We start from the raw sequence: 72,089 nt of genomic DNA, 5'->3' as shown, positions 1-72,089 counted from the left end.
ATATAGGAACAGTACTGAACGTGAGTAAAACTATTTACGTTGAGCACGATAAGACAAACTAATAACTTCACGTACAAACACACTATTCTTAAGACACTTTCGCATGATGTAAATCACCTTAATGGAGTGCATGTTCATAAAGAATTGATATATGGGAATATTGATAAGATTCAACTTTTCAGTGCATTATTGTTTAATTTGTAGATTCTGCTCCCTGATGAAGAGCTTTTTGCTCGAAATGCATTGGAGTACAGTACGCATCTAAAAGTATTTTGTGAAGGCAATATATAAGACCATAGAATACTTGAAATGAAATGAATTTCAACAGAATATTGTGAATAAAACTTCAAAGAACTGAAGAAAATTCAAAGGAGTTTGATGCCTTAATTTAACATATGAGTTTCTGAATTTGAATATTACAATGGTGTGCCCACAGGGGTATGCAACCAAAATCCTTAGGAGCACAATTGTAGTTTAAGTTTGATGACGTTATTCAACAGGATGGAAACGTCACCCCAGGAGCACCCAAATAAAAATTAAAAACATTTGGAAATAAAACAAAACAAAATATTCCTCAACAAAGCGTTGTGCGCTAGCTAACAATTAAATTCAGTTCACTCTTGGATAAAGCCTGTTCCCAAACTCAGTAACATAATTACTTCTTCTAGCCTTAATTGGGCTCACATATACTTTACTAAAATATAGTTTAGAAGCCCGTATAAAGTACCTTCTCTCCAAAGGCAACTCTGTTACTAGATATAAAAAGAGTAGGGGCCTGATTACAATGCGGTTGGAAACGGCTGCGACCTTTCTGACTGCATCATAATATGCCAGTCAGATTGCTTTCCGACCGCCTCATTAGGATGGAGGTGGTCGGAAAGGAATCCGAACGGTCATTCCGACTGGCTTCCGAAAGGCTTGGAGAGCACGCCCGCCAGTCGGAAAGCGTCCAGTAATCCCAAGGGAGGCTCTTTTCGCCCCTGGGATTAAGATTTTGCGTTTCGGCAGCCTTTCCGTGCCGGCCTGTCTAACACAGAAAGGCTATCGGAACTCGACTTTGGTGGTGCCCAGCAGGGCGCCCCTGGTGCACGGTCCCCGCTTGGAGGCTGAGGGGCCACCTATGGTGTTGATCCCTGCACCCGGTGGCATGCACCTTGAGGATACAGGGATATTTTTATGCTTTATATATTTTTTATTTTTAAATGTATTTTAATGTTTATGGTATTTTTTGTAAATGTGTTTTTGGCATTTTACATTTTTTATTATTTATTTGTTGTCTACATTAATAAATATATTTTTTCTTATTGAATTGTTTATATTTCTTATGGGTTTATTGTGTATCTGCTATGTATACACACACACTCATACATATATATATATATATATATATATATATATATATATATATATATATATATATATATATATATATATATATATATATATATATATATATATGATATATAAGTATCTTGTAACATAATGATTACAAATACTTATTTTTCAGTATATTCATTTTTATATATATATATATATATATGTTTCAGCAAATGTCCCAATACGAGAGGAGCACTTTCAGGCTGGTGCTGGCGGCGAGGCCCGGGACGCCCCCGCATTCAATGTTTACATCAAAGACCTTCCAAAAGAAGACGCCGCACACCACTTCGAATCCTCAATTCTTATTTTATTTTCTGTAGGTTCCCCACCTACGTGTTTCTGACAGCAAGTGTCCCTGATCACGGTACAAACATTTGTCCCTCATTACTGTTTGTTATTTAACCGATGACACCACGTAGAGTGTTAGGATGCATTGTGGGCTCAGTAGTTTGTAAATGGTTATTTTACATATTCTGGCAGGGTTTAACGCCGGACTATTGCAGTTTTTGACACAAGCGAAAATATAATAATGCATGTTAGTCATATTTGGACTTAATGAAGACAAGTTGATATTTGTCGACATTTAATAATCACTGTTCGCGCATGTTTATGCATTACAGGACTGAGTGTCCTATTTATGGCTGAGTGCCAAATAAGGCGATTGTGTCATTAATGCATCAATCAACAGTGTCAACAGTGCCAGAAAAGAATTTTTTTTATAAAAACACATTTTTTTATATGATCGGCGCAACAGTTTCATTTTTCTATTCATTACCCCTTATATCTGAAATAATTCTTATGAATACATTTCATTTCCATTATCATTGGATTCAATAGCAAAATAATAGTTCATTAGTTTGGATCATAGTTTCATAGATGAACATATAGCTCTTCATCCGCGTTCAAGCCCCATGGGCTTCTTGTTTTAAATCTTATTATAAGTTTAGATTCTAAGCGTCTTAAGTTTTTAATTCGATCTCCACCTCTTTTATTCTCACCCACTATAGCAATCCCCAAGTACTTCATATCTTTCCAAGTTTTTTCCGGGCGGGGTTTCAGATGGTTCCAGGAATTCTGCTCATACACAGAACTGTGCATAAAGATTTAGGACCTCAGTCAATTACGGTGTACCAAAACTCACCTCACTACACAAACCCCCTACCAAACTAGCAATCAGTGACTCATTGGTTCTTCGCCCTAGAGCAAAAAAGCCAATGACCAGCCAACCCAGAACATGCGACTTAGATTACATTAAGTAAAGTGGATGACAAAAACACTCTTTCAATATACTCTTACACCTGTCAAAAACAAGATGTAAATAAAGACACGTGCAACTTTTAAATGTTTACTTCTAAAGCCATAATCTCATCCACAGTACCTTAGAAAATACAACCAAACATATTATCAGAATTAAGGTTGTCAGCATTGTTACTATTCTATGAAATACAAATGTGAAAAGCATCCTATAATGCTAAATGTAAACAAATTTAAAATATACCTACATTTCACCCTCCCTACATAGCAGATTAGTTTATAACTACAGAAGGTCTCATAGGATTACATGGGCAGACCCATACCTCTGGTACTCAGCAGTATTGGATCACATTGAGTTCTGCACAAACTGTCAGGATACAAATGTTCTCCAACTGTGTGTAACTTTGCCTCCACAATGGGTTATGAAACGCGCAAGTATCAGAGGTGGCCACAGCTCCATATGTTTTATGGCTCGAACGTGGGAGGATCATTCTGAATAACAGACACAGTATTCAAGATAACCTTGATGTTCCGTGCTCTCATTATACACACAAAACTAGCGAGGCAGTTTACAAATCTAGCATACCAAATTATTCTCATATAAAGCAAAATACTCAGCCTTCTCTAAACAATATCACAAATATGTGTCGTGTGCAAAGCAGAGCAGGAAAGCAAAAATAGCGTGTAAGCTTCTAATAAACCCATACTAACTTAACAGGGTGTGAGTGCAACGCTCAGCCCCACGGCACCCTTTCTTGATCAAAGCACGTTATATAAACGTGGGCGAATTAGGAACGCAGAGTCCAAGCCTAAAAAGCATAGTCAAGTTCACATTTCCCCAAAAAAGTTATTCGCTCTTTGAGAGAAAGCAGTAACTAAATAATAAAGAATACGTAGAAAAATAAAAGAGTCTTAATCCAACAGTGTGTAAGCACAGTATGTAGCAACAGCCTCCAACAGGAAGTCATTGTTCTCATCTAAAAACTTTTCAGCCATCCAATTCAATAGTGGGAATGAACATACATGTTCCTCAACCACCGGAGCCTCTATCACCATTGGAGGAAAACTCGGGTCATGTTCAATGTAACTGCGTGCCAAGAACTCAAGCGCCGCTGCAAAAACATTCCAACGTCCCATTATTCCATGTGTCGCTGCTAAAGCCATAATCCGGCCGCCAGAACAGAGCAAGTCATGAACCACTTAGGGGCTCATCAACTGGTCATAATCCGCGTTGGGAGACACCGTACTGCAGAGACACAAATCCAGGGCCCAGTCGAAATCGCAGCTCAGGCAATGGAACACAGGTTGAACGCATGTGAAAAAGGAGAATCGAAACGATAATCCATAAGCTGCACTCAACGTTGCAAGAGGCAGCGCTCCATAGTAACTAAGCATTCGGTTGCGGAGCGGCAACAGGCGAGACATATTATCGTCTGCTGCAGGATGTGCATCCATATTTATGTAAACAAATTAATAAAAGCACACCGGCAACTAATGCGAGTATTAAGCACAATCCACCAAAGATACTGGAAAAAATCGAATGAAAAAATCCCAAAAAGACACCAAATATACTTTCTACAGAAGTCACAAGGCCACTGCTTCTAACTTTACAAAAATAAGGTAACCCCAAAGTCAAGGACACATTAAAGATACTCTAAATTAACTCCCCAAAATTCAAGAGCACGTCTATATTTAATAAATCATGCACTTCTGTGCGGGTGTTTGCTACATAGAGGACAAATGTTTCTGTACCAGATATAAGAGCGACCTCTTTTTGAGACAATAGAGCTCTTATACGACTCATTTGGTTGACTCTGCTTTCAAGGTCGAAATCGACCGCCAGATGGAAACATCCAGCTTCCCATGCAGAGGAGTTAACACAAGTTTTTTTTAATCAAACCACACGCTCAGTTACCGTAATCATGTAAGCGATGCCTGTTAACGTTAAACAACAATCTCCATTATTTCAAAGTAAATAACTCCAGTTTCCAGTAAACGGAACGTTGTTATGATGGCAGGTGTCGGACTACCTTTCAAAACTCAGTCCCTATCAGGCGCATCTTGTATACAAGAGCGATTAAATTGTATGTGTCTACAAATTAAGGAGTGATGTGGTACTATTGTGCAATTCTCGCCATTCACATAGACTTCTTTTCCCTCCCTCAGACACCTATATGTAAATGGTAATAACCAAGCTTCATGGACATAAGCGTTCCAAAACATCCATATCTGCCTATAGCATAGTATTTCATGCAAACCTCAAACTTAACCAAGTTAAAAAATAACGTTATTATACAGTGGATAAGCCACACACCTGAATTGGATCTCCAATGAGTGACCACTTCTAACCATTTTCATAGCGCACCCTGTGCTCTGATTTGACAGTGAGAGAGTGATTGCACCATAGTTTGTACTGCTAATCATTCTCAGCATACGCTACAAATACGCTTCGAGGTTACACGTCGCATCAAAGCTTCCGTGTGACATCATGTACGGTGTCCCGTACAAAAAAGACGCAAATGTTTTTAATTGTTTTAAAACACATATCCATGTATTTAATGAACATACTAACAGAAGACTTAATCTAGGATAATTATGGAATAATTTTTTTGTAAGTTTTAAAAATCCTATATTACCTCTATATTGTATGAGTCCAGCTGTGTGCCCCTCCGCCTGGTACCCTAGACTCCACCACACCCAAACACGGTTCATAACCACGCGTGATCGTCACCACAAAACCATTAGCACGCATATCGCTTTCCCACACATGCTTTTACAACAAGTATGCATTTACCACACATGATAAATGCATAATCTTAACAATGTTTTTTTGTTGACCAACACATGTTTTAATGCCTGTGCCTTACGGCCTTCAAATTAGTTTCTAGGTATACATGTGACCAACTATCATAAGATCAGAGGCCAAGGGCAAACACCGTGGTATCTGTGGCACCAAATCTCATCGATCACAGAGAAAATATACGCAGGTTAAAATGAAAGCAACAGGTATAATAAAAATAACTAAGGAAAACTACTAAAATGGCGGTTGGACGGAGTATGTAATAAACGTTTGGCGCCTCGACACTACATTTCAAATAAATATACATACAATATGTTTATTAATATATTACAAAAGTATAGCACCGGATAACACACATGACCGGGGAAAACAAAGCGGCGAATTTAATACCTAAAATCAGGAAAGGTTTGCTTGGCGAACTTGATGAAAAAGAAAAAAAAGTGCACTTGCAAACAAGGCAGCGCATGCGTACACAGTACAACTGATGCGGCACAAAAAAAAACGGAAAGTTTTACATACTGTCATAGAAATATAGCTCTAAAAATTACCCCCGTAATTTAGCCCCCTCCCTCCCCCGGACCTAATAAACAAAATGGACTTCTAGTTTTTTTTCACCTTTTCCACCGCGTACAAGTACTGCACGAGTACTCCGGCATTTTTTATTTTTTTTTAAATACAAATTGAGCCTAAAGATCCATGTACCACCCCCCTGACCAAGACTATAGGGTTAGAATGTTTCTACCCTGCCCCCTTTCCTTATATGTCAACTTTGTTTTACTGTTTTCTTGTGACTCGGCTCTCGCGGCAAACAAGATGGCTGCCAACATTTCCTATTTTGGATTATTGAGAACCAATCAGCATGCAGCTCTTGCTCGTAATTTTACGTCTTTCCAAACGCGTACGCCTCGATTTTCCTTTAAAAAAATAAAAATAAAAAATAGAGCCTAAACATCCATGTACGACCCCCTGAGCAAGCCTAGAGCGTCAGAATGTTTCTAGCCTATCCCCTTCCCCTATTTCTCAACTTTGCTTTACTGTTTTCTTGTGCCTCGGTTCTAGCGAGGCACAAGATGGCCGCCAACACTTCCTGGTTTCGAGTGTTGACAGACAGTTCACAGCCAATCAGCATAGAGCTCGTAATTGAACAGATTTCAGTACGCGTGCTCAACTCCGTCTCTAGATATCACTATGATTTTACTTGCAATTTTCTCAGAAACTACTGAACAGATTTACACCATTCAACAAAAAGCACAATCTGCGAACAGAACTCTACCTCCCTGCCAAATTTCGTGTAATTCCGTTCAGCCGTTCGGGCTGTAGCTCTGGCTAAAGGTCCTTATGGAAAATTGAATGGGGAAAACACATTTTGGGACCCCCCCTTTTTTCTTGGCCACTGCTTGACGAATCACCCCCAAACTTTCAGGGAAGGAGCGGAACCTCGCAGGCCATTTTCTTGGAGAAATAATCGAAGATTCGTCCACCGGCGCCAAAGGTATTCCAAATAGAATGTTGTGGATTTCCTATGGAAAGTAGGTCCTAACTATAGGTAAAAAAAAATACATATATATATATATTTATGCAAATTGCCTTAAGCTTTTGGAAAGCAACTCAACAGCACTGTGCCCTCTGGCTTTTCCTTCTCAGCCTGCCTTTGCGCTCACAGTCAATTAGAAGTGCCTACGCGTTTCAAGGTGTTACCCTCTTCATCATGGGCTGCAAAAAACGACTCTTGAAATCCATTTAATTTCCTTTTCCGTTTTTTTTTTAATTTCAAACCCCCAGATAGGCGTGCATTTCATCCCACGTCATTCTACTGCATACTGGGATTTGAAGTCCGTGACACAATAATTAATTACTTTAGTAAGTTCAAGAGTTCATTTTTAAAAATAATGCTTCAATTACATGCCTTAGTAGGTTATGTGCGTTATCAGCAGGCTATTCACGAGACAGCGCTGTGCCCAGGAAGTCTCGAAGGTATCAGACTCCGGCCTCACCCATGGAGATGGCGCTCTTCCTCCTGTGGATGATGGTGCATTTCCCACGGCCAGGCCGCCGTGCATTTTAGATTTATGCAAATTGCCTTAAGCTTTTGGAAAGCAACTCGACAGCACTGTGCCATCTGGCTTTTCCTTCTCAGCCTGCCTTTGCGCTCACAGTCAATTAGAAGTGCCGACGCGTTTCAAGGTGTTACCCTCTTCATCATGGGCTGCAAAAAACGACTCTTGATATCCATTTCATTTCCTTTTCCGTTTTTTTTTAATTTCAAACCCCCAGATAGGCGTGCATTTCATCCCACGTCATTCTACTGCATACTGGGATTTGAAGTCTGTGACACAATAATTAATTACTTCAGTAAGTTCAAGAGTTCATTTTTACAAATAATTCCATATATATATATATATATATATATATATATATATATATATATATATATATATATATATATATATATATATATATATATATATATATATATATATATATATATATATATATATATATATATATATATATATATATATATATATATTAATATTACATTACCTACTGGCGGTCGCCAGTAGGTAGTTATAGTTAGGATTTTTTTCAATGCAAAATCTCAAAATTTTATTTGGAATAATTTGGCGCTGCTTGACGAATCTGCCTGAAAAATTTCCTCAAATTTGCCTGGCGGAGCTCCGGTCCTTCCTTGAAAGTTTTGGGGGGATTCGTCAAGCGGGGGCCGAGATAAAAGGGGGTCCCAAAACGTGTTTTCCCCATGTTAATTTCCATAGGGCAGTCAACCTCACTTTTAGCCCGAACGGCTGAATGGATTTCCACCAAACTTGGCAAAATTCTAGGGACTGGTAGCCCGATGTGCCTTTGCTATGTCTCAAGATATGTGCTCCAGTGGTTTTTGAGTAATTTATGTTCAAAAAAATATATATATCTATGGCAGCGCCCCGGTACGCCACGTGATTTGCGCACGGAAGCTGATTGGCTCTCGCGTGTCTGTAAACATTCCAAACAGTCCTGAGCGGCCGCCATCTTGTGTCTCAGTAAAATCGAGACACAAGAGGTGGCAAAAACAAAGGGGGAAATGACCATAAGGCGGCAGAGTAGACCCCCACTGACCCCCTAGGTTTGATGTGTGGGCTATAAAAGGGCCCAAAATTTTTTTTTTTCGATTTTCACGGGGGGAGCGCCCGGTACGCGCACCGGGGAGCGAGCCAGGGAGCGTACCATGGGGAAAAAAGCCTTTTTTTTATAAATTGGAGGTAGTTCTAAAAAGAACTGTTTTTTTATTCTTTTTGTTGTTTTATATTTTTTTATTGTTTGTTTGAACATTTTTTACTTTTTTTGGCTTTTATGAACAGTTTTATATTTTTTTGTATTTTTTATAGGGAAAAACAAAAAACAGGGGGGCATATTATCAAGGGGGTTTATCTCCGCTTTTTTGGCTTTAAAAGCCAAGAAAGCGGGGATAAAATTATCTCCCTATTACCTAGCTGTCGCTAACACTAGTTAGCGACAGCTAGTAGGAGATAGCGACCATCTTGGGCCCCACTTTGCATGCCAGTGATATTTATCACTAATGACATGCAAAGTGGGCGTGCCAAGATGTTAGCGACTGGAAACAGTCGCTAACATCGCTATCTCCTATTACCAACTTTTGGAGATGTTCACGCTAAGCGCGAATATCTCCAAAAGCTAACACCTGCCCTGAGCAGTTCTTAGCCATGTTATCCAATGGGAGGTGGATAACATGGCTAAGAGCATTTGCTCGGTAATGCATGAATATCGCTGACTTTCAGCGATATTCATGCATTTCGAACAATTTTTATCGCTTAGGAGATAAACCTTGATAATATCAAGGCTCCTAAGCGATAAAAATCGCTGCAGCTCGGCGATAAAAATATTGCAGCTAAGCCAACCTAGCGATAATTATCGCTAGTTGTTGGTAATATGCCCCAGGGATTTGGAAACGGCTCAACTGGAGCAAAAAAAAAAAACAGGAAAAAATTAAGGCTTCTTTGTGCATTTGTGGTTATCACCAGCAAGCATGATGAGTGTAATGCTCTGCTCACCATAAGTGATTAATTTCCCACAATGTACACAAACAATTTTGTATCCCCCAAAATTTGGTTGGATACTTGAAATCAACGGACTTGCTTCTGAACCCGATGGAGTGGGTTCTTTGGTTGTTGAGGTTGTGCCAGATGATTGGGGTAGGTTTTTGCAGAGTTCGCTCATCTCTGCTGCTGAAAAGGTAATAGGGTGCAAACGCTGCATATGCCGAATCATTGGATGATTCCCAAAGGAATATTTTTTTGTAGGGTTCCCCCTGGATAGCACAGCACCACAGATGAGACAGGTCACCTTTGCAGCGTTTACTTTTTTTAAACCAGTTGGGATTTAAAAAAACTCCCATATGAAGTGCTCCTTAGGTTTGTATGGTGGAGTGTTTTCTTGCAGGAACTGCCTTGTCCCTTCCTCCTCTTCCTCCCCCTCCTCCTCTTCTTCTTGACCACCAATGAGATGTTCTGGTGGTCCTTGTGGTGGTGGTGGTGGTGGGGCAGATGATCCAGCTGCTGCTGCTACTGTAGCCATTTCTGAGTAGAAATAGGTAGTAATAGCTCTGGAAACAGGTCTTCCTCACTCAAAGTACAAAGTGAAAATGAGGAAAAAAGGTGGGGGCTTTCATCATTTGGAAAAAAAAACTGTTCTGAACCAATGAAAAGTGTTATTTTCAGGTCACAAGACCTGGGGTTCATCATTATGAAACCAAAACTGTTATGAACCAATGAAAAATGTTATTTTCAGGTCACATGACCCGACGCGCTTACGCTACGCGCCCCGGGGCGCTTACGTAGCGCGTTCGTATGCGCATGGGTGCTTCCGGGCGCGCTTACGCCGTGCGTATCACGCGGACACGGCTACGCGATACGTCATGATGATGTTTTTGTTCGCGCCAATAGCGCTAACGGGGCGCTCACCGGTACGCGCCCCGGGACGCGCGGCAAAATTGCGCTGACCGGGGCGCTCCCCGGTACGCGCCCCGAGAGCACACCAGGGCAAAAAAAATAAAAAAAAATAAACAAAAATAATAAAATAGTATTATATAAATATACAATATAGGATTCATTATAAAACATATTACATTTCATAGGTTTGAGGTCCTATATATAGTTAGGAATTAGCATTTAAAAAACCTATGAAATTCACTGAAAAAACCATAGGTTTCACACCAGTTATAGTTAGGAATTAGCATTTAAAAAACCTATTAAATTCACTGAAAAAAACATAGGGTTCACACCAGTTATAGTTAGCTGGAAATTTTACTGACATAAAACCATTGAAATTCCCACGTTATAGTTAGTTGGACTCACTATAACTTGCGCGCCTGCATATTACATCACTCATGACATGGTCAGTGACATCACTCATGACATCACTGATGACACCATCCTTGTGACAGAGTGACAGACCTCCTTTCAGTGTAATGTAACCCTTGAAACAAATATTCAAAAATAGAAACTAAAAGTTTCAAAAAAATAGAGATACCCATACCAGTTACAATAACCAATTCAGTAATACCACCATCTATATACACATCCACTCATTCACCACCAACAGTTCTATATAGTCACTCATACATATACTCACTCATCATATGTAGTGAAACACCTATACATCCTTTTACACACCGACAGTCATCCAAAAGTTACTCACACACATACTCACACATGCAAATAAACTATTGAACATCCATTTATTTGCATATACAACTATACACACACTACCACCTTACTTCTAAAGAAACTTACACATAATTACTCTCTTAAACAATCACTTATAGAAACACATACTTATTTAAACAGGAACTCTTTCAATCTCTCACTCTCACAAATACTCACTTATATACATCAATACTCACATATACTAGATTAAAACATATGTAGTTACTGATAAAGACAGTAGTGAGACAGTCATTCACTCACTAACACACACATATAAAAAACATACATTAAGACACTTATTTCAAAATTTATTTTTCCATTGACCTTTACATATACATATAAAAAACATAGATTAAAAAATATGTAGTTACTGATAGTGAGACAGTCATTCACTCACTAACACACACATATACACACTCATCCACCCATACAGTCCTGCACATATGCTGTCTTCAAAACACATACAAACAGTGAGTCAGTCATTGATGCATCTATGTGCTAAGTAATACCCCCACCAAACCATACAGACACTCATACTGATACTAAAAAATACATCTAATAACCCATATACACGCACAAGTAGCTACTCACCAACCCATGCAGCCACTTATACACAAAGTGAAACACTGATACATATATTTAAATATTTAAACATTATTCGCTAATATATGTATTCACTAAGATACACTTAATAAGCCAGTTAACCAATCAATTTTTTTTTTTAAAAACATCCAGTTAGACATTTATTTAAAAATGTATTCTTCCATCGACCTTTACAAATACATATGTAAAACATATTTATTTTACAGAAAGACACACATTCACTGGATGGTGTCATCAGTGATGTCATGAGTGATGTCACTGACCATGTCATGAGTGATGTAATATGTGACGTCATCAGCAGTGCATTGCAGGCGCGCAAGTTATAGTGAGTCCAACTAACTATAACGTGGGAATTTCAATGGTTTTATGTCAGTATAATTTCCAGCTAACTATAACTGGTGTTAAAGCTATGGTTTTTTCAGTGAATTTAATAGGTTTTTAAATGCTAATTCCTAACTATAACTGGTGTGAAACCTATGGTTTTTTCAGTGAATATATATATATATATATATATATATATATATATATATATATTCACTGAAAAAAACATAGGTTTCACACCAGTTATAGTTAGGAATTAGCATTTTAAAAACCTTTGAAATTCACTGAAAAAACCATAGGTTTCACACCAGTTATAGTTAGCTGGTCATTTTACTCATACAAAACCTATGAAATTCCCCTGTTATAGTTACTTCAGCTAACTATAAGTCGCGCGCCCGCAATGCACTGCTGATGATGTCACATATTACATCACTCATGACATGGTCAGTGACATCACTCATGACATCACTGATGACATCTCAAATGACATCCCTGATGACATCACTGATGACATCATCCAGTGAATGTGTCTCTTTCTGAAAAATAAATACATATTTTTTATATATGTATATCTAAAGGTCGACGGAAGATTGAATGGGTAAATAAATCTCTAAATGGATGTTTTTTTGTAAAATTGATTGTATAACTGACTTATGAAGTATATCTTAGTGAATAGGTGTATTAACGACTAATCTTTAAATATTTAAATATCTGTATCAGTGTCTCAAGTGGTTGCATGGGGTGGTGAGTAGCTACATGTGATGTCATGAGTGATGTCACTGACCATGTCATGAGTCATGTAATATGTGACATCATCAGCAGTGCATTGCGGGCGCGCGAGTTATAGTTAGCAGAAGTAACTATAACAGGGGAATTTCATAGGTTTTGTATGAGTAAAATGACCAGCTAAATATATGTTTTTTTCAGTGAATTTCAAAGATTTTTAAAATGCTAATTCCTAACTATAACGTGGCTGTAACCTATGGTTTTTTCAGTGAATTTCAATGGTTTTGTAAATGAAAATTTTTTAATGTAATAATTGTTATATTTTTTATACTGGTTTACTACATTATTATAAATGTTTTATTTTTAGATATATTATTTTTTAAATTACATTACATATTTGCAGAGGGGTAACTAATTCCCCTTGCATACTGGGGGTCCCTGGGGGCCAACTAGCCCACCAGGAACCTCCAGTATTCCCAGGGGGCTGCATTGCAGAGAGGTGTAATGAGGCCACACCCTTTTTTACACCTCTCTGCAGCGCAGCCCACGGGCACGTTTGCAGAGGGGGAACTAATTCCCCTTGCATACTGGGGGTCCCTGGGGGCCAACTAGCCCACCTGGTACCTCCAGTATGCGCCAGGGGCTGCATTGCAGAGAGGTGTAATGAGGCTAAGCCCCTTTTTACACCTCTCTGCAATGCAGCCCCCGGGCGTGTTTGCAGAGGGGGAACTAATTCCCCTTGCATACTGGGGGTTTCTGGGAGGCAACTAGCCCACCAGGGGCCTCCAGTATGCGCCAGGGGGCTATGTTGCTTTGCCCCGGAGGGCGGCGGTCTCCGGGGCAGTGTGGGCACCCCCCACACTTCTTTATCACTATGCCCCCACAATTTGGTCCCCCTGGGGGGTAATTTTTAAAAAAACATACGGGGTTTTTAAAAAAAAACATTTTTGGCCTTGGGGGTCCTTGTGGGACCCCATGAGCAGGCCTAGGGGGTCAGGGTGCTTCTACTCTGCCCCCTTTTTGTGTTCTACACGTTTGTTTTTCTGCTTTCTTGTGCCTTGGTCTACCGAGCACAAGATGGCTGCCAACACTTCCTGGTTTGAAGTGTTGAAAGCCAATGAGCATGCAGCTCGTGCTCAAGAAGTTTTAGAACTCGAAAAGGGGGCAGGGTAGAAGCACCCTGACCCCCTAGCCCTGCTCAGGGGTTCCCACAAGGACCCCCAAGGCCCAATTTTTTTTTTGTTTTTTTGGGAAAATCGCGGGGTGCGCGCACCCCGCGATTTTTCAAGTTTTTTTTTCTTTGCCTTGGGGGTCCCTGTGGGACCCCCTGAGCAGGCCTAGGGGGTCAGGGTGCTTCTACCCTTCCCCCTTTTTAAGGTCTACCCTTTTTTTTCTGCTTTCTTGTGCCTCAGTCTACTGAGGCACAAGATGGCTGCCATCAATTTCTGTTTTGGAGTGTTGACAGACAGTAGCAGCCAATCAGCATGAAGCTCGTGCACGGCAAGGTGCGCGCACGGTGCGCGCATGGTGCGCGCTTATAGATATATAATTGATTTCAACTTTAAGTTTCTCAGCAACTACTGGAGGGATTTACACCATTTAAACAAAAGCGTGATCTGCGTACCAGACCCTACCATTTTCCAAATTTGGTGTAATTCCGTTCAGCAGTTCGCGCTGTAGCCGTGTCTAAAGGTCCTATGGAAATTAACATGGGGAAAACGCGTTTTGGGACCCCCCTTTTTTCTGGGCCCCCGCTTGACGAATCTTCCCGAGACTTTCAGGGAAGGAGAAGAGCGGAGCGGACCATCTTCTTTGAGAAATTCGCGGAGGTTCATCAACCGGCGCCAAAGTTATTCCCAATAGAATTTTGCGGATTTCCTATGGAAACTAGGTCCTAACTATAACTACCTACTGGCGACCGCCAGAAGGTTATATATATTCTCCTTCATACGCCTCATGCAGAAATTGCCACCACCAGAGCGAGAGTTGCTTCATCTGCAAGGACCCCACGAGAACGGGTCCTAAAATATCCACTTTTCCTAAACAAAGGATGATGTAGCCATGTGCGGTTCCATAGATTTTTTTGTTGGCCGCTATCAGACATGTTTCGACTGCGTGGCAGTCTTGGTCACTGATAACAAGATTATTGAACACCGCCATTTTTAAACTTTACTTCCGTGTTGAGCACGTGTCACTCACAAAACTACAAAAACAGTGCTTGTGAAAACAGACTTGTAGTTTTTAAATGTGGAGATCAACAAAATATATGCATTATGCATGGAACATCTCATAATATATTACAAGTATAAATAATTACATTTATATTCTTTTTCTTTAAAACCACATATGGCAAGTTTTTCACATTTAAGAATATTTAAGCATTTCGGCAACCCGTTAAGCATTTCGGCAACCCCTTAAGCAATTAATTGCATTGTCACTTATTCCAGTCCATGAGGGCTTTGCATAATGCCTTGCTAATTAATACACACCATTTTTGGGGAACATTCATTTAGTACAAAATATTGCTTCTGCGGTACCTAAAATCAAATTTCTTCTATGCACATGATTATTGATAGCACTTTCGAGTTTGCATCTCAATTCATTCTACTGCGATGTGTTTACAATCAAGCCCAAGTGGGCATTTGCTCATATATCATGACAATAACTTTAGATCTCCCTCTTTTTAAATACTCTAACCAAGTCTTTTTCAAATATATCTAAAAAAGCCAATTTCACTGATTCAAATTCCTTTAGTATTACTCTCTTACTGAACTATAAGCAAGTCTTCAAACCCCCTGACTGCTTCTACCTCTTGGATTATTGTCCACCGCATCAATCACATATTAAGTCAGTCCTTTAGCATCTTTGTTATGAAATCTTTCGAAATGGCGAAATGGCTTTTTTAGATATATTTTAAACAGGCTTGGTTAGAGTATTAAAAAAGAGCATTCCATCCATCATTTGTTTGCTTAGCACTTTTCGCAATAAGTTGGATGGGAATGCCGAGATGTGGGGCCCTTGCTCACTGTGCCACTGGATTCAAGATAACCTGGCTGATGAAGGGTAATACCCAGAAACTGGTCCCAGGATGCTTGTTTCTGGTCCAGGAAGAACCTGACTTGGCAGTTCGGTCTGGACTATTCCCATGAGGCACAGGTTCAAGACTGATTTTCATATGGCTGGGTCTAAACTGGGGTGGCATGGTGAGCAAAAGAACAACAGATTTAACCCAGATCTCTCGACTGGGGGTGAATGTATGATTTATTCAGCATTCCGTCCATCATTTGTTTGCGTAGCACTTCAAAAAGTGCAACATGCATTGAAGGAGTACAGAATGGACTGAACAAAAAGGCTGGTCATTTAAAGAGACTTAAACACATTGGAATATGCACATGCACATTCAATAGGTGACTCTGATACAACTCCCCCTACAACTCCTGATCCATTTTACCAGTTCTAAGAGTGATCGACAGTCATCCATTGTATTAATAAACAAAGAATGATAGCAATGTTTTAGTTTCTGGTATTATTTGATTGCAGATCAGTGATACTACTTGTAATGACTGTGTGGTTTAGGAACTGCATGGTAGAAAAGTTAATGTTCAATTTCGTACTACTTTTCCTAATTTTATTATCCTTCATCTTGATTCCTGAACAAGTCCAGCATCTTGACTTAATGTTCTGCTCAGGTAAACATTACAGGATTCACAGGGTCTTCAGGGGATGTACCTTTATGTATAGGAAGGAGATGTGCAGTTTTGCATTGTGACTGGGACGGTGTCTGTCTCTAATCGGAATATTCTCACTAAGAACCGTAATGAGTAAAAGTAGGGCATAGTGTAATGAAGATTACTGGTAAACAATCCATTCATCACAATCTAAATAACTCTGTAAATTATTCAGAGGTTCAAGTACCCCAGGGTTTTACCACCAGGGCACATTTTTTCACAGTGAGTCTAGATCTAGCTCACAGGAGAGGCGAGATCAGATTCCAGGCACATTATGCTCTGGGTCTTTCAGCTAAGCAAAGGTGATTGCCATGTTCACTATTTTGGGCCATAAACATATGATCACTGAGATCTGTACTGGGGACACGAAATAAAAGTCTGGGGTATTAGACTTAAAATTATTGAACATTTTTAACATTTTAGGATGCTTAAGGCAAGTCCGGGGTTTTCTCAAGGCAATTGCATTTTATGCCAGGCCGATGGCCATGGTTAGAAAGGGAGGAGTGGTTCCAATCCAGGCCTTAGGCCTCTAGATTATGGTCAGAATTGCTTCAGTTACTGAAGAGTGGGAGATATAATTCCTTGCTTTTTATAAATCACTAAGGTAGAACGTCAGGAAGGTCTGCTCTGTTTTAGAGTCCAATGGGAGAGAAAAACAGAAGGTCCCTCACAAGATGCAGAAAGGGATAGAGGAAAGGCACCAAATGCTAGATCCAAATAAATGCAAAGGAAATATATAGAGTGGATTGTTTACCCGTGATCACATATAAAAACTAAACCGATAGACTGAGATCTGTCCCGGGCATGGACCTGCGGTTATGGTCTTTAAGATAGTGGTAGCATTCTGGGAGGCAACTGTAAAAAAAACAATAGCTTCATAGGGGATCGCTCAGCAACTGATTGATTGCAATTTATTCACTGCTACTGTTACCAGGAGTCAAGAATGAAAGAAGAGGGCAGCAACTCAGAGAGTAGCAAGAAGGTGCGCTTTCAGAAGATTGTGAAATGAGAGGTAAGAGTTCGCCACAAGGGTATGCAGGGAAAGGGTGTTCCTGGCCTTTGGTGGTAAGGTAAGCAAAAGCTCTGCCACCCTTCTGACAGTAAATTTTCTTTTGAAATGGCCCGCAAATTTGGACAGACATAGTTTACTGACAAAACCTCATTGCACCCAAATTTCAGTGAATATTTATCATTAATGTATCACAAAATAAAGTGTCTTGATTTATTTTGAACCTGTTACAACATTTTTTTCCATCAGACTTTAGAATCACAAACACAAACAAAATGTGCTTCGTCTTTTGCCTTCATTACTGATGAATGTGTACAGTTCATTTAGAGTCATTTACATTTTGGGATGTGTTGCAAAACATGACATCCTACAAACATTCCTCTCACACTCCCTGTACCATAGCTCGATTGTCACATAATTTACTTTACTTTTCTTCCTCTGACTACAAAGTGAGAGGGGTTTGTAAACACCAATCCTCATATTAAAAACCTAAGCAGCAATTTTTCAAATGACATAGCCTGACATTTGACCTCTATCTTTGAAGTGCAGCAAATATAACAAGATACATATAGAATTTAAAGGCATCATTATTTATTGATTGGACTTTCATGCCCTACCAAAAATCTGATTATAACCTAGAGCATTGAGTTTCACAGTTTGGGAAACCTTGGTTTATATTTAAAAAACTGATCCTCCAATTCTGAGCAGACTTTCCTGGAGTATGGGTGGGCATGTTTGATAAGCCACCAGCTGAAAGAGCACCAGAAAGGAGAATGTTGTCTTTGAGGTATCGAGATTATTCCCAAATTGATTTGGCAAGCATACTGTCTTTATGATTGGTTTAGAAAAATGTAAGACTGCCCTTGAGCTTTATGATCATTTATGTATAATCAGCATAAGAGAAGACATCATACCCAAAAGATCATAAAAGGAACAGAGGAGACACATATAGATTAAAATGAGTGGGGCTAAGCACAAAGCCTTACGGTACCCCAGAAATTATCTGTAAGGGGATTCTAAGAGAGATAAAGTGACCACTTGGGAGCTATTGGCAAAAAAGGAGACAATCGAATCAATTGTACATCTCACCATAATCTATGCAGGAGTCTGGAGTGGGAGACCATCGCTCAGCCTGCAGAAAGATAGAGAACTATAAGGGCTGCCAGGGCCCCACTAGTAAGACATCTGTGAAGCTCATTGGGCATGGCTATTAGTCCTGTTTTGGGCTAATGGCCAGATCTGAAAACAGAAAGAACTTGGGGGTGAGAACAAGCAGTGAATTCTAAACAGGCAGAGAGAATGGTGTTAATCAACTGGTAAGCAAGCTTGGCTGCAGAGAGAGCTGCTGCATGGGCCTATAGTTGGCTAGAATCTCTAGGCCTGCATAAGATTTCTTTAATAGCGGAAGACAAAAGCTTTTTTCTATTGTTCTGGAATGTGGCTGGAAGAAAAAGAAAGATTGCAGAGCTGAATTAGTGCTGAGGCTAGGAAGATGACCAAGGACTTTATGATACATACTTGGCAGCAAGGACGTCATTTAGCCGTTGCCAGGTGCACAGCTGCAACCCCTGGTTTTCCCATTATGACCACCGGAACTTCCTTTGTGACCCCTGGCCTCAGAGGTGGCACAATCATTGCCAAAAACACAGGAGGGACTGCATACTCTTTAGTTCCTGTTAATTTTTCATCATACTACTAGTAAATAATATTTCATTATTAGGTCCCCCAGTTTTATGGTATTTATGTTTTTTAATATTTCCATCTGTATTTCTCCATATTTATTTTGTGCACATCTTATTGGTATTCATCAAAATTTATTGTGTGTTTTGAGACTAGACAGTGGTAAAATGGTTAATTTCCACATTTATTTTACTGATAAAAAAGCACTCATACTTTGATGCCTGTCAAGTTTTAGCAAATTAAGCAGCTAAATATATGAAAGCACTACCCCTACATGGAAATATAGCATTATATACAAATATATGTTAACTAATGCCTGTATTTAAGGAATCTCATCCTGTTTTTTAACGCCCCATGCTTTCTATCTGCTCAGCTGTTGGCCTGGAATTCTTGAAGGACAGCATGGAGAGTCAGTTGAGTTCAGTAAGAAAACTTAATTTGGTTAGTTACAACCATAAAAGTATGCCCTGTACATAAAATAGCTATTAAAACATAAACAAGATCGTCAACATAAACTTTTTCACCTCATTATTCACATAGCAGGGGTTTATCCCCATTTGCACTTTTAGTACCTCACGTCTTAAATGGTAGCTTGGCACCCTGTCTGACTAGGGATACTGTTGATTGGTTTCCCAAGCCAAGGTCATATGGGACACCGAAACTTTCCGCGAGAGATACTCTCTATCATATGTACAGGAAGTCTCAGCTCCCAATGTCCTTAGTTCTTTCTTATCTATACTTGGATGTCCCAGTTGCGGGCATAGTTTTAAACCCAACACTCCATATGCTTCACTTAATGCAGCTCTTGTTTCTTTTGCCCAGGACAGTTCACTAGCGGCAATTTCACTTTTGCACCACTGAGAAATTTTTAGGCGCTCTCCAGTCCCTAGACGCTGCCAAAAGCGTATTAGAGCCATGCAGGCAGTTACCGACCAAGAGGTAATTCCCAGCTCAAGTCTTGCAGCTTGTACCATAGAGAATTTTGGCAGTGAGAACAAGCTTTTTAAGATATTTCCCTCCTCTTTATCCCAACCTTTTTTCCCACTTAAGTAAAGCACTTCTGCCCCGTACAGGAATTGGGGAGGGACCACTGCTACGTAGGCCTTTATGACCGGCCTATCTGAGTTTTCTCCATAAACACTATTAAATCTTTTTAGTCCCTTCACAGAGGCAGATGCCCTCATTTTTAGAGCCTCCAGATGGGTATGCCATTTCAGGTTACTCCTAAACCAGATTCCTAGGTATCTGTATTCATTCACCCTCTCGAGTAATTTTGTACCCAAACACCAAGGGAACCCAGTTTTACTCCTCCCGAAGCATAAAATGTTGGTCTTTTCCATGTTTATTTTATTTTATTTTATTTTCAAAGTTTTATATAGCGCAGACAAGATCTTTGCAGATATCAGAGCGCTTTACAGTAAACACGGGGTAAGGGAAACAAGCGGGAGATTAAGCAAACTTGTGGGTACAAGATAGTAATGGGTAGTAGGTGGGTAGCAAACTAGGATAGTAACCAGATAAACAACTTGTGAACGAATAGACAATAAGATAGACCGGCAAAAGCAATGGGTACAAGATAGTAGTGGGTAGTAGGTGTGCAACAAATTAGAGTAAAAATCTGATAAACAACTTAGTACAATAGACAATCAGAATAAGCAATAATACAAAGTCTGTGCACAGTCTTCGGTACAACCAAAAAAGGGTTCAAGTGCAACTAGCCATAAGGATGGCTTTTGCTTCTTTCTTAAAGAGTGCAGTGGAGGAGATAAGCCTGGTTTCGGGAGGGCGGGCATTCCAAATTCTGGGTGCCATTCCTGAGAAGGAGCGCTTGTAAGTTTTTTCCTTCCGGAATCTTCGAGGTTTCAGGAGGAGATTCTTTGAGCTTCTGTTGTTTCTCGAGCCTCCTGATAAAGTCAGCTTTTGAGGGAGGTAGCTGGGAGACTTGTGGTGTACAGCCATGTGTGTCATACAGGCAATTTTCAGCTGTATTCTGGCTTCAAAAGGGAGCCAGTTCAGGGATTTTAAGTCAGGGGAAATATGCGAGTGTTTTCTAGAACCAGTGATAAGTCTCGCTGCAGCGTTCAAGGAGGCTCTTAGGGGTGCTGTTGTTGATAAGGGGAGTCCGCTGAGAGACACGATTCCGTAGTCTATGCGTGGAATGACTAGGGCTTGAACTGCAGTTTGGAAGTCCTTAGCTGGGAGGAAGGGTTTAAGTTTCCTCAGAGTGTTGATTTGGAAGTTAGCTCCCTTAGTTGCTTTGTTGATATGCTGCTGCATGTTGAGGTTGGCGTCAAGAGTGATGCCTAATGATTTCACGGAGTCCACGATGGTGGGTTGGACATTGAATACAGTTAGGTGCTTAAGCCAGGTTTGAGTGGTGGAGATTTTCGCCGGAGGTGAGATTAGAAGGAACTCAGTTTTCAGAGCATTTAGTTTGAGATGATTATCGGCCAACCATGATTGGGTGTTTTTGAGTGTAGAGTTCAGAAGTTTGATGGCTTCCGGGGATTGTAGTTTGAGGTAGAGTTGAGTGTCATCGGCGTACATATGAAAGTGTACATTAGATGCTTGGAGCAAGGTGGTGAGTGGTTCCATGACTAGGTTGAACAATGTGGGGGATAGTGAAGATCCTTGAGGACGCCTAATGAAACAGGCACAGCTGGGGATAGCACGTTGTTGATCTTGAACTTCTGAGACCGGTGATGTAGGAAGGAAGTGAACCATTTGAGGACAGTTCCCGATAGACCCATTCTGGTGTTTAGCAGCTCAAGTAGGTTCTCATGTTTGACGGTGTCAAATGCTGAGGAGAGATCAAGTAGGATGAGGAGGCAGGAGTCATTGCGGTCTAGGATTTGGAGGGCGCCGTTAATTATGTGTGTCATGGCTGTTTCCGTACTGTGTCTTGCTCGGAAACCTGATTGATGTGGGTTGAGGAGGTCAAACTGATCGATGTGTTTACTCAGTTGGAGTTGAACGCATTTTTCCAGCAGTTTGGCCAGGGTGGGGATATTGGTGATAGGGCGGTAATTGTTAAGGTCAGCAGGGTCAGCTGTAGGTTTCTTGAGTATAGGCGTGACTTGCCCCACCTTGAGGGAGTCAGGGATGAGACCTTGTTGAAGGGAACAGTTAATGATTTTAGTCCAGAGTGGGAGGAGCAGAGGGGTGAAGTCTTTTACAGCATTCGCAGGTAAGGGGTCAGTGAGGTGATTAGAGGGTTTCAAGGTGCCCAGCAGTTTGTTAATTGTTTCTTCTGAGTAGGTGTCGAAGGATGACCATGTCGCATTGTTTTTAGGTTGAGTGGAAGTTATGCCGATGGGGTTGGAGTGACGGCAAACATCATTGAGGAGATCGCTTCTTATAGTATCGGTCTTTGTCTTAAAGAAAGCAGAGAATTCTTCACAGGTTGGTATATCGCTTGAGGTAAAGGTTGTTCCTTGGTTTGAGTTTTGACTAGTTCAAACAATTTTCTTGGTCTATTTTTTGCCTGATCGAGCTGGAGGCTGAAGAAAGCTGATTTTGAGCGCTTGATTTTCCTAAAATAGGCATTTCTCTTCTTCTTAAGAGTTTTAAGGTGCAGTTCTGATGGGTCAGATCTCCAGGTGCGCTCAGCCATTCACATGGCACGCCTGTCTTCATTGAGTCTACCATCATACCATGGGTTTGAGTTCTTGGTGGAGACTCTCTTCAGCTGCAGGGGGGCAACTTTGTTGATTATTGAAGTCATAGAGGTGAGGTAGAGGTCGGTCAGAGATTGGACGTCTGATGCGCCGCTGTGTGAAGGCAAGGAGTTGGGGATAAGTTTCTTGAGGTCCCTTTTCCAGATCTTGGATTTGATAGGTTGAGCCGGGTTAAGTTTGACTTTTTCGTTGATGTAGAATGTGATAATGTGGTGGTCTGACCAATCGCAGGGTTGGATTGACCCCAGTTGGGTAGAGTCCTCTTTGGCGATGATGAGGTCAAGGATAGAGCCTTTGTCATGTGTCGGGCTGTTGCAGATTTGGGTGAGGTCAAGCGCATTAAGAAAAGTTTTAAGACTATTCACCACTGCGTCTTTCTCGTCGTTCCAGTGGAGATTGAAGTCACCCAGGTAGATTTGTGTGTTCTGTCGTCCAGAATTGGCTGAGAATCACCAGATCGTCTGCATATAGTAGGCAGGAAATATGATTACCTCCTCATTTTGGACTAGCCCCTTTAACCTCTCTTAGTTTTGCTGGTAGGTCGGCCAAAAACAGGGAAAAAAGCAGAGGTGCAAGTACGCACCCCTGCCTCAAGCCATTTCCAATCTGGATCCTCCCAGACAATCCACCCTCCTCATCCAAGATTATCTGGGCCCAGTTTTCAGTATGTAAGGCTTTTTTAATGGCCAATAGGTCACCATGTAAATTGTAACCTACCAGGGTTGACCATAGCTGCACCCTACCCACAAGATCGAATGCCGCACGGAAGTCCACAAAACAGCAGAATAAATTACCCCTCTGTTCTATCGACTTCCGCGCGATGGCCCTGGGAGCAAAACAATGGTCCACCGTCGAATGCCCTTCTTTGAACCCACCCTGTTCTGAGGGTACTATCTGATTATCCTCTGCCCAGACTTTTAGCAGGCCTAGGATTACTTTGGAGAATACCTTTTCCACAATGTCCAGGAGATTTATTAGGCGGTAATTTTTTGGGGAGTTTACATCGTTCCCATGAGGCACAGGGTCAGACTGATTTGCATATAGCCATGTCTGAACTGGGGTGGCAGAGTGGGCTAAAGAACGGTGATGGATTAAACCCAGATCTTTTGACTGGGTGTGAGTGTTTAATTGATTCTGATGCTCCGTCCATCACCATCCCCTTTTGTACCTCTTTTGGCCGCCATACCTGTGGCAGGTTATGCTCAGACGTGAGTCCCTTGCTCACTTTGCCACTGGATTCAAGCAAGCCGGGCTGAAGACGGCCGGAATGCCAGAAACTGGTCCTCGGAAGCTTGTTTCCAGTCCAGGGAAGACATGGCTTGGCAGTTCGGGCTGGACTGTTCCCATGAGGCACAGGATCAGACTGATTTGCATATAGCCATGTCTGAACTGGGGAGGCAGAGTGGGCTAAAGAACGGTGATGGATTAAACCCAGATATTTTGACTGGGTGTGAGTGTTTGATTGATTCAGATGCTCCGTCCATCACCACCCCCTTTTGTACCTCTTTGGCCGCCATAAGTGTGGCAGGGTATGCTCAGACGTGAGTCCCTTGCTCACTTTGCCACTGGATTCAAGCAAGCCGGGCTGAAGAGGGCTGGAATGCCAGAAACCGGTCCTCGGAAGCTTGTTTCCGGTCCAGGGAAGACATGGCTTGGCAGTTCGGGCTGGACTGTTCCCATGAGGCACAGGGTCAGACTGATTTGCATATAGCCATGTCTGAACTGGGGTGGCAGAGTGGGCTAAAGAACGGTGATGGATTAAACCCAGATCTTTTGACTGGGTGTGAGTGTTTGATTGATTCAGATGCTCCGTCCATCACCACCTCCTTTTGTACCTCTTTTGGCCGCCATAAGTGTGGCAGGGTATGCTCAGACGTGAGTCCCTTGCTCACTTTGCCACTGGATTCAAGCAAGCCGGGCTGAAGACGGCTGGAATGCCAGAAACCGGTCCTCGGGAGCTTGTTTCCGGTCCAGGGAAGACATGGCTTGGCAGTTCGGGCTGGACTGTTCCCATGAGGCACAGGGTCAGACTGATTTGCATATAGCCATGTCTGAACTGGGGTGGCAGAGTGGGCTAAAGAACGGTGATGGATTAAACCCAAATCTTTTGACTGGGTGTGAGTGTTTGATTGATTCAGATGCTTCGTCCATCACCACCCCCTTTTGTACCTCTTTTGGCCGCCATAAGTGTGGCAGGGTATGCTCAGACGTGAGTCCCTTGCTCACTTTGCCACTGGATTCAAGTAAGCCGGGCTGAAGACGGCTGGAATGCCAGAAACCGGTCCTTGGAAGCTTGTTTCCGGTCCAGGGAAGACATGGCTTGGCAGTTCGGGCTGGACTGTTCCCATGAGGCACAGGGTCAGTCTGATTTGCATATAGCCATAACTGAACTGGGGTGGCAGAGTGGGCTAAAGAACGGTGATGGATGAAACCCAGATCATTTGACTGGGTTTGAGTGTTTGATTGATTCGGATGCTCCGTCCATCACCACCCCCTTTTGTACCTCTTTTGGCCGCCATAAGTGTGGCAGGGTATGCTCAGACGTGAGTCCCTTGCTCACTTTGCAACTGGATTCAAGCAAGCCGGGCTGAAGACGGCTAGAATGCCAGAAACCGGTCCTCGGAAGCTTGTTTCCGGTCTAGGGAAGACATGGCTTGGCAGTTCGGGCTGGACTGTTCCCATGAGGCACAGGGTCAGACTGATTTGCATATAGCCATGTCTGAACTGGGGTGGCAGAGTGGGCTAAAGAACGGGGATGGATTTAAACCCAGATCTTTTGACTGCGTGTGAGTGTTTGATTGATTCAGATGCTAAGTCCATCACCACCCCCTTTTGTACCTATTACATGATGAGTAAAGCCTTCAGTAACTGGGTTTTGTTGCACAGCCAAGTCTCCTGCAAACATACAATATCGGTCTTCCCAAGGATATTTTTAAACCCTTCCTCTAACGCTATTCTTTTATATCCGTTAACATTCCAGGACAAGATGGATACGCTGTGCAACGACCCAGTTTTCTAATCATTACTGCTCAAGTACCCCTCTTCCTCACAACCCATATAAGCCAATTCTCTGTATCTATTTCCTACCAGAACATCATCATCATCCCAGTATAAGTTTTTAGGAATTATCGTGATTTCGAGAGTTTTCTTAATACCCCGTCCTGATGTGATCTTTTTTATTTGCCGTTCTCCCAACCCCACGTGGTTCCTGAGGAATGGTTTCCCTTGATTCACCATCATCACCTCCTCTCTCTTTAATATTCTAATTCCTTCCCTTAACATCTCAGCCTCTGCCTTTTCCATAGCAACTTTTATTAATGCTGAGTGGAGGAGGACCTTTGTTACTTCATCCCCTTTGGTGTTAATCAGGAACCCTACTTCTTTGAGATCATCTGTACTAACACATTTTAAACTGGGGCATTTTGCAAACGATTTAGAGGCTTTAATTTCTTCGCCCTTTTTCTCCCCTTTCCCTGACCTATGGGTTCTACAAATAGCCAGATGTCCACCGTCCTAATTTGCTGTGAGGTTTGGGATCTTTCATCTGCCCTTCCTTTCTTATTTACTTAATCTCTACCTCTAATCCTACCGCTAATATCAGATGTTTGGTTACTAGACCCTACACATATCAGCGTCTCCATCCCGCCTTCTGGTTCTACATCCTCCTTTCCTGTGGGGTAATTCCTCCAAGGGTCCTTGGTATTCTTTACCATACTTTTTCCTGATTCCCGCTTAGATTGACCCTCAGAACTATGAGTGTTTTCTCTTGTGTTTGCAAAGGTTAACTTTTTTGTTTCTAGCCGCACTACCTGGTCTCGTGACCCTACATCTGGGGATGCCCCCTTCCCGTCCTCCTGTTGCTTTACAGAGTGATGTTTACATGGAGCCTTTTTTCCCTTTCTCTGCCTCGGGGTATTTTGTTTTATACACTCCTTTCCCCATATCTCTTTATAATCATAGGACGGCGGGAGATATATACTGTTGGTTCCTCCTCTTTATGTCTGCTCACCCTTACCACTTCCTCCTCCCTTACCACTTCATCCTCCCTTACCACTTCGTCCTCCCCATCCTCTTCAATATCCTCCTGAATTTCCACTGATCTTACTAGAGTGGGCATTAGGCCTTTAATCTGAGTCAACTCCCCTATTATATTCTTTAATTGGTTACTTTGCGTTTTTAAAATTTCATTATTTAAAACTGAAACCTCTAGAATACCCTTTAAGGTTTTCTGGAGCATTAGCATAACCTCGAGCATAGATAAACTAGAGGAACCCGTCACCTCCATACTATGCACAGGAATGCCTGATAAATCAGTACGAGCAGCATAGGAGTTTTCCACTCTTGTATTCACACGTGGGCTGGAATCCCTCTGGGCAGAGTCATCCCCACCCGAGGTTTTACTCTGGGTTTTTGTTTCTTCTTTCTCCACCTCTACTTCTATATCCTGAATAATTAACGACTGAAATAACCGTGGGGAAGATGACAAGCGTGGTTCCAGCGGAATCTCAGCAATGTCAACATCAGTCTGGTCTAGAGATTCCATGCTTATAGCTGCCATGACCTCAGTGATTTGCGGCGACTCTACCACATTTAACTCCTTTTCTGGCGTCTCCTTCACTTTAAAGTGTTTGCCTAAGAAGTCCTTAATAGATTTTGAGACTGCCGATCCGCCTTTTGCGCCTGCTTTCTTTGAAGACTCCAACACCTTCTTTGGGATTAAGCCTGGGGGGGTAGACCCTTTCGCTTGTGTTTTGCTAGCGGAGGGTGTTGCCATATCCCCATTTATCTTTTCCACTCCTCTCGGTAATTCAGTCAAGTCCTCCATCCCAGGGCTTTTATTCCCTGTTTTCTTGGGGTTTTTTGGGGCTTTTCGTGGCTTGTTTTTTTCCTATGGCCATGTTTCTTATTCCCCTTCCCTCCTTCCTTCCGGGGTGCAAAGACTTTTAGGAGGTTTTTCCTCCTTAGCTTTCTTTCGGATTTCTCAGCACTTCCGGTGCCAACCCGCTGTGTATAATTTCCCACATATGCTCCTATGGTCCCTCTCTGCCGTTTGAAACTTTGGGAACTCCTACCCCGTACGGCATCAGCTACAGGCAGGCTTGATGGTTCTGGGTGCGCCTCCCCCCAGCCTCGTTGGTTGCGGCTCGCGATAGTTTAAGAGTGAGCCTACCCCAGGACTCAATGGTTGCGGCTCGCGCCGCCCACGCCGCTCGCTATCAGGTTCGTGGTTCACGGTGCGTGCTGGTTAATTTGCTGGTCGAGGTCCTTCGCGTCTTTGCGTTTCCTCGCTTCTCTCCCATCTCCCGTCTCCCGGGTGCGGCTGCCTAATGCGGCGTTGTAGCGTCGTAGTGGAAACCGGAAGTCGGCTATCGTCCGTACGCCGAGAAGGAGAGCAGTGGGAGGTTCCCGAAGAGCCCGTATCCAGCGCCACACAGAACAGAGTGCATGGAGAGTCATTCACAAGAAACACAATTTTCTGTATTTTTCCACTTTTAAAATTGAATACAGACAGAAAACACATTTTTTGTCAGTGTTTAACGGTAAAAATCAGTAAAAACGGAACACGGGCAGCCTTATTTATTATTCACTATTAGTATAAGAAAAAATGGAGCACAATTAGCTGGAAGGGGACCTTTGGTGCCAGTTTAGGTAAGTAAAAACTGTGTTTAAATGAATGGTGTATGCCTGCTTGTAGGTGAGATTGTGTTTATGTGAGCGAGACAGCGTGTGTGTCTGTGAGTATGGGTGTTGGTATGTGAGTATGTGTGTCTATGTGTAAGTAAGTGTGTTTAAGTGAAAGTGCATGAGAGTCAGTGGCAGGTAGTGAGTATGAATGTGTGTGATTGCGTGTCGGTAAGAGTGAGTGCGTCAGAGTGAGCAAGATTAAGATTGACTCAAATAAGTGTAAGAAATTGTTACAGAGCATGAGAGAGTGAATATGATTGAGTGAGAATGTGGAATCATTCTTGTGAGTCTATCGTAGGCCCCAGGATACTGTAGGTAATTCTTTTCTTACAGAAACACTCATGGCAAAATACTGACATTGGCACACTTGAGACAATTCTTAACATGACAAACATCTTTGATTAAGTAGTGGTGCCGGCAGCAATTCTTGGCATAATGGGCATGCATGGTAAAATACTGGTATTGCCACACAAGAAGTAAATATTGCTTATGGGGCACTCGTGAAAAAAAGCTGGCATGCTTGAGGAAATTCTTGGCCTGGGGGCAGCCATGGCAAAAATGCTGGTACTAGCACACTGGGGGTAACTCCTGTCATTCCTTAAGGGCTTATATAAACAAAGAGAATCCACGTAGATAGTATGTTAGGGTGATCCCTACTATGGTGGGGAGCACGCAGTGATTTTTAAATACCCCTCAGACACCAAAAGGACCCTAGGTGTCATGCTTCATCATTGGGGTCTTCGCACCCCTCTACGGGATGCGGCGTGCTGCTAACCAGCGACTACGCAGGAGCACTTTTCATTGGCTATGCGTGGTGCATGTGAGGTTTTTTGTACATAGGTGAGTGGTGGGATCCGAAGTGATATAGTGATGTTAAAAAGTACCTGGCACGTGAGGTTTTACAAAAAACTTTAATGGACCCCCGGGCTGGTACTGTTAGAAGGGTGATAATGAGGTATTGTGTATATTAATGTACATTAGCTTGTGTGTGCGTTGACATGTTTCGAAGCTAGGCTTCTTCTTCAGGACGAGGTGCACAGATCCCCACCTTACTCACGTCTTTTGAAAAAAATGCTTCTTATTTAGAGAAAAGTGAATTTTTATACTAAAATGGCTGATATGTGCCTACTTATTTCCTCAGAGGTTTCTACATTTGAGAACCTGTAAATAAGGGGAAAAATGAAGAAAAATAAAGAAAAGGGTGTTGTTAGAACTGGCTATTTCTGGTAGGCTAAGGCGGATGCCAAAGCCAGGCAGAAACCACCAATCTAGTCAGGGCAAGGAAGTCACACGCCAAGATAACCCCTGCTCACCCCCTTGGTAGCTTGGCACGAGCAGTCTAGGCTAAACTCGGAGGCAATGTGTAAAGCATTTGCGTCAGCGCACAATAGAAACAACATACTAGGTACACCACAAAAGAGACTCCACACAAGGTTATTATAAAAATACCTTTTGTATTGTAAAAGCACATCAGATAAAATCACACATATACATGGTGCCAATTGGCACGGGCAATATTCACATGGGATTATTCACAAGACAGGGCCACAAGGGCCACTGTCACAATCAACACTTTAGGAGTAATGAAATACTATCAGAACTTAGACTAAAAGAGTATAAAATCACTGTAGCACAAAGTAACAGTTATGAATCACATCCAGTAACTACTGGGAACAGGTAAGTACACACTACGCAACCCTAAACACCTTAGGAGCATGTCACGCAGGGAACCAGGACCTCACTAGGACCCCCTGTATTAGAAAGGACAACCACCCAAGGATAAAATCCACTTAGGGGTATACATCAGAACACATTACCCATGATGCATGAATATACATTCAGAGGAGTAGCAAAGAAAGAAAACACATGATGTATAGACCTACACATTCAGCGGTGTTTAAGAACAGAGCACATGATGCAATAAAATACATTCAGGGGTGCAGCGCAAGAAGACACATGATGACTAAACATTCAGAGGTGCAGCGCAGGAAAAGAAGGACACATAATGCATAAAACATTCAGAGGTGTCAAGAGTATACCATAGCGCAAATATCACATGAGGCCTAAAAACCTTCAGAGGTGCAGGAATAACACATGATGCAAAAGATCACATTCAGAGGTGCGATAACCATACCATTGCGCAAACTCACAAAAGCCACCACCTGTGGCAGTCCCTAGGCCAATGGCCTTGTTGGGGCTCAGACGCCCTGAGTCTCAGTGTCAGGGTGCCAGTCTCAAAGTTCAAAAAGCCTAAACGTGGCAGGTGCCCACTAAGTGCTGGGCACCTGGAGAACAAAAAGCTGTGGCTGGGCTCTCAGTAGCCCCTAGAACAAATCTGCGCCACCTGAGCTCTCAAACAAACACTGCGCACGTTGGAGCCACACAGGCTCTGGCCAACACTGGTCAAACGTGGGAGCCACTCTGGCTCTAAAGCACATGCCCCCTGGAGCCTCCCTGGACTCTCCAAGCGTTGGGGCGACCCACTGTCAACTGGGGCCGCCCTTGAAGCCCTCCTCACGGTGGAGTCCCCTACGGGGGACTCTAGCTTCTCAAAATGCCCCCCAGAGCCTCTCAGGGCTCCAAATACAAAAATGCGGCGGGGAGCCTCTCCGGGCTTCGTGCACGTTGGGGCGACCCACTGCCCACCGGGGCCGCCCTTGAAGCCTTCATGGCTTCGCGATGGCACTAGACGCGACGTTGGGGCGGCCCACTGCCAGCTGGGGCCGCCCTATTGCTCTCGCTCCCGGTGCCGCTCTCCGGCACCAACCACAGCCGCGTCGAGCCCCCCCCTAGCCCTTCCAACTCACCGGGCTGTCTTCGGGGCGGGGCTCCTCCGGGCGGCGGCTGCACGCGAGGTCTCTCGGCTCCTGCCGCCGGCTTCACTGTGGCGGCGGGGGAATCTCCGGTCTCCCTCTGCACACGGGAGACCGGCAACGATCATCAGAGCTTCCCCCAGGCAGGGGGAAGCGGGAACAGCTCTCTCCCGGCCGCCATGCGTCCTTCCTCCTCCTCGGCCTCCGCGCGGCCCAGCCAATCACGTCGCGGCTCCTGCGACGAGCCCCTCATGACGCGAGGCCGCCAACCAATGGCAGCGCGGCCTCGCCGATGACACGACGATCCACGGGCCAATCCCGTCGCGGCTCTCCTTGGGTCTCGGCCAATCGGGTCGCGGCCCCTTCGTGGTTGCTTTTCAACGCGGTAGATCGAGGTGGGCACTCGTGCATAATTGAATCACTGCAGGCAGGAATCTTCAGCGCGTCCAGCGCTATACACGAGCATGAAAGCGCTCCTAAGCGCTAGGAAGTCCTGAGAAAGCGCTCTCAAGCACTTGGGGAAACTGACGCGCTCCAAAGCGCTAGACAGCAGGCAGAGCGCTCCCAGGCGCTCAGGGGGAAGCACAGCGCCTCCAGGCGCTAGAAATCACTTCCAGCGCTCTCCCTAGAAAAAGGCAGCTTCTCCATGCTGCCAAGGTCCCAGAGCTTCCCCAGGGGCAAAGCCAAGTCCCCCCTTCAGCCCAGGCAGGGCAGAAGGGTCCCCCAGGAGTCCAGGAATCCAGGCACCCAGGGGCTGGGCAGCGCCCACCCCTGGTAGATCCAAGTCAGCCACAAGAGCTAGAACAAGAACAACTTGGAAGGAGACTCATCCCCTTCTTATAGCCAGAAATGCCTTTGAAGTACTTCGTGCAAGGGACCCTGAGTGCTGGAATGTTTCTGGTTTTCGTCTTCCTGACAGCTTCAGGGCCAGAGGTGACAGTGGGCCGTCAGGAAGGAGAGCTAGCAGGGTGGGTGACAGGCACGGCCCGGCACCACCAGACGCTCTTTCCTCCCATCCCTGACAGCAGAGGGGCCTTTCATCCACGGCTGACTCAGACCCCCTCCTCTGGGGCCTTGCAGACCCTGCAGACCCTGTCCTACTCAAACCGGACAGTCCATCCACCAGCAGGTCCAGGCACTCCTGGGCAGACTCACCAGCCAATCACACGCTAGCACCAACTTACACAATTATGCCAACTTCCAAAAGTGGTACTTCTAGACTAGACACAGTCATGCTGCATACATCATTTTGCAGCATTCATTCTCACGAGTTCACACATATCAAACTCGACCCCTGCACTCCCCACACAACAGGAACTACCATGGGCATACATATTCCCCATTCATTCCTATGGGAGGGCAGGTCACTCACTCTTCATACAGAGAGCTCAAGCACTTTACACTGTACCACAGTGAAAAAAGTGCGCAGAGGCTTAGAATCACCAACACCAGGTTCCAGAAACAGGCTAGGAAAAAGCAAAAAGTCTAGGGGTGAACCTGCCCAAAGGGCCGGGTCCAACACAGCCCCCTTCCAGCCAAAACGCAGGGTAGACCAATCACTCCACTGATGGGCTTCACTGCTTTGGGCGACAAAAACCACGGACACGGACCTGCACGGCAGGGGCAACCCCTGGTTTTTCGCCACTCTGAACCTACTGGGTTACCTCGAAACAATAACTCTCTGACACAACTAGGATACCCCACTGGTACTCCCTAGTCATCCACAGCCAAGACCATCCAAATCACAGGTCCTAACCAATCCACAGAGCGGGGGGCAATAACCCCTGGCACACAATAGCCATTCTCCACTCTCTCTCTCAGTGTAGCTACAACTACCACTGATCCAACAACCTAGGGTCCACACCCCTCAAGCTGACCAGAGGTCACGGGCAAGAATGCCCCAACCTACCTCTACTTCTGGGTTTCCGCACCCTCACAGAGAAGCACTCACCAGAACACAATTCTCCTACCAGATCCGGACCTCACTCCATCACTGGTCTAACACCTGGAAACTATTCCACTTCTGAGGTACAAAGCACACAGCACAGTCCCTCTTCAAGCAGGTGGGGGGACACAGTCCACAGCAAAGCCCCCTTTCCTCTACCTTAGTGGAAACAACAAACTGCAGGTGAGTCCCAGAACACACAGCAAGGGCAGCCCCCTCAGTCTCTTCAGCTGATCCACTTGGGCAGAGATTCCTCTTGACCTAGAAGTTTCCTAATCTCCCAACCTAAGATCTAAACCCTCAGGTTGCACCGGGGTCAGAAGTAAGGACACCGTCCCTCTGCACCCCCTTCCAGTTCCATGACTACAGGCCCAGTATGTCTCAGGCTAGACAGAGCACACGCCAGCGGCGTATCAGCGACACACCCTCCTCCAGTACTCCCTATCACAGGGTAATTCTCAGTATGTCCCAGGCTAGACAGAGCACACGCCAGCGGCGTATCAGTGACACACCTTCCTCCAGTACTCCCTATCACAGGGTGATTCTCAGTATGTCCAAGGCTAGACAGAGCACACGCCAGCGGCGTATCAGTGACACACTTTCCTCCAGTACTCCTTCCAGGTCAGGCCACAACCCCAACCCGGCTTTCCCCCCTCCTCGGGGAACAACCTCCAGAGGCCCCACAAATGGTTAAGCACTCCAGACGGTCAAATGCTCAGCGAGCCAGGACTTCTGCACCCTCCACTAGGAGCGGTACTGCCCAACACTAGGACCGCCTGAGTTCTGGTTACAGACACTCCCTGTCCTCTAGACACAGGAAGATCCTCCTCAAATGACCTGTATGTACAGCCTAGGCCCCTGACCTGGCGCTCCCTTAGGGAACCCTCCGGGCCCTGAGATAAGGTTTCAGGCCAACGTGGGACACACCGTCCCACACTCACTCCACCTCCACTGAGACAGGACGTGAGCCCCTACACCCTACCCTTTCTACTGGGATCTAGCTGGGCTACACATGAACCTCTTCACCTACACAGGATCATCAGATACACAAGCCACTGCTTTTAGAATCTCTCCCTAATGCCACTGCAAGACATCTAGCACACCGCCAGACGTCCACCTTCTTGTCCAGTTCCTCTGCAGGACCTCGTGCACACCACCAGAGGTACACCTCTCATGCAAGCTCTTTAACAAAAAGAAAACTCACACCAGCTCCTCCAGTTCAGCACATCACTCCTTCGCACACTCCCCCCCCTCGGACTGGTAAGGCAGTTTCTACCACCCCTGATCACTCAACCTGACCACACGTGACACAGGTACCAAACTCTGGGAGCGGGGAATGGGAATTAACAAACTGGACACATTCAAGCTGCCACCACTGGACCCTACCACCCTGGGGAATCCAGACACACACACTACACCCAGGGAACAACTACCCCCCTGAGCTAGTCTTTTCTCCTCACACTCCTTCCCTCTCCTATCTACCCACACAGGTACAGGATTTGGGATTGGACAAGGGACCCAGCAAGGGATTCCTAATCTATGGGAACCTCCCCCTCTACTGGCGTCCCGCCCTGTCACTTTCTCTCATCTGCCGCTAAACATAAAGCGCAGAAACACATTTGAAAATGACACTCTTGAGGAAAAAAAATCAAAAGCAATAATCCCAAACATGTGACTATCTGAAAAAAACAATTGCAGAGTTTTGTAATGTAGCCAGTTGTCGCTATGGCACTGCGCAAACACCAGTTCCAAATCCGCACCGCTGACCCACCAATGTTAGAACTGGCTATTTCTGGTAGGCTAAGGCGGATGCCAAAGCCAGGCAGAAACCACCAATCTAGTCAGGGCAAGGAAGTCACACGCCAAGATAACCCCTGCTCACCCCCTTGGTAGCTTGGCACGAGCAGTCTAGGCTAAACTCGGAGGCAATGTGTAAAGCATTTGCGTCAGCGCACAATAGAAACAACATACTAGGTACACCACAAAAGAGACTCCACACAAGGTTATTATAAAAATACCTTTTGTATTGTAAAAGCACATCAGATAAAATCACACATATACATGGTGCCAATTGGCACGGGCAATATTCACATGGGATTATTCACAAGACAGGGCCACAAGGGCCACTGTCACAATCAACACTTTAGGAGTAATGAAATACTATCAGAACTTAGACTAAAAGAGTATAAAATCACTGTAGCACAAAGTAACAGTTATGAATCACATCCAGTAACTACTGGGAACAGGTAAGTACACACTACGCAACCCTAAACACCTTAGGAGCATGTCACGCAGGGAACCAGGACCTCACTAGGACCCCCTGTATTAGAAAGGACAACCACCCAAGGATAAAATCCACTTAGGGGTATAAATCAGAACACATTACCCATGATGCATGAATATACATTCAGAGGAGTAGCAAAGAAAGAAAACACATGATGTATAGACCTACACATTCAGCGGTGTTTAAGAACAGAGCACATGATGCAATAAAATACATTCAGGGGTGCAGCGCAAGAAGACACATGATGACTAAACATTCAGAGGTGCAGCGCAGGAAAAGAAGGACACATAATGCATAAAACATTCAGAGGTGTCAAGAGTATACCATAGCGCAAATATCACATGAGGCCTAAAAACCTTCAGAGGTGCAGGAATAACACATGATGCAAAAGATCACATTCAGAGGTGCGATAACCATACCATTGCGCAAACTCACAAAAGCCACCACCTGTGGCAGTCCCTAGGCCAATGGCCTTGTTGGGGCTCAGACGCCCTGAGTCTCAGTGTCAGGGTGCCAGTCTCAAAGTTCAAAAAGCCTAAACGTGGCAGGTGCCCACTAAGTGCTGGGCACCTGGAGAACAAAAAGCTGTGGCTGGGCTCTCAGTAGCCCCTAGAACAAATCTGCGCCACCTGAGCTCTCAAACAAACACTGCGCACGTTGGAGCCACACAGGCTCTGGCCAACACTGGTCAAACGTGGGAGCCACTCTGGCTCTAAAGCACATGCCCCCTGGAGCCTCCCTGGACTCTCCAAGCGTTGGGGCGACCCACTGTCAACTGGGGCCGCCCTTGAAGCCCTCCTCACGGTGGAGTCCCCTACGGGGGACTCTAGCTTCTCAAAATGCCCCCCAGAGCCTCTCAGGGCTCCAAATACAAAAATGCGGCGGGGAGCCTCTCCGGGCTTCGTGCACGTTGGGGCAACCCACTGCCCACCGGGGCCGCCCTTGAAGCCTTCATGGCTTCGCGATGGCACTAGACGCGACGTTGGGGCGGCCCACTGCCAGCTGGGGCCGCCCTATTGCTCTCGCTCCCGGTGCCGCTCTCCGGCACCAACCACAGCCGCGTCGAGCCCCCCCCTAGCCCTTCCAACTCACCGGGCTGTCTTCGGGGCGGGGCTCCTCCGGGCGGCGGCTGCACGCGAGGTCTCTCGGCTCCTGCCGCCGGCTTCACTGTGGCGGCGGGGGAATCTCCGGTCTCCCTCTGCACACGGGAGACCGGCAACGATCATCAGAGCTTCCCCCAGGCAGGGGGAAGCGGGAACAGCTCTCTCCCGGCCGCCATGCGTCCTTCCTCCTCCTCGGCCTCCGCGCGGCCCAGCCAATCACGTCGCGGCTCCTGCGACGAGCCCCTCATGACGCGAGGCCGCCAACCAATGGCAGCGCGGCCTCGCCGATGACACGACGATCCACGGGCCAATCCCGTCGCGGCTCTCCTTGGGTCTCGGCCAATCGGGTCGCGGCCCCTTCGTGGTTGCTTTTCAACGCGGTAGATCGAGGTGGGCACTCGTGCATAATTGAATCACTGCAGGCAGGAATCTTCAGCGCGTCCAGCGCTATACACGAGCATGAAAGCGCTCCTAAGCGCTAGGAAGTCCTGAGAAAGCGCTCTCAAGCACTTGGGGAAACTGACTCGCTCCAAAGCGCTAGACAGCAGGCAGAGCGCTCCCAGGCGCTCAGGGGGAAGCACAGCGCCTCCAGGCGCTAGAAATCACTTCCAGTGCTCTCCCTAGAAAAAGGCAGCTTCTCCATGCTGCCAAGGTCCCAGAGCTTCCCCAGGGGCAAAGCCAAGTCCCCCCTTCAGCCCAGGCAGGGCAGAAGGGTCCCCCAGGAGTCCAGGAATCCAGGCACCCAGGGGCTGGGCAGCGCCCACCCCTGGTAGATCCAAGTCAGCCACAAGAGCTAGAACAAGAACAACTTGGAAGGAGACTCATCCCCTTCTTATAGCCAGAAATGCCTTTGAAGTACTTCGTGCAAGGGACCCTGAGTGCTGGAATGTTTCTGGTTTTCGTCTTCCTGACAGCTTCAGGGCCAGAGGTGACAGTGGGCCGTCAGGAAGGAGAGCTAGCAGGGTGGGTGACAGGCACGGCCCGGCACCACCAGATGCTCTTTCCTCCCATCCCTGACAGCAGAGGGGCCTTTCATCCACGGCTGACTCAGACCCCCTCCTCTGGGGCCTTGCAGACCCTGCAGACCCTGTCCTACTCAAACCGGACAGTCCATCCACCAGCAGGTCCAGGCACTCCTGGGCAGACTCACCAGCCAATCACACGCTAGCACCAACTTACACAATTATGCCAACTTCCAAAAGTGGTACTTCTAGACTAGACACAGTCATGCTGCATACATCATTTTGCAGCATTCATTCTCACGAGTTCACACATATCAAACTCGACCCCTGCACTCCCCACACAACAGGAACTACCATGGGCATACATATTCCCCATTCATTCCTATGGGAGGGCAGGTCACTCACTCTTCATACAGAGAGCTCAAGCACTTTACACTGTACCACAGTGAAAAAAGTGCGCAGAGGCTTAGAATCACCAACACCAGGTTCCAGAAACAGGCTAGGAAAAAGCAAAAAGTCTAGGGGTGAACCTGCCCAAAGGGCCGGGTCCAACAGGTGTATTGGTATTTTTAATTAAATATCCAATGCTGTAGGTTCAGTGACCTAGAAAAAGGTGAGGGCATTAGCTGCTAGACATACATTGTCATCCTATTAGTGATGGTGTGCCCTGTAAAAAGAACGGAGACAAGACATACATAACAAGTAATATAAAACACACGCTCTAGTTGGTTAACCTGTAGAGTTATTTAGGATAGGAATCTATTCTTGTTAACCATGTGGGGGAGAGAAAATTATTATGCATTCTTGCTGCCAAAAATGGTGTTGGCACCATGAGCCTCTAAAACGCTGGGGTCGTAGTGCTATTTAGCACCCTGTAAAAAAAAAAGGCAATACACTTGGTCCCCATGGATATGGTGCTCACTTACTTGAAATGGTTCTAATGTTCAGTTATTACTCACTGCTACGAGGGATTTCCTGCACCTGACTGCCCCACACGCGGCTCCGATGAGAACGAGGAGAGCATCCTTCCCTCGTTTAAATACCCCTCCCAATCGTTAATTGGTCGTGGCCGGAAACAATTAGAGGGCCATATTGGGCCTTTCTGGGTTGCAAACAAGCCCGTGGTGACCACCATCTTGAGTGTCCCGCCGAACTGACTGTGGCGGAGGGCGTGGTGCGGCCACAGAGCATGCGCGTAAGCAGAGACGAGGGGTCTCAAATACCGCACATGCGCCTGGACAGTCACGGCCGGGCAAATGGGAACCTCTAAATGCGCATGTGCGCCAGACAAGTGTATCTGAAAAAGGCATACGCGCATTGCGGCCTCATAATGAAAAAAGGCCTGCCCTAAGTATTGTAGCAGAGACCGAGTGTCTAAAAGGGCCGTATCTATGTGTGTGGTATAATTAAATGCTCCAGTACAGGAGTGGTGTCAAAAGGTTGGCCCTTCCATAATAAAATCGGGACAATAGTACAAGCATATTTCCAAATGGCTAGTATGAAAGAGCTTGATGTGTATTGGTTACACGGAGAGGTATAGGCAAATTATCAGAACCCATTCTGAAGGGTTGTAATTTATAAAAGACGATAGGTTCTTATGTAATCTTATGTACATCAATGGTATTGGGAAGGGTTACAAGAGAGGGTGGAGACACATACGCCCAGAGTATCTCAGGGTGGTAAGACACCTCATGAGGTGCTTCCAGTGGTAGTACCTGTGGTGTTCAGACCCAAACTGGAGGACATAGTTAGTTCAGTTGTCCCCACGGAATGTCATCGTTTAGTCCTGTGACGTGGCTGCCCAGCCGGAACAACCCAACGCTGCTCCTTTTCAAAAAGGCCCTTTTCAGAGGACAGCTGTTCGATTATTGTCCAATTTAGGTCATTTACACAGTGCATTTCATTGAGAAAATATGTCGCCATTTTCGTTGTGCTCTTCTTGCACCTTACATTACTCTTATGCTCCCTGATTCTGGTTTTTACTGGCCTTGTAGTCATCCCAATATACCGAAGGCCGCATGGGCACATGTTCATGTATATGACGGGTTTGCTATTGCAGTTCGTGAACCTCCTTTGGTCCCAAGTTGCCCCATTCCTGAAAACCAGCTGCCTGCTTTTCTTTGTCAAGTGGCAACTGCTACAGTTGCCACAGGGGTGATGCCCCTGTATCCCGTGCAGTGTCGTTGTTCTGGTTGTTTTTGTTGTGGGCGAGTATGGACTAGAATGTCTTTTAGGTTTCTACCTCACCTGTGTGCAAAGAGGAGTTTCTCAAAATCCAGGTCGCCACATACTAAGGTTCGCCAGTTTTTATTAATGATTTTAGAAATTTCATGGAGTGTGTATTGTATGTCGTCACACATATTGGTCTCTTCTGGTTACCTTCTTTAGGTACTCTCTCTTCCAGGAGAGCCTCTCTATTGTTATTTCTAGCTCTTTTCATGGCTTTGTTGATTACAGGGGCAGGGTATTGCCTATGTTGAAGTTTTATTTTCAGATCTGCTGCTTGTGTTTTGTATACTCCCACATCTAAGCAATTCCTTCTGAGGCGTAGGAATTGGCCGTACGGAAGGTTCTCACGAAGATCTCGTGGATGGAAGCTGTCGTATCGTAGGAGACAGTTTCTAGCGGTTGGTTTGAAGTGAGTTGTTGTTTTAAGTAGTCCGCCCTCTGGTTAGATGTTCAAATCCAGAAACACCAGTGTTTCATTAGAGACAGCGCTAGTACATTTTAGAAATGCATTTTGTCTGCTAAGCCCCTCCATGAAACTGGTCACAGAATGCACATCACCTTCCCAGATGACCAGAATATCATCTATGTAGCGCCTCCAGGTGAGTATGTTGCACCTGAAGGGGTTGCTTGTGTGAAGGATTTTATGTGTCTCTAAATGGTGCACGTACAGGCTTGCAAGGCTTGGAGCACATGTGCTCCCCATGCTGGTGCCATGGCTTTGCAAGTATAGTGTATTGTTATCCTCGAAAAAGTTCTTTGTTAAGGCAATGGAGATACACTCAAGGACAACCCCTCTAGGCGTTTGATATTTCCATGGAGTGGAGAACAAAACTTCCTCATTGATGTAGAGGGTTTTGTCATGTGGTAAGCTTGTGTACAAGCTCTCCACGTCCAGACTCAGTAACAGCTGGGTAGAGGGGTCAAAAGGTAAATCTTGCAGTAGCTGGAGTACAGCTTTGGTGTCTTTAAGGTATGTGTCGGTAGCTTGTATCAGGGGTCGCAAAAAAGCGTCCGCGAACCTGGAAAGGGGTTCCAAAATGGAACCGATACCCAAGACAATAGGTCTCCCTGGGGGTTTGTCTAGGTTTTTATGTATTTTAGGGATGGTGTAAAAATAGGGGATCCTAGGTGCCTTTTGGATCAAGAAATCAGCCTCTTTTTTTGATAGCCAGTCATGTGCCAGGTCCTCTACCACCATTCCTAAAATCTTTGTACATAATGTGTCTGTGGGGTCTTCCTGTAGGACAGTGTAATTTCTCCTATCTGACAGGAGTCTCGGACATTCGTGGTCATATGCAATCTCTGTCTGCACCACAATTGCCCCCCCTTTGTCAGCTGGTTTTATGATGATGTTTTTGTTTCCTGCAAGTTGTTTGATTGCTTCCTGTCCTAGATTACTTGTGTTGTGGAAAGCCTTCATTCCTGTTGTATTCCATTTACTCAGATCAGTCATAACTGCTTTCTCAAAGGCGAGTACCTCGACAGGCAGTGCTGCGTCTGGCGGGGTGAAGGTTGATTTAGGTCTTAACCCAGTGTCTGTGGGTGTGGAGATATCTTCTTTGTTACGGAAGAAGGTTTGGAGTTTAATCTTCCTTACAAAGTCCTGCATTTCGACATGCAGTTTGAAAGTGTCCAATTTGTTTCTTGGCACAAAGCCTAAGCCCTTGTTAAGGACTGCCTTTTGTACGTCAGAAAGTTCCCAGGGTGTTATATTGACCACTAAGTCCCCCTCTTGCTGGTAGATGCTTGGTTCTGGAGGGCACCTGTCATGCTCCTGGTTGCTACTCGGGGATCCTCTTGGTCCCTTCTTGCCACATAACATTGTGCCCCCTCTTTTTCCTGCCCCATCGGGGTCCCGGGCGTGACCCTAAAAAAGATTGAGGCCCGTAGTGTTAACCTCGTGGTCCTCGGGATCAGCGTGATGCTCAATGGGGTCCACCTCTTGATCTATCCAAACCCCGAATGCTATAATAGCCGTGGGTATGTAAAGGATCAAGCGAGGGAAGGTAAGGAAGGGGACAGCAGGGAGGGAGACATGAAACGACAAACAAAGACTGTTGGATGTCTTCCTGCACTAACCCTCCTACCCTCTGTAACATACAACAAGACTATGTTCTCATACACTCTACCTGTAAAGTAAAAGAATGCAAATGTGATATAGAAGATAAGACTCTTCCCAATCGTCATAGGCCCTTGAGGGATATGGACTGCGTTACTCCCCACTGCAATATACAAAGAACAACACTGTCACTCACTATCCTGCATACGTTCTGGATAACAAGTAATACTGGAAGAGTTATACCTACCCCATAGAGAATCCGACATGGGATATCTCTGACCGGAATGGAGGTAAATATATGGCAATGTCTTGTCCGCCCTACAACACCTTAAAGCTAAATCTCAGTAAATAATAATCCACAAGGGTTACGTCATCCCGTTGTACATATAATGATGAACAGTACCTGCCCCAATGAATCACCGATGTTCCAATTGGCAATGTTCTGGCAATGTCCAAACACTTGTGATATCCTCCCAGTTAGTCTTGTGTATACTTGAGTACACTGCAATTATACCGGAACATAACGTCCTCTGCATGAACCGCAAGGCGCTGGTTCACCAACAGAGGACAGGTTTCCAAATGCCTAGATCTTTAACACCAGCTTCAATTCGTCCTCCGCATGAGCCAAGAAGGTCAGGCTCCCCAACGGAGGGCAAGGTTATGCTGTCTTCCGAAATAAAGTATAACGACCAGCTCGTCCTCCGCATAAGCCATGAGGAAGCAGGCTTGTCCAACGGAGGGCAAAAGGCAAGAAGAATAAAGCCAAAAACACAGGGTCCTTATGCACACCGTCCACCGCAAGAGTCAGGAAATGACTCGCCACTGGAGCGCAATCTCCGAGTGTCTAACTTCACACCACGCGAAGTTTAGCTAAAAAAACAGCGTGACTTACTCTGAAATCAAATAAGTCCATGAAGACAAGATCGAAAAAACCTCCGGACGGGTCTCTTAGGATCAAAATATCCGACACTGGTAACAGGAAGTGAGCGTATATATAGAAACGCCCATCTGCCTGTTTCGCCACTAGGGATTCTGGGGCATGTAGTTTCCCTTCCATCGCTTCCCGTTCTGACCCACCGCCGTGTCGAGAGTTCTTGAGGCCCTCTTCTGAGTAGCATAACACGTAGTAACCTCCATCATATTCAGGGGCCCATTATTGATAGTGGGGTCCATTTGGAGGAGGACCATATTGGTATGGTTGGAATGCCTGTGGGCCTTGATATGGTTGGTAAACAGGCGGACCCTGATAGCCTCTCCATCCCCTTTGGATAGAACTGTTTTTGTTGTCTATTACCACCTCTTTGGTATCTGTACTGCTGATGCCCACTAGAATTTGACCCGTTTGAGCTGCCATCGGATGCATCACTATCTTGGTCACTCATTGTGTCTTTTGAAAGATAACCCTCTTTTATGTAGGGGTAGGCTCTCTCATGTGAAAAACAATCTTTATCCTTTTTTAATTTATTGAATTTACTCTGTTTCAGACGGAGCTCAAAGTCTGTCATCTGTTGGTTCAGTTCCTCTAGACGTTTTTTGAGGACACTGTGTGATTGGTACGATTTGAGCTGTACCTCCAGTTTCTGGATATCTACTTTCAGTTCCTGGGCAATCCTAGTGGCAGTTTTTATAATGAGGACTAGCCAGTCCCTCGTGCAGTGCCACAATATGAGTGACCCGTCTTTTTTAAATTGCATATCATTTTGGAAAATGAAAGGTTCATTCTTGACAATGAGGCCCTGTGGCACCACTTTTCCCCTCAGATATTCAGTCATCAGTAGACCATGCAGTGCTGCGTTGATTTGGGTTCCTCTGAGATTTGTCAGCTCATCCCAGTCTGCTACGCTGGGACCTGGTTCGGTGTTACTCAAGCCCTCAAAAGGGTTTATTGCTGCTAGGATCCTTATGGACTACCTGGCATATGGAAGAGTGGCAACCAGACAAAATTGAGACTCTGACCTACAGAGGTAATTTTTGAAATATTGTTCATCTAGAGCATATGAACAGCATATATGGCAAAATTCTGGCACTGACATATTCGGTCAACTTTTGAGGAGCGTCAGATTTGAATGGCTTGGCACACCTTTGTGGGAAAGTGGCTCTATATATACTGGACCAAAGTAAGGTACAGTTTATATGGAGACCACAGTCCCCAGAGGTTTGGCAGAGGTTAAAGTTAGATATAACCTTACTCTCTAAAGTGGTAGCTTGGTCGAGCAGTAAGGCAGTATCAGAGGACAGTGTAAAGCATTTGTTGTACACTCTCAGTCAGCAAATGCTCTCACACACTCAAGAACTGAACTCTAGGCCAATTGTTTTGTATCAAAAAATATAGTTGTTTTATTTTAGAACCAACAAGGTATCAAAATATACTTTATTAGAATAGATCACTTCAGGTAAATACTTTTCAAATTGGCAATAGACTCCTTGAATGCAATAGTTACAGTTTGTTGGCATAGGCAACACAATTTCAAACGCAATGCAACATTGAGCTCAATGGGAATTTTTAGTTAAATGCAGTTAGTTGCTTTGTAGATTACTTTTCTAACCCCAGGACTGGATCCTAGGTTCAGTCCCGGGACATGTACTGTAAACATTTAAGTAAAAAGCGTTTTGGTTACAGTGGTGATTTTTAAGGAATATTATTGTATTTTAAAAGTTGACAGACACTTTTCTAGCTGAAATTACCAATGTTATCCTATGGAAGGAAATTCAATTTGCAGGTAAAGTATGTTCACGTTACTTTTGTAATCCAGTACTGGACTCCTAGATTCAGCACTGGGACATCTATCTAAAACAGGTAAGTAATTACGTTTTGGTAGTTGGTACGATTTTTAAAGAATATTTGTAATTTGCAAAAATCGACACAGAAGAAATTTCACAGAAAAACAGTCAATGATTTCCTATGGAAGGAAATTCAGGTTACTGGTAAGTACGGTAAAAATTACTTTTCAGGGTTGGTGCTGGGCTAAAAGATGCAGCACTGAGGTCTCTCCTGATTACAGGTGAGTAAATCGGAATTATTTGTTCGGCTGATTTTAGATGCATATTTGGGAGTTTCAAAACTCCACACTTGGAAGAATTTTGGAGAGAAACCTGACAACGTTACCCTATAGAAGGAAAGTGAGTTATCGGCTTTTAGGTAAGTACTTGACTGGCAGAGTTAAGGTTCTGGGCATAGACTCAGGGGTCCCCCAGGGTCAGGTAGGTACAGTTGTTACACCCTCAGCTGCACAGGGGCAGCCGGGTGCAGAGGTAATTAGGCCCAATGTTATCCAATGAGAGGCAGGGGGCCTTCGGTTGGTGGCTCCTGGCAAGCAGGCCACATGACTGTGGGAGCTGGGCTCCTGGTCACTTGCTCAGGGCAAATGGGGAAGTCAGTTAGGACCAAGGTTGCACTGCCAGGGGCACTCGGGCAGCTGGGTGCAGGGTGCTTTTGAGCCTTTGGGCGCTCAATGTTATTCAATGGAGATCTTGGAAAGTGGAAAAAGGCTACAGGCTCGAGGACGGAGATTCTTCAGAAGCACCCAACACTTTGAGAGGTAAGTTGGAGTCTTGGAGGATAGGTAGGCACCCAGAAGTTGGGCACAGGGGGCCGTAGGGTGCCGGGTGCAGGGGTTTCTTTTGAAGTCAGGAAATCTTACCCTCGGCTGGAGGGGTCCCTGGTTGTGAGGCTGCATGCGTCGTCTGGTTCGTTGGGGAGGGTCTTTGGGCACTGGACTTTGGATCCCAGTCGGCGGGGGGGACGTCCTTGTGGTCTTGGGTCACTCAGGCACTGGCCGAGCTTGGTGGGTGCAGAGTGTGCTGGATTCGCGGTTTCTCGCTGGCACCAGGGGTATTGCTGTTGGAGCAGAACCACTGCTCATGGGAGTCCCAGTCTTTCAGAGGGTCAAGGCAGGCAGTTCTTCCAGGGTTTTCCAGGTTGCTGCTCACAGGAGTCACCGGGATTTAGCAGGATCAGGTTCAAGGATCGACGGGACTGGAGGACTGGGCCAAGTCAGTTGGTGTTGTCCTTTTGTTAGCAGCTGCACGGCGAGTCTTCTTCTTCTTGATCTTCTGTCTTGTTTTCGAATCGGGATCTGTCTAAGGAAGGTTCAGGGTGCCCCTAAATACTAAATTTAGGGGCATTACAGGTAGGGTGAGGGCAGGGACCAATGGGTCCCTGTCCTGGGGGGGTACACCCCCTATCCTGCTCCTCTCCTGTGGCATGGGGGCAGGAGCCTAGCTGTGAGTGGGTAGGGCTCCCCATCCTCAAGATTGGGGTCGTGCTTCCTCTCGCCCCTCCCACCTGAGGGGTGGGGTTGGCACTAGCTGGCACACCCCCTTTCCTGACGTATGGTTTCCTGCTAGTCTTCCCACCAGAGTGGGGGGTCAAAACTGGTGGGGGCCAGTTGTTGAGTACACCAAGTGGTCTGGAGAAGCTCACAAAGGCAGCATGCTTTTGAAGCTTCCCCCTGCCCATCCTGGGGGAGGAGACCTAGCACCTCGCCCAGGATGTGCATTGTTGCAGGCCCAGGAGAGCGGGGGGCTCTCCACCCAGGGGTCCAGCAACATGTCTGCTGTGTGGCAGCCTAGGCAGTCTCTCAGACAAGACGTGGATTGTAGGTTAGGTTTCAGGGGTCATCTCTAAGATGCCCTCTGTAGTGCATTTTACATTAAATCCCACACTGGCATCAATGTGGGTTTAATGTGCTGAGAAGTTTGATATCAAACTTGTCTGTCTTCAGTGTAGCCATTATGGTGCTGTGGAGTTCGTAATGACAACCTCCCAGCACCATATACTCTTAATGGCATCACTGCACTTACAGTGCCCAGGAATGGCCCTGGGCGCTATAAAGGGCACAGGGCTCATGCACCTGTGCCTGTTATGTCCCTGTAGCTGCAGATCAGGAGGCTAGCCAGGTAGCTCTTGGAGTCACTCTGTGTTCAAGAGAGATGCATGTCCAGTCTTTCTAGCCCGGGCAAGAGGGCAGCAAGCAGCAGATCAGCAAAGCAGGAGTCTAGCAAAGCAGCAGTCCAGCAGAGTGGTAGTTATTCAGCAGCACAGCAGTCCTTCTTCCTGTCAGGGTATCCTCAGGTCCAGAAGTGTACCGAAGTGGTGGTGTCAGAGGTCCAATACTTATACCCAGTTGGGCCTTTGAAGTGGGGAGACTTGAAAAACAAGCCTTTGAAGTGCACAGAGGTCCTGCCCTCAATCTAGACTCACTATAGGGGGGGGTGTGCAGCCCTTTGTGTATGGGCAGGACGCATTCTATTTTGGTGTAAGTGAGGCTGGGTTCAGCTCCTCCCTCCCACCCAGCCAAGATGGCCCATCAAGTCACACCTAATCTCCCATTGTGTGTGGCTGTCTAGGGGGAATAAACAATGCCCAGCTGTCACCCACCTCAGACAAGTGATCAGAGACAGGCAGCAGGTACCAAATGACTAAAGTAAGAAAATGTCAACTTTCTAAAAGTCACTATGAAGGGGAACGCAGACCTGCGTCCCACACCCGGATGCACAGCATAATTGGATACTAGTTCCTTTTTAGTCCATATTTCTCATAACTTGAATTTCGTCCATATTTTAACCATAATTGTTCTTTTTATCTTTGTCAGATCCACATCATTCACATTTTGCATTTTCGGAAGTTTCAAGTATTTCGGTGTGCCCATCCAGACCTTCACTGAAATATGATCCAAATACAACAGAAAGTTTCAAGCAGCATTTCTTTATTAAAAGCCCAATGCATTTCGGGCTGTGTCACCAGCCCTTCGTCAGGGGTCGCTGTAAATTGAACAATCAAGGAAAACCCATCAGTGATTTATATAGTTAGTCTCATTACTGCACAAAATTTTCAGTTCAGTAGTTTCTTTTTAAAAAATATTGTTCATCAGATAATCAAGTAAGAAAATGCGACGTTATCGTAATCCTCACCCAGTTACCCGTTACGTTTACTCACCCTTTGACCTTTCCCAAAAAAAACACCCTCATAGCACGTAGTATACTCTCGTTAGTTCTTTAACATCCCTCTGCTTGAGTTACGTTCTTTCCTAATCATCCCGGCTGTTATGAAACATTCGCACACTTTTAACACAGTTTTAACACGGTCAATCCCGCAGACTCTAACTCTTGCTGTGAATTTACCTGCTCATTATAATTTCTACAAGTCGCTCGGCGTCTGCCTTCAACAGCCAAAGACTCCTCGTGTATCACGCTCCTCGTTACAATCCACTTTTTTAAAAAAAAAAAAACACTTTTTTTTAAAAAAACCTACGTGCCCCTCCCCTTATTACGTGAACCCGAGTGATCACCTTGCAGTCTTTCTATGAACTACAATACCCAGCATACATTTATAACATTAAAATTAAAGAAAATTATCTTGGTTATCTAGGGTGCAAAAACCAACATGGGGCAAAAAATGTACTCCAAATTTTGAAAGTTTATTCCGATAATCATTCTTCCGCGTTTTGCGTGCAATCCAGGTTTGCGCGGAAGAATGATTATCGGAATAAACTTTCAAAATTTGGAGTGCACACCTCCTCTACTTTTGTATTATACATTTTTTGCCCCATGTTGGTTTTTGCACCCTAGATAACCAAGATAATTTTAGTATAAACTAAGTAGAAATGACTTAAAAACCACATCGAGCAAGTTTACAGCAGCTTTCCCGCTGACACTGGGAAAACACGTGATTAATGCGAATTGAAGCAGGTCTTTATATATGCTTCGGATTATGCGCACAATAGTTTCTTTAATTTTAATGTTATAAATGTATGCTGGGTATTGTAGTTCATAGAAAGACTGCAAGGTGATCACTCGGGTTCACGTAATAAGGGGAGGGGCACGTAGGTTTTTTTTTTTAAAAAGTGTTTTTTTTTAATTAAAAAAAGTGGATTGTAACGAGGAGCGTGATACACGAGGAGTCTTTGGCTGTTGAAGGCAGACGCCGAGCGACTTGTAGAAATTATAATGAGCAGGTAAATTCACAGCAAGAGTTAGAGTCTGCGGGATTGACCGTGTTAAAACTGTGTTAAAAGTGTGCGAATGTTTCATAACAGCCGGGATGATTAGGAAAGAACGTAACTCAAGCAGAGGGATGTTAAAGAACTAACGAGAGTATACTACGTGCTATGAGGGTGTTTTTTTTGGGAAAGGTCAAAGGGTGAGTAAACGTAACGGGTAACTGGGTGAGGATTACGATAACGTCGCATTTTCTTACTTGATTATCTGATGAACAATATTTTTTAAAAAGAAACTACTGAACTGAAAATTTTGTGCAGTAATGAGACTAACTATATAAATCACTGATGGGTTTTCCTTGATTGTTCAATTTACAGCGACCCCTGACGAAGGGCTGGTGACACAGCCCGAAATGCATTGGGCTTTTAATAAAGAAATGCTGCTTGAAACTTTCTGTTGTATTTGGATCTTATTTCAGTGAAGGTCTGGATGGGCACACCGAAATACTTGAAACTTCCGAAAATGCAAAATGTGAATGATGTGGATCTGACAAAGATAAAAAGAACAATTATGGTTAAAATATGGACGAAATTCAAGTTATGAGAAATATGGACTAAAAAGGAACTAGTATCCAATTATGCTGTGCATCCGGGTGTGGGACGCAGGTCTGCGTTCCCCTTCATAGTGATGTTGATACAGTGCTTTAGGGCAAGCGCAAACCTGGATTGCACGCAAAACGCGGAAGAATGATTATCGGAATAAACTTTCAAAATTTGGAGTGCACACCTCCTCTACTTTTGTATTAAACTTTCTAAAAGTGGCATTTTCAGAATTGCATTTAAAGTCCGACTTCACCATAAATTTGGATTTTAAATTGTGATTCCAGAGTCACCAGCCTTGAAAGATTTATCTCTTCCAGGTTGGAAATTGCGCTTATAGAATGTATTAAGGTAATCCAATGCTATCCTATGGGAGAGATAGACTGTGCAGAAGGGAAAATCAACCTTGGGAGTTTATCACTAAAAAGACATGTAAAACTTAAAAGTACATGTCCAGCCTTTTAAATAAATTGCACCCTTGCCCTATGGGTTGTCCAGGGCTACCTTAGGGGTGACTTAAATGTATAAAAAGGGAAAGTTTTGGCCTGGCAAAAGATTTATTTTGTCATGTCGATATGGCAGTGTAAACTGTACACACAGGCTCTGCAATGGCAGGCCAGAGACATGATTAGAGGGCTACCTAAGTGGATGGCACAAGCAATGCTGCAGACTCACTAGTAGTATGTAATTTACAGGCACATGTAGAGCACTTTACTAGGGACTTATAAGTAAATTAAATATGGCAGTTTGAGATAAACCAATATTTCCATGTTTAGCAGAGTGGGCACAAGTACTTTTCCACTGGCTATCAGTGGCAAAGGGCACAGAGTCCTAAAACCATGAAAAACAAGGTCAGAAAATCGGAGGAGGGAGGCGAACAATTGAAACGAAGATCACCCCGAGGCTGTCAGTTCTAACACAGAGACATAAACAGTTCAACAATGTGAATGTTAATGGCTACATTAATAAGCTGTTGCCTGGTACTTAGACAAATAAGGGCAACTAAAAGGGTTGTATGAATGTTGAGGAACTGTACTTAAATATTTTGGGCTCTGGCACTACAACCTAGACTTAAAAAGAAAAAATATTTAGATGTGAAGATTGCCCATGGTACTGGCTAGATAGCTTATTACTATAGATTGAATCTCCCCAATTTTAGATTAATAGCCAAAAAGATGTAAGTAAACGAGGTGTTGCAAACAAAACAAGTGATGGACCGAATGTGGATCAATGTCACACATTCATCCCAGTCAAAAGATCTGGGCCCAAATCCATCGTTTTTTTGCACTCCACACCACCCTGGGTTAGACAATGGCAATATGCAAATCAGCTCTGACCCTGTGCCCCATGGGAACAGTCCAGTCCGAACTACAAAAGCCATGTCCTTCCCAGAACGGAATCAAGCATCCGAGGACCGGACTGGTTTCGAGGTAACACCTCTCATCAGCCCGGCTAGCTTGACTCCAGTGGTGTGGAGTGCCTGGGACCCACGTCTGGGCATCCCCAGCGCACTTATGGCGGTATTGCACACAAAACGAGGTGTGGCAGAGTAGCAGGGACATAACAATGTTTTAGGTCCTTTCCACTGACGTGATGTTGAAACCTGAACCGCTGATCGTTTAAGTTGTATAGATATGTCCTGCTATATAGTTTTGTTTCGATTACACTTGATGCACATTTCCCACTGCCATAATACAATATACTGTATGTGTAATGTTTCTACGAATAAACACCAATAAAAAAATGTAAAAGAAAGGTTTAAAATTATAACCTCTGTAGTTCATGGGCTCAGAAAAAAAGTGATGATGATGAAAATTAATATAATGAAGGACAGTCCTTCAGCTTCAAAGTGCTGTAAATAACAGTTTGGTTATAATTACCCTACCTTAATGGTATACATCGTATCGACTTCAGAAGGATAAAAGATAAAGTTCTGAGATTCAAATATGTGATCTGCATGTTAGGAAGTGATCTCTGTCTTGCCGGCTCTGCCACATTCGGTCCCCTAGTAAATCCTGGACCCTTGCAGACCCTTTCCTCGCGATTGTAGATATGATTTTGAAGTTTTGATCAAATCATAGAATGCTTAGGAGAAACTCTGTCTGCTTTGCTTCCAGTTCCTGAAGTGGACCATAGTATTCTTGCTTCCAGGGAGATCCGAATTTGTCATAAAAACGACCAAAGTGCACAACTATCATTCCATTTATTCAGCAAAGGATGTCAATAGCTCTGCTCATGCATAAAATGTTGAGCAAACACAACACGAAAATCCCTTTATTCTGGTGCACAATGCCCCCCCGGAGATATTGATTGGCAGACCATACCAGGCCAGAACCATATGTCGCGTATGATACGCGGGCAGGATATAACTGCAGAGTCTCCTAACTAACGCCAAGAGGAACAGCAAGCTTGTTCACAAACCATACCTGAAGGTCCCTGGATGCTAGCCTGGCCACTCACAGCAACTGGTCACCTTGGGCTTCCCTTGGACCCGCGACCTCCTACAGTCACCTGTGCTGCTCAGACGAGAAGCCGAAGAAGTGTAGATGAAATCGCTACCCAGCCAGGATTCTGAGGAGATGATGATACATTCTTTCGAACCAACACATGTGCAATAGAAATAGTTCACACATATATGTATATATATACATATATAAATAAGCTTTTGGGACATTAGTGGAGTTTTCCTCAGATAAGACACCCATCCAGGACGAAGGTTTGAAAGAATAAAGGAGTAGGACAGTTTTTGGAAGCTGTACTGAGCAGTCTGTATCAGAACAATAGGACAGATGATAGCACATTTTACATGGAAACTTTTCTTTACGTGGGTGATAACGAGGCTTTCAATATTGCAACAGCAGCCTAGGGCCAGGAACAAGTATCCAGGATTGTGACACTGATGGACTTATGCGGATATCCTTGCTGAAGCACAGGAGTTGTGTATTCGGGTTTTGCTGATTGAGATTCTTAGTGCACAGAAAGCCTTCAAGAGGGTAGGTTTAGGGATTAAGACTGCAAGCTCTCAAGCCAAGATAATGATGAGATGAGGAGGACGGGATCACAAGGTGAGGCGCAGACTCGATGACGACAGGGGAGCACTGTATATAAAGCATCAGAGTGAAGGATCTGAGCAAAACAGCAAATCGGAATAGATCTGGGGCATGAAAAATTAAACTCCATCTACACTGGGAGTTATAGCACCACAATTGCAATTCTCACCAGTTAGCAAAACTTAAGAACCATCATCACCGTTCATACAACTGAATGACCATTCGCACTCGGAGATATACCATACCAAGGACCCTCTCACCAAATAATGTAAGTAGAAGACCATTATCACACATTACATTAACCCAGGGCTCATTCTAACCAGGGTTTAAAGTGATGTTGACTCAATTTCCACATGATAATATTATCCATGTAATATAACAACTTGATGGATATTCACACTGCATAAGAAAGCAGGACCATTCCTACCAGGAGTTACAATATCATATGGAACATTCCTACTGAAACAGGGTAAGGACTGGAGGGATCCTCATTGGTTAATCCACATACTGAATCATGCTAACAGGATATTGCACCATCACCAGGACAATTCATCCACGCTAGGCTTTTTTACAAGCTTAAAGAGAGGAAAGAGAGGACCTATTAGTGGCCAAGAAGCCAACACAGTGAGTGGACACTTGTCAGAAGCCCCTTCCTCCCGCAGTGGTCAGTCAGCATGATGCACCGTGCCCAGCTGGCCTCCGTGTTGGTCTCCATGGAGGGTGTCCTCTACACAGTGTCCTTGCTGGCACCGGCCTGGCTGGTTCATGACAACGGGGTTTCCCAGGGGCTCTTCCTGCTCTGCACCACGGTTGACCGCTTCACCACCTGCTTCTCCACGCCTGCCTGGCTTGGTGAGTGTGAATCCTATAGGAATGCTTATGCCAACCTTAGGTTGCTTCAAAGTTATGAGGTAGAAAAGGAAAGTGGGTAGGAGGATCTGGAAAGTGGAAATTGGAGAGGCAGGGAGGGGAAATGACATGCAAGAAAGCAAGAAACTATAATGTAATTATTTTGGTATTTAACAGTTTTATAGAGTGCAGTTTGTCTCATAACTTCTTTTACAGGATTTTGCATTAGTGGCTTATCATGCACTCATTGCCAATCGTTTTTAGGTGCTGAATGGCAAACATTTAGGTTAAAACGGCGACCCGGTTAAGAAAAGGGGAGAATACGTTGTACCTCAGAGTCATAGCAAGATGATGGCCGAGTTGTCCCTTTAATGTTTGTAAAAATATACATTGCACTTGTGAGTGCGAAAGTTCGGCTTTATTAGCTGTATATTCTCTGCAAGGACATTCATACTCTAACAGTAATTTTACAGCCGTACACAGTAAGTAGTGAAATACTTTTGTTAATTTCCCCATTATACCATTTTTTCTAAAATACCGATAGTTCATACAATCTTACACATTAACAGTGCTAGATGACATTCTTTTTTCGAAAATGTAATTTATCTTCTGTCTCCACAAACATGTTATTGCCTGCTCCTCATTTTATCATTTGCTTCATGAACATCCGTATTTAAAGCATTCTCCTGAGTTCACCAAATTTATAGCAAGTCCAATCCACAAAGACATAACAGCTGATAAATTAGATTTTAAAAAATGCAAATGACTCAGGGTCTGACTTACAAGCCCCTTGTGCCGCTGGTGCATCACGTTTCGTGACGCACTGGTGGCGCAGCCGGCTGAGTGATATTTACAAGCATAGGTAAAGTCACCCTGCGTGACTTAACCTGTGCTTGTAAATATCGCCCCAGTTCATGCAACAATTTGCTTGTTAGGGGTGTGACATGGGTGTTGCTGTGGGTGTTCCCACGCAACACCCACGTCCACTGATGCATTTCCAGATTTACGAGAAATCGTGAATCCGGAAATGCGTCAGAATTCCATGCCACCCGTAGGGTGGCGTAGCGAGGTGCAACAAGGAGAAATGGTTTCATTTCTCCTCGTTTTTTCCTCTTGCAATGCGTGCTGCATTCTACAGCACACATTGGAAGAGGAAATCACCTCAATTGATTGTTTTTGTGCAGGAAGGTGCCCCTTCCTGCACAAAAACAATCTCCCTACGACGCAGGCATCCTTGCACCATGGTGCAAGGGTGCCTGCGCCAGCGCATGGCAGCAGTTTGTGTGCCAGCGCAGGGGGAAGCACATAAATGCGACATATTGTTGTAAATATGTTGCATCCCTATGCTTCGGAACTAACCCAGCGCGGTGCAGCAAAATGACTTGCGCCACAGCTACATTAGTTTCTTGTAGATCTGCCTCTCAAATTACAAGTACAGAGGGGCAGATTTACAAGCCCCTTGCGCCGCCGGTGCATCACGTTGGGTGACACACTGGTGGCGCAGCCTGCTGAGTGATATTTAGAAGAACAGGTAATGTCACCCTGCGTGACTTAACCTGTGCTTGCAAATATTGCCCCTGTTCACGCAACACTTTGCGTGTTAGGGGCTTGACATGGGTGTTGCTGTGGGTGTTCCCATGCAACACCCATGTCCATTGATGCATTTCCAGATTTACGAGAAATCGTAAATCTGGTAATACATTAGAATGGTACGCCACCCTAGGAGTGGCCTAGCGCGGTGCAACGAGGAGAAATGTTTTCATGTCTCCTTGTTTTTTTTCCTCTTTCAATGCGTGCTGCATTCTACAGCACACATTGGACGAGAAAATCACCTCAATTGATTGTTTTTGTGCAGGAAGGTGCCCCTTCTTGCTCAAAAACAATCTCCCTACGACGCAGGCATCCTTGCGCCATAGTGCAAGGGTGTCTGTGCCGGCGCATGGCAGCAGTATGTGCACCAGCGCAGGGTGAAGCACAGAGATGCGTCATATTGATGTAAATATGTCGCATCCCTGTGCTTCGAAACTAACGCAGCGCGGACCAGCAAAATAACTTGTGGCACTGTGCTGCGTTAGTTTCTTGTAGATCTGCCCCAAAGTATAAACAAAAATTATCCCGTGCTTTAGTAATATTCCCCAGAAGTTAATCCAGCACAAGGGGTGGGGAGTGGGCCTTTCACGGCTTGTTCAGCTTTGGCTAAGTGCTTGCCGTTATGGTACATCTTCTGGGTTTTTGAATCTGAAAAAAAGGTGCACATCTGCACCTATGCCAAAAGTAGCTCAGATATACAACCTTTTCAGAAACCCGGCAACTAACTCCTTCAGGTCTTAAGGGCATATACCACATGTTTTTGGCTCCACAAGCAAATTTACACATCAAGAATAATGGATTTATTTCATTCTTGTAAACTGGATTCTGAGTCAAGGGACTTTCCTTTCTTTTTTAACCTGGGGAGATTCTAAGGCATGTCTCAATGCAGTCAACTTCTCCAAGACCTTATTTTTCTGAACATTATCCAGTCAGTCAACAAACTCTCCTTTTAACTTCCATTTTCCTCTTTCTCAATGAACCGTTAGACCTTATTCATCGAGACACAATTCCTCTGATCTCCATGTGCCCTTCGGTTAGCCCCGAGAAGAGAGTTCAGGTGGTAGAGCAATATTTGGCAAGACACTGGGCCCGATTCACAGAATGAATTTAAGACTCAATCCTAAACTTACTACTGTTTTGATATTCACAGATTGCACTTACTACTTTTGGTATTCACAAAATGAACTTACTACTTTTGGCATTCACAGAATGCACTTACTACTTTTGGCATTCACAGAATGCACTTACTACTTTTGGTATTCACAGAATGAACTTACTCATTTCGGTATTCACAGAAGTTAGGACTACTAACTTTAGGACTCCTAAATACCTTCTGTGAATACCGAAAGTCTTAAAATTAGGATTTTTCTCAATTTAGTAGTAGTAACGTTGGGACTCCTAACTTTAGGACTCCTAAATGCCTTCTGTGAATACCGAAAGGCCTAAAATTACGATTTTTCTCAATTTAGTAGTAGTAAAGTTAGGACTACTAACTTTAGGACTCCTAAATGCCTTCTGTGAATACCGAAAGGCCTAAAATTACAATTTTTCTCAATTTAGTAGTAGTAAAGTTAGGACTACTAACTTTAGGACTCCTAATTGCCTTTTGTGAATACCGAAAGTCTTAAAATTAGGATTTTCTCAATTTAGTAGTAGTAAAGTTACTACTACTAAATTGAGAAAAATCCTAATTTTAAGACTTTCGGTATTCACAGAAGGCATTTAGGCGTCTTAAAGTTAGTAGTCCTAACTTTACTACTACTAAATTGAGAAAAATACTAATTTTAAGACTTTCGGTATTCACAGAAGGCATTTAGGAGTCCTAAAGTTAGGAGTCCTAACTTCTGTGAATACCGAAATGAGTAAGTTCATTCTGTGAATACCAAAAGTAGTAAGTGCATTCTGTGAATACCAAAAGTAGTAAGTGCAATCTGTGAATACCAAAACAGTAGTAAGTTTAGGATTGAGTCGTAAGTTTATTCTGTGAATCGGGCCCCCAGTGGCCTGATTCCCCTGCACTTGGCTTAAAACAGTGAGCTGCAGGTTCTGGTAGGATGACGAATGGGCATAGACTAGACATTGATGGAAGATACCCTGATACCCTCTGTCCAGGTCTTACTGCATATGGCTGGTTGAAGGTGTGCACAGTGACTTCTTACACAGGACAGTAGCCAAAGTGAATTGATAAGAAAAGCGTCCCCAGATAAAAACATTGCTACAAGCAAGCTAGGATTATTTACTGTAGGCCACATACCCAGCTATCAGGGAGCATGGTTGAATGCCATGTTCAGTCTGGCTTGGGAGCAGTGTGAGGATTCAAAGTTCAGATAGAGCTCACTGAGGGCATGGTTGATGGCTTTGCCCATTTCACTCTTGAGGTATGGGTGCAGATGGCAGGCCTTGTGCCCAGAGCTCACTAGCGCCATTTCACATTTAACACCCAGCCTTAATAAGGCTAGTCCCTGCACCCACAGCATGATGGGTCCATGAAAACACTGTTCTGGGATGTGTCTACTCTAGGGGCCTGTGTTCAACCTCATGGTCACAGGTTCAAATCCCGAGGGTCCACTGAGCCTTTCATCCTTCTGTTGTCAATAAAATGAGTACTATTGAGTTGGCTAACAATAAAACATCTGTTATTCAGTGCCAAGATACATTTTCGGGTGAACATGCACTTTATAAATACCCATTCTATGCTGTCTCCCTGAACCCATTTCTGATTCCTTAATCTTCCAAAAGGTACACCGACCAAGGTGCCGAGTACACCTGCTGAAGAGTGTGCCCAACCATTACCAGTGCCCCTTCCAAAACCTATTGAATTTACCACTCGGAAGAAGTAGCTTGGAATGAATAAAAAGTGTAAATGTTCATAGTGTCACATTCAAAACGTATTCATGAAACCTGGGCTCATACAACATACTTCAATGTTAGCCATGCACAAGTGTCCAGAAGAGCATTCCAATTTTAGCTCATGGTGGTGGAAGGTACAATAATGGGATAGGGTCTCCCTCTCTTAGTTCCCTGAGGCTAAGTCAAGATGAACTCTTTGAACCCACGAGATATCCATAAAGAAAAAACACAAGGAGCCTACTTTCCCAAGGGATCTACCCTTTCATTTCAAAATATAGTTAGGCCGAAAAATAAAACTCTTTTTGAATTATGCAAACCTAGTAAAGACACAATTGCTAGCCAATGTATACAGTGTAATGATTGCAATTAATAAAAAATGTCTTACAGTCCTTAAGTGGGTATAAAGCATTCTATTTTATTTTATTTTAAAATACCCAACTTTACAATACGTAGGTTGAATATTCTGCTTGACCATATATTTAACACCCTTATAGTATATTTTCATCCCAAAACAATTATAAACGTATACATAATTTTCAAGACCAGAGCAGTTCATCGGAACAGCACGATCTGGAATAGTTTAGATGTAAAAAATCCGTCCTGCAATCCTATGTCTTTGCAGTACAGAGTAAATACGCTATAGACTAGTTATGTTACTCCTTTAATGTCAGTTCTTGGCAGGAATGCTTAAGTCTCCTTATATGGTCTCTCTATGAACTGCAGGGAGTAGACCCTTGTGTCCAAGCCACATATTTATATGGTAGGAAGAATCTCTCTGGGTACCCAGTACCACTCCTATCCCTCTGATGCATGAAACCCCATCATTCCTTCTCTCTTCGATTCCTACCTTTCTGCTCCTGCACGGCTGTCTTTCAACTCCCAACTGGCCTTCGTCTTCACCTCTGCACCATCTCAAGCACCAGCATTCAGCTCTGGCTCTCACTGGTGCATCCTTCACGTGCTATAGAGGCAAACAAACAATAAATAATACTCTCAACCAGTGAAAGAGACAAATGGTGCTGAATCCTGGACAGCCTACATGACACTGGAAGCTCTATACAGTGCACTAGCATCACCCATGCTAAAAAGGGATCCTAGGGAAGCATTTGTACTAGTAATCTCTCCACACCAGACCTTCCTAGGTGCCAGTGGGAGTCAGTGTCTTGATGTGAGGAGCTGGGCCACTTGTGCTAAATAAGCTGCTTCGTTGGCATCAGACACTGCCTGCGCTGTCACTTTACTTCATATTGAAGACTAACTGTGGCAAGTGGGCACGCTGCGATATCATGATCAACTACGCCAAATTCTGAGATTTCTGCAAATAAAAATGGTAATGGTATATTATCACTGCATTTTCTGTTGATATGCATGCTTCCTACCCTCGTATTACTATGGCTAAAATAAGAGCAACCCCGAATGAAAAAAAAATGTGTCAGTGAATCTCCTGCAAGAAAAATAATGTTCCAGATCTCCTTTGCATCAACTGCTTTCCCTCCAAGCCAATGATGCCTGCCTTTAATCTGGGGGTAACATCTTTGCAAGCAGCTCTATGGGGGAAGCCGGGTATCAACGTGTTTATGCCCCCCCTCCCTTCTGTAGATAACCAGAAAACTGCGATAAATGAAATCATTGGCAAATGAGTGTGAAACCCTTTTCAGGCGGTCTTATGCCCACGTAGGCCTCGGGTTTGATTCTATTTGGCATATTTGGAAAACGGCAAATACAGAGAGCAGCTCCCTGTGGTCACTCTGCTGGTGCAATTTTGTGTCAATGGGGTGGGATTAATAACAGGGTGTTTATTGTTGAATGACGCACAGCATTTACCAAAGTAATATTTGAATGGCCCTGAGAACTGGCTGTGACGCTAAGTGCCCGTGCAGCGTTTTACCCAGTTTGAAATAAGCCATTCTGGCAACGTTTTGACTGCCAAAAGAGGTATCCCTGCTTGAGGTGGGTGGTGCACAGGGCACCCGTCTCATCTGGGACGGGTCGAACAGTAAGAGCTCCGGTGAGAATGCCCGCACTGCTCGTTTCATTTTACAACAATTCTCCTCCCGCTTCTCTTTCCCTCTGTGCACGGTCAAGGGCCCTCTCCTGGACGCATCTCTCATCGCCCCTATTCTCATTTGATGCCGGTGACCCTCGCCTGCAGGGTGCGTTCAGCCTGTCGCGCGGCGCTTCTGCAGGGAGCAGCCTCTGCTGGGGGCAGTGCCAGCCTCTCTCCTCTCTCATCGCAGCGCTGTTATCCACCCTTTGAACTGCACCTCTATTATCTCATTAAATGAAGCCCTCCTATAGTTACTCCTCAGCCTCCCTACCCTGTCAACAGGGCCTCATCAGACAGTCTGTGCTCCCAGCCCCCCTTCGGTGATGGCCGCCTCTCCCGGAGGCCTCTTCATACTCTTGTTTTAGGAAGTATCTCCTGACTCTATATGCACATCTCAGACCCCATGATTCTCTCCGGGGTAGCTCTTATGACACGGTTGAGCTGGTTATTCCTGACTCGCTCCTCTCAGGTCAAGGCCCGTGGGCCGGTGCGGGAGGCGCTCTGGACCTCTGTACTCTCTCATTCCAGAGGGCACTCATGCCTGCACCTGCAGCGTCTCTCTGATCTCGTTGCTCCTGCGTAACCTCTATCCTCTCTCGTTGCAGGGCCGGGAAGCCTCTCCTGGATCTGCCTCACAGCCTCAGCATCGATGACTTTTCTCAGCTTGTTTGCCATGAAGCCGGCCCTTCTGGAAGGAAAGAGACCCGTGGCCGCAGTGGTCCTCAGCACCTTAGCAGGTAGGCCTCATGGTTGAAACAACACTTACAACGCAACTTTTATAACGCACTACCTTTACAACGAAACTTTTACAACGCAACATCCATTACAATGCATGTCATTACAACGCAACCATTACAACGAATGTCACTACAAAGCATATCACTACAACGCATTTCATTACAACGCAGTCATTACAACGCATGCCATTACAACGCATACCTACACTTTCCGACACTTACCCTACTGTTGCACCCCCTGGAGTTAGAATAGTAATTTTTACCCCTACACTATCCAATACTTACCCTACTGTTGCACCCCCTGGAGTTAGAATAGTAATTTTTACCCCTACACTATCCAACACTTACTCTACTGTTGCACCCCCCTGGAGTTAGAATAGTAATTTTGACCCCTACACAATCCAATACTTACCATACATGCAATGTAATGGTATGCGTTGTAAATGTAGTATGCGTTGTAGTGGAATGCGTTGAAAAGGTAGTTTCAAAGAATTTGTTGTAATGGCATGCTTTGTAATGGAATGCGTTGTAATGGATGTTGCGGTGAAAAAATGCGCTGTAAAGGTATGCGTTGTAAAAGTATGCGTTGTAACGACATACATCCGCCTCATGGACAGTACACATACATACACCCGTGCATGTGCGATGCATCCAGTCAGGATGTAAAACGTCTTATTACAGGATTGCATTTCTAGCAACCTGGGATGATATGTTTGGGTGTCGTGTTCTAAATCATTCCTGGGTTGACTGGAACCATGTAATGAATAGTGCTCTGATTCGCAAACTGTGTGTTGTGACAGTGGATCGATCACGAGACGATTTGTGGTGGCTTGTGAAAATATAAGCAATAAATTAGGATACATTTAAACTCAGGGGCAGATTTACAAGCCCCTTGCAACACTTTTGCGCCACAGTTGGGTCATTCTTGTGATGCAGTGTAAAAAATGCGGCCAATTTACAACGTGACCCAGCTAGGGAGATATGTCCCGTTGTAAAGCCCTGCGTTACATTATACTTGCATCAGGTATTATGTATGTAGGGTGGGCGTTCCCACGCAGGAAAGCCTCATAAAAGTGACACAGTGAAATCAATTAGATTTCACTGCTTTTTTTCTAGGATGCTACAGCATCAAAACCTTCGCCTGCTTGAAGCAGGCGTAAGAAGTGACGCAGTGTAGTGGGAATAGGCCTCAAAATGCAGTGCTGGACTTGTGTCGTGCTTGCGACACGACTCCAGCAATGGGTGACTTTTACCTGAACAGATGCGTCAGAATTTCTGATTTATCTGTCAATCCTTGCGGCATGATGCACCATATTGTAAATATGGCCTAACCATGGTGGCGGAAGGGTTTCTCAGGGTGTTGCAGGGAAAGGGACGCATCTCTACAGATGTCACTTTCTTGTAAATCTGCCCCCCCCCCTTCTCCCCAGTATTTAATGTGTCATATTTGTTACGCTTCAAAGACAAATGATCAGAGGTCAGACTGTCTTCTGATGAGTTGCTGTTTTGTAGGTCTCGCGACCTATCAATGCGCATGCGCGCTAGCGCATTGAGCGGAGCGAGAATTCAAGTGCTCAAAATCCTCGTCAAACCAAGGGCTTTTTGCTGCGGTTTTCTTTGAGTTCACGTGGCCACAGGCACGCGCTTTTGGGCCATAAACTCTGTTCCCCAGCTCCAACTCTGTTTCCCAGCTCCAGCACCTCTCCTCTCTCTCCCCGCAAACACAGCATTACTTGCATTTCTCCTCCCCCTCCCCAGCCAGCTTCCCCCAGGCCGTAGCAGCACTCCTCCCACACCTTTGAAGTGAAGCTTAGCTTCACTTCAAAGGCCCCTGCTGCTTCACACAGTGTCGCATTTCTCCTCCCCCTCCCCTTCTCTGCCTTCCCTCCGTCTTGTTGTAATGCTTGGATTTAGCTGTTTATACAGAATGAAAAGTGGAACTTTCCAGTATGTGACTTGATTTTGTCTAATGTGAATCCATGAAAAGGTGCTACGGGTCACACGCGGTTTATCACCCATGCCGTCATTAAAGGTGCACTTGCGCAGCATTGAGAAGGGGCGAAAGGGAAAGGTCACTGGCACATTGTACACGGTGCGTTCTTTGTTTAAAGTATTCCTGTACGGTCCATGCTCTAAAACGATTGCAGTCGTCCAGGCACTAATTCTCTTTACTGACCTCATTTGTGTGGATTGTAAGTGGAAATCTAAAAAAACGATTAACAACATGGACCATACGAGAAAACTTTAAACAAAGCACGCATTGTTAGAGGAATCACATTTGCTTTAAAATATGTAAAACGTACAGTTGATTCACCATATTTAAAACACATCTTTCCAAAAATCTCGTGGCAAGTCAACGTCGAAAACAAGATAAATGAACACAGGAGAAAGAAAACATTTCGAAGGGCAAGTCACCGTGGGCGGAAACAAAAACAAAGGAAGGACAATTTGGCAATTTGACCATAAAAAAAGTTTAAGACACAAAAACAACAATTAAAAGCGAGAGGTGTTTTGAAATCTACCAGAGTAAATACCGCATGTCTCGGTTCGAGACAGCGCATGCGCACCATCTAGAGCACAGACCTAAAAAGGAGTTAACAATGGCACAAATTATTATTATTTTATTGTGTGACATTATCACGGTAAATTCGTAACTTTTTCCAGTAAGGAGACCCAATAATAACACCCAAGGCCCAAACAATTCTGACACTCATAGACTTGTTGAGTGGGGATGAGTTAATGCTATATTGTAGTGAAATACTGAATGTTGTACATTATCAAAAGGGATGCACTAGAACTGCCGCGTTACCCTGCTCTGTCCTGTATGATGTGCCGCGCCAGTCTACGTTTCTGTATTTGAATTCTGGGACTTGTAGTCTTGTTTCATAATGGATTGAACAAGACTACACATGCCAGAATACAAAGAACACACATGGGCTGGATTAACACATCCCGCACGGACCTGGCAATTTGACAGGGGTGTTGCGTTAACTCAGAGAACAGACTTTTGCAAACAGAAATAGAGTCGATACAGAGGGGGCCCTATGAAAGGTGGGAGGCCCTGGGCAGGTGCCCACTTTACCCATGCCTACCGCGCCTGCTCCCCTCAGCCTTTCCATACAGGCTTTCCCCCGTCACTCCCTCTCCTGCACTCCTCCTCAGCCGCCCTCTTCTCCCGCCCTAACTGCCCCCACCCCCAAGTCTCCTCAGCTGCCAATTTTTCTTTCCATCCTTGCCCCCGCTCCTCTTTCTTCACTCTCCTCGCTTTAGCACTTCTTTCTTTCCCTCCTGGGTCCTCCCTTTCAGCCCTTCACTTACACACTCCCACAGCCCCCCTCTCCCCCATTTCTCATGACCCCCACCCACCCTTCAGTCTCAATAATTTCCCTTCAGTCACCTTTGCCTACTTCTCGTTTCTGGGTGGTGTCTTCTGAAGCCGATACATTTGAATCCAAGCAGGGTAGGCTCAGCCCCTCATTCTTCCGGTGTTGATTCAGCGTGTAGCTTCCGTTGGGTAGCTGTACCCTCCCCCTCCTGTTCCCACTGTTTTCGATGGTTAGTGGAAGCGCATCAATCATGGAGTGACCCTCATACACCGCGCTTCGTCCTGCCCTCCCCAGACCCCCCTTTATTCTTCTTTTCACCTCTCTTTACCTCCTCGCGTTCATTCCCGCTCCCTTACTTTCCGTTCCTTTCCTTCCTTCTCGGGTCGCTCCCTTCCTCTCAGTCAGCTCCCTTTGTTTCCCCACTTTTCCATTTCTCCACGTCAGGCGGTGTTTTTCTTAACACCCCTCCTCCTTCCCTCGTGCCCTCCCCCCATTTTGTTCTCAGTTACTTTCCTCCTCTCGGTCCTCCGTCCTCCAACAGACTTTTAATCTATTTTCACTTCACAATCCTTCTCTATTTTTGTGTACGCCCTCTTTCCCATGTTCCTTCATCACAACGCCTCACTTTCTACTTTCTTCCCCCTCCCCCCCCTACAGTTTTGTCTTCTCCCTTCAATTCTTTTAATCAGGCCCCCCTCTCTCCCCGGCCCCTCACTCAGTCCTCACACCTCCATTTCCCCCTTCCATGCCTGTTTTCTCCCTCCCCTTGCCTCTCTCTTGCTGCTCCAGGTGTGATCTGCACAGCTCTCCCTTCAATTCTTTTCATCAGCGACCCCCTCTCACACCTGCCCCCCCAGTCCTCACACCTTCATTTTCTCCTTTCATGCTTACAAACGTTTAAGCTATTGCCATTATAAATTACAATAACTTTTATTTAAGTATTAATTATTTACAAAATTAAAAGCCATTGTTATTTGTAATATCAATACATCTAAGTCACATAAATACAACACACATTGCATTACAAATGCTATAGGTGTCACATTTGCGAAAGTTAAAACTATTGACATTGTAACTGTCAAAGCTATTAATTTTGCTATTTTCAAAACCAACACATAAATTAAAAAAGTGTCATTTACAATACCAATCGCTCAAACTTTCCTAATGCGAAAAGTTAAAAGTATGGGCATTGTAAATCACAAAAAAAAAAATGTCATTTAGAAAACCAATAGCTCAAACTTTCCTACTGCGAGACCTATTGGCAACGCCAGTGCTTGTTTACATGGGTGTGGGTGTTTACTAGAATCCTTTCACTTTGTAGTCAAAGAAAGTAAAGTGGATAATGTAACAGTCTTGCTGAGGTACAGAGAATGAGAATAGAAAGGCTGTAGGATGTCATTTTCTGCAACACAATAAAATTGAAATACCTTGAAATGAACTGCACACATTCAGCTGCTAGGAAAGCGAAAATAAAGCACGTCTTTAAATCTGAAAGCAAAGATTTTAATAGGATCAAAGCAAATCAAGACACTTCCTTGTAATGCTCAAATGATACATATTCACCGAAATCGATTTTCACACATTATCCATTGTATGCAAATCAGTAAAACTGAATGCCTGCAAATGTAGTGGCTATTTCAATGGAAAATGTGCTGTAGTCAACAGTGTGCTGTCACATGATACTTTAGTTACATCAAAAATTGACTATCTCATGATCATTAAAGCTAGGTGGGTCGTGAAAGTTTGTTGTTCTAAAAACTGGGAATCACTGGAATAGTGGGATTTTGGTGGCATAGTGTCATGTCTTTTAGGATAGTTCCATCATGTATACCCCATTTTTACATACATTATCCCATCCACATGACAATAACGATTCTAAACGGGTTACCGTTTACCTAGTAGCTTGATCCTGTCTCCTCGACACCAGGCTCTTAGTCTTCTATCATAATCCCTGTACCTGAAGTACATAAACATCTCCCCAGGTATGGCAGAATTATTCTGTATAAGGGTCACCACTTTTTTCATCCTTGGCCAACAGCCAGCTGTGCATAATCACACTTGTTTAGAAAAGCATTGGTGATTGTTTTCAGAATATGTATGATTGTTTTCAAAACATCCATGATTGTTTTCAAAACATATTGATTCTAGAAAAAAACCTGGAGTGACCACTGTAGTATAAAAGACCCTTATTCCCCCAACAAATTAGAGGATAGTTCCTTCCAAGCTGAGACGGCGTCCTGCATGCTGAATCTTCGCCAAGCAGCAGTCTGACATCCCTTGCGGGTTGTCATCCTCGATGCAAAAACGGGGTCCTTCATACTAAACCATCAGGTGAGGGGGCTGGTTCATCCCTAGGGGTTACTTGGCTACAGATACACATAACTATATGCATATACACCTACACATCCAGGTTAGGCAAGGTACATTTAGGCAACTTATTTAGGGCATGCATTTTAGGAATATGCAAGTGCTACTGTTTTTATCAGAACTGCTTCTGTTCATATTAACACTATGGTAGAAATGTATCTACTATTTGCGATATTGGTACTAGCAATCTCTTTTGTCTGCTTCTGTCTCCGGATTGTCACAGCACATATGTCCTACACGAGGTGGGCACTGGACCAATAAATACTTATTTAAACGTCCTAATCACCACCCTGTGTATTTTCTGAGAGAAAGCAAGCACCAGTGTCTGAGCAAAAAGTACTGTACTGTTTTCCATGATCCCCCAAGGTTTGTCGTGTTCAGTGGTTTCCAGAGACTACCTAGACCACTGTAGAATACAGGGGGGTGGTAGTGGCACTGTAGAGCTAGTTGGTCTAACGGGTGACATATCCTGTGTTGGTACCCAGAAACAGTTGGGACACCAAGCCCTCAGTTTAGGTCATCCCAAATGTGCAGGTCCTGGGGGACTCCTAAGAACTACACAACAATAGAGGAGTGGTCAGAGGGCTTGGTGTCACACATCTTCCTTCTACCTATTGCTTTTCTTTGCAGTTGGACTCACATTTTCGGTCCCACATAGTGCTGTTCAGATGGCCTTGCAACGCTCTTTCCTGCTTTCTGCTGTTCAGTACAATGATATACCAATAGCAGAATGTGTGCTCTACAAATGCGTCTCATTAGTTAGTCTCACACATATCCTTCCCATTCAGTGCTGTTCAATTGGCCTTACTCCTAGTCTTCCTTTTTCTTTGTGCTGTCCCATTTCTGTTCTCTTAGTATTGCATGACTCCTACTCTCTCCTTGATGAGAAGTTGATTCCAGGTATCCCCCATCCTTCTGCCAAATGCTGTTTAGTTGGTCGAACACATATATTCCCTTCTCTGAGCTATTCTGTTGGTTTCACACTTCATTTTTCCTTTTCAGTGCTGTTCTGCGCGGGAGCGATGGCGGCTTTCCTCACAACCATCACTCTGGAAGCAAGAATTCTGTTGAAACACTTGGGCTGGACCTTCTACACCTGTTGTTGCAGCCTGGCTTTTGGCTTCACCATCACCCTCTTCCTCGGCCTACAGAAGCAGAAACCCAGCATCGTACCCACCGCTCCTCTAACCTCAGAAGAGCTGCCTGTCCCCACTGCACCCACATCCGATTCCACTCAGGTAGTCTAAGAGCACCATCTCTCCCCACAGAACCATCCCAAATCTCACCCAAGCTAGCCAAAGACTCCATGGGATTTTGAGGCCACTTCCAATCCCAATCACGGATAGAACTACTACACAATAGTACTGCACATCGCAAGGAAGCCATAGCAATAGGGCTGTTATCAAAATGCAGCCATTTTGGTGCAGGCTTATTAACAACAAAAATCTACTCACCTGTAACACTCATTTTGTAGGTTGATATCTCCACTTAACAAAGTGGGTGGATCTGTCAAGGGGGTTCAACTCAATTTCTGCATTGTTTACTTACTATTTACTATTCGTAACTTCTAGGCCAGGAATTGTGCAACTTCTTTTTCGCTTTTTATACTTTCAGGTACGAGGCAGATAATATTCCTGCCCTCATACACATTGGTATGGATCCTCAGGAAGGTTCTTGACGCATCTTCAGGGAGCCCAGAAAAGTAACTAAATTTGAGGTGAGGTCCCAGGACTCTTATGACACTGACCACTAGTGTAGCCTCTCGATGCTGTGCAAGAATGTTGTCTCCCCTGGGCCGTAAGGCATTAAGTCACCGAGCAATCCTGTAGGCATCCTAATATATATACCTTGCCGCATCCTCCATTAGCCTCGGAGAACTCCTGTAGAAATGTAGTACTTCTTGCCACGGTGCCCCCAATTAAAACCCTCATCTCTGGCCCCGGATCTCCCTGCCTCACTCCAGTCATTGTTCACAGTGGCGCAGGCGTGTGCCAGCAAAACTACAGAGGCCAGCTCTGCCCCATTCTGTGAGTCCAGGAGTAACTTTAACATAAATATACGATCCAGGTTCCCTGACTGTTTTGCTGGCCTTAATGTCATATACATTGGATTGTTACATTGCCTTCCTGAACATTATATAAGGCTTACTATTTTGACAATTTTATTTTTTAATACATTTCATTGTTGATTGCCTTTAGACATGAATTTCATTTTCACTTGAGTGAATCTGGGCTTATTTATAGGGTAACCCACTTGTATCTCCCACAGCCTTGCCCTTGTATACGGCACCACTAACAACCTGCGCCCAGTTGCCAGATTATGCTCCTTCTTCCATGGGAGAGAACATCGCCTGCTTTTGGCAAAATAAATATTATCTCTAAAGGGGAGGCATTCTTGAGGTTTTGTTCCAAGTACACACGGTTTCCAGTAAATGCAATTTAGCACTTGCCTCGTCGTATTTAAATTTGAATATTGAATATAAACAAGACATAAAAGGGTTTATCGAATGCACGCAGCCAAGCTGAAACATACATAGCTATAGCAGACATGCCTCATGGGACATCTGTGTAATTCTTTCATCACACTGAGATATTTTCCCTTCCATACACTGCACACATTGAGGTGCATGAAACACTAAACAATTTCTGGTGTGGGTAGGAGGAAAAGGCAGGACTGTCTGTGCTTGGTGGCCACATAGTGGCCAAGTGCACGAGAGGGGGGGTCTCATGCATAGTTGCATGCTCTGGGCACAAGTGGAATGAATTACTCTTGGCAGGAGGCATCCTGCAATATGCTAAACGCTAACCGTCTTAGTAATGAAGCAGACTCTATTGGAGTGTCACCAGACAGCAGTTTTTAAATTAGGGCAGTGTGCTGAGTTACATTTCCATCAGTCACCCAGAAGTTGCGAGCCCACCTCCGTCAAACTAGTCATACAAAAGTCATTTGATAAAAGTCACTGTGAATTTCCATTCACGCTCCCTTCTGTGTAAAACACGTGCTCATGAGCTGCCAGTACAGGCAGTTTCTTGTCATCCATGGATGTTCTGCCCTCTGTCTTGACTTCAACATCGGGTAGTATAAACAACGGAAGAGTGTATATTCATAAAAAAGCAAAAGAGCATGGAACAGAGTGTGCAAATCAATTGGATTTGTGTAGAAGTCCCTCACTCACCAACCTGGTTGGTGACATGCTTCATCATTGGGCCCCACCGGGTGAAGCCGAATGCCTCCCCGGTGTGCTACGATGCCGGATTTTACTGTGGAGCTGGTATTTTTGTGAAGGTTGTGGTGAGCGTGGACTTCAACATCTCCTTTGTTCTTTCTCCTGACCATCCTTTTGAGCAAAGAGTGCCCAACCTATGTTGGTTCATGGACATTGACAGCTGGCACAGCTCTGTGCCTCCCCACCTGAATAAAACCAGCCCCAGCCTGAACTACATGAAACAATGGAGCTGTGCTCTAGGAAAAATGTATGTGAGGGAATACTAAGGGGCGTTATTAATAGGAGTAACTTCAATGGGAAGGTGGGAAGATTGCTCACGCCTGTCTTCTCTATGTGCCCGCAGTGACATAGGACCCTGAACGACACTTTCCTGTAGCTTGGGCACCGCCATATTGGATTTGTCTGTAAGATGCTAATGAACTCCAGTGAAGTGGACTTGCCTGAGGCGAGACAAGAGTTGTTTCAGGGGCTTATGGTGATGTTTTATGCTTGGTATGATAGTCCTGTTGTGTAGCTTAATTTAGCGAGTGGTTAAGTGCATAGCAGCATTTTGGAATTATAGTGAGTGTTTGAAATAGAAAGTTCTAAATTTACAAAAGCGCTGTGTTTTTCCACAATTCTCTTGCTAATAATGTTGTACTTAAAAATCAAGATCAAGCCCAGAAGGGCTTTTGAGAGAGTTGGGCTACTGTAGTCATTCATCGTTTTGCTTGTCTGCAAGGAATGTGAGCAGAGATGCTGTATGCTGTCCAGTTGATATTGAGATTATCCATGCCTTGGTAGTGGTCATGACAAGTCTGATGGGTGCATATATCTGCAGATAAGATCTATTTCCCATTACTACCCAAAGGAAACAATTGGAAAACCTTAAACAATCTCCCCCATTATGACTGTAACACTTAGAACTGCCACTTGGGGTTCAGGCTTCCACCCAGCGACTCTCATCTTCAGGCAATCATTGCCTGATTCTCGGATTGGACCATTACAAGACTTTCAAAAGGAATTTTTCTGCTCTGTTTCAATGTGGGTCTTCTCCTTTCAACTGTTTTTATGTCTAGCCTAGGCAGCACATGTGCTGTCTCTCCAAGACATGCTGTATCTACTCTGTGAGCTTCGTGCATGCCCATCAATATCCATTCGCTCTTCTGTGTGCCGTTCTGAAATGTTGGGCTTTCAGTGGTGTAATGGTTATATTTGTCCCTCTTTTGGTTGATTAGTTACCTCCCATCGCGACTATCTCTATTACATGTACTCATTCCCTCCTGTGTACTTATGCTAGTTTTGGCACACTATTTTTGTTTTTCTTCTCAGCTCGTGTTTTAGGCATGTGGTGTTTCTGTGCTTTTTGAGCGAAATGCACTCAGCTGGCACCATTAGCATTTTACAACAAGGTCTTGTTCTCTACGTCATTACTGTGGAACGTAGGTGAGCGGGTGAAGGTTGGAAGGAGTGGATCTTGTAGAGGTTTGTCCTTCGCCTGACTCCAGTTGGGGTTACAATAAATATTGGAATCAACTTCAAATGACTCCATGTCTCATCCTTACATGTGTGCGTGTGTGAATAAAGTTTTTAAAATGAAATGCTTTTGTAGCCGAGAAGGCTTTTGTTTGAACAGCGCGTGCTGCTTCTGTTTGATCACCACGGCACCAGCGCTCCCGCAGACGGAATTTGCCCTCTTGTTCCTTAAGCGTAATTTAATGAACTATTAAGAGAAATGTCTCACCCCTCAAAGCGTCTCTCCAGCACCACTGAAACACCTGGCTCATTCACCTGGGCTTCGTGTTTCTTGAGAATGACCTCCGACTGAAAATGTGCAGCACGCATATCGAGCGGCATGCGTGAAACGGAACCCGACCATTAATTATTAAGTTATGAGCAGGGCCGGTAGCTCACCAAACTTTTGCTACGCCTTGCAGTTATTAAATGCGTGACTGTAGGAATGATGGGCCTGTGCTTGCATCCCAGGTGCTGCTCCCGTGCTAGAGTATATAGTATATGTGCTGTTTCATTACTGATGGGAACGCACCATAATTGGCCCTCCAGCTGTAGGGCCCTTAGGACCGGGGGGTGGTACTTAACCCCTTCGCTGCGGCGGCTATTCCGCCGCAGCGCTAAGGGGGAGGCGGGGCCGCGTGGCGCTCCAGTGCTCGTGACAGAACCGCTACGTCATGGCCCCGGGTGAGCTGTGCTTGTGATGGAACAGTTCCGCCACGGCCCGCCTGCTCTTTAGAATGTCAGCGCAGGCGCGGAATTCGCGCCGCACAGGCGCGGCGAGCGGGCCGTTGTGGAACCGTTCCATCACCATCACAGCCCACCCGAGGCTCGTGACGGGACAGTTCCGTCACGAGCATGGGAGGGGTTAATTTCTGTTCTCCCCTCACTCTATATCCATTTACCTGCGGAGCCCAGTGGGTTTGTAGCTTGCCCATCGAAAGGCAGTGTTGCGTCTGAAGAGGCCACAAGGCATCTAACATAATTGTGGGCACTTGTGCGGGGAATGAGATTTTGATACCCTTTTTGATCACTTAGATACT

The 72,089-nt window shown here is 44.6% G+C and overlaps 1 protein-coding gene across 1 annotated transcript; it reads left to right on the top strand.

Moving 5' to 3' along the window:
* Positions 1 to 53,237: 53,237 nt before the first annotated feature.
* LOC147702605 (uncharacterized) lies at positions 53,238 to 68,083 on the top strand. Its single transcript, XM_086929425.1, has 3 exons — positions 53,238 to 53,415; positions 60,505 to 60,636; positions 67,332 to 68,083. Exons 1-3 carry the CDS (start codon positions 53,238 to 53,240, stop codon positions 67,574 to 67,576), a joined length of 555 nt encoding a protein of 184 aa, XP_086785551.1. The 3' UTR covers positions 67,577 to 68,083.
* Positions 68,084 to 72,089: the final 4,006 nt, after the last annotated feature.

The sequence above is a fragment of the Lissotriton vulgaris genome, chromosome 7 (genome assembly GCF_964263255.1).
Source record: "Lissotriton vulgaris chromosome 7, aLisVul1.2, whole genome shotgun sequence".
In the NCBI taxonomy this organism is placed as follows: domain Eukaryota; kingdom Metazoa; phylum Chordata; class Amphibia; order Caudata; family Salamandridae; genus Lissotriton; species Lissotriton vulgaris.
This window is presented reverse-complemented; position numbering and strand designations above follow the sequence as displayed.

Coding starts and splice junctions, on each gene's coding strand:
- LOC147702605 (XM_086929425.1), top strand. CDS start 53,238: ATGATGCACCGTGCCCAGCTGGCCTCCGTGTTGGTCTCCATGGAGGGT. Junction 53,416..60,504: donor CTCCACGCCTGCCTGGCTTG/GTGAGTGTGAAT, acceptor CTCTCGTTGCAG/GGCCGGGAAGCCTCTCCTGG. Junction 60,637..67,331: donor GGTCCTCAGCACCTTAGCAG/GTAGGCCTCATG, acceptor TTTCCTTTTCAG/TGCTGTTCTGCGCGGGAGCG.